A 72,089-nucleotide genomic window follows, 5' to 3' on the forward strand; every position below is an offset into this window, starting at 1 on the left:
GTGGGTACGTTTTGCACTTTTCTCCCCTTTATCTTACGCTAGGAGTGATAAACACAATGGAAAATATACTCTGAGGAAAAGGGATAACTCAAGACAAAATTTTCAAAACGACTTATCTGCTTTTGTAAACAAAGATTCAAACGACGATTTGACGAATCTGATAGCTCTCCCACGCAAACCAACACCACCAATAGGTAGGTGAAGGTTTCCGCTACCTTAACTGCTCAAAGCAGTTACGCTCCTACAATCCTCAGGCGCAGGATTTCTATTATTTCCTTCGTTACTTACTATTTACTATTACTTAACTCAAGCATCATAACATCAGAAGAACTATTGAGCTGGTTTTATTTACAATTCATTCTAATGTATAATTATTTGCATGTACATAATGAATATTTTCAAACAGCCCTTTCTAAAGCTATAAATCAAATTTTCATTATCACCCTTACTATAAGTATACATTTAAATCAACAGTTGACGTCATTGTCCCGGGCAAACGAACAGGTCCAAAATATTCCACCGACAAGATAAACAAGTGCGTTCTGGGTTTATGCTGTTGTACGATGCATGTGCCTGCTGATTCCGTTACAAGATCTCAAATTTTTATTGTGGTGCAGGTAGAAGGGCATTTGCCTTTTGCACGCAGAGAATTTTTTTTTCTTTTCATTCGATGTGGATATGCATCCAAGTGAAAAAGATATTGTACGGTGGATTGAAATAATTATTTTTATTCAAATTTTTGCCTCTCGATTAAAATCTTGTATGTATATGAGTCTTCAGTTAGCTTTGCGAGAAAAGTTCGATTTTCGTCCCGGTGTAGGGGAAAACATCCTGAGCATAGCATAGTGTGCCGATCGGACACGCATCCACTCAAGATGTAAATTCATGCAATATTGCATGCTAATAGAACACTCAGTTGAAAAGCAGGCCTAGTTCCAGGTGGAATTTGCAGCAATCGAAAAAGAAGAAGAGTATTTTATGTTTGACTTTATGTAAATTGACTTTATGTTGAATACTTTTATAATGAGTAATCCAGAGATTTCGCTTGCAAGATCTGTTCTGATAATTAAGTCAAGTATGAGCCACCGGCTAATATATGCAGAGAAGATTCAGTCTTCCTATCCTATCCAAGTAGGTACGTAAGCAGATATGTTATTCAAATCCTATTTTTTCCCAGGTGCCCCTCGTAAGTGCAATGGGCCGACTTAAAAGATCAATATCTTCAACGATTACCCATTACATTCAAACTTTCAAGAGCATTGGATTGGTTTTGTATTATAATTGGATTCGTATTGAATATAGTCTGATTTTGGATTGGATTGCATTTGAATTGGATTTATATTGAATTTTGATTGGATTTGGACTGGATTGTATTTCGATTGGATTTGGATTGGAATTTGATTGAGTTTTAATTGCTTTGGAATAGATTTGGATCGGATTTGAATAGAATTTGAATTGCATTTGAATTGGATCTGGATTGAATTTGGACTGGATTAGAATTAAATTCTGATTGGATTCTGATTTGGATTGGAGTGGTTTTTAAATGGATTTGGATTGGATTGGTTTTTAAATGGATTTGGATTGGATATGGATTGGATTGTGATTCAATTTGGATAAGATTTGAAGTCGTTTTTTATGAGCACGAATTGAAAGAATCGTTACGTGCATAGAGTTGAAATAATGGTAGATCATTATTTGCTTACTTCTGCTGAACAATCGACTTCAATTTCAGCTCTGTACGAAAATTATTAACACAGTTTGGCTGTTGGAAATGTGAGTGGGAAAATATGTGGTGGATTTGAAATTCACCACGGGTTTCATTGTAACTGTAACGTATGGGAAATCGAATCGTAATAAACATTGCGAAAGCCCTTAAAATTCGTTCAAATACGATTGGTTACCTTCCTTGTCCTTGGTGGAAGAATGTTGTAGCAAGGAGAATAACCGACAAGAAGAAAATACAAGAAGCGAAGCTACCCAAAGTTGCCCCTAATGTGAATTAGTTTGGGAACTATCTGTGTTCAACATACTAGTGTTCGGGTAACGCATTGCAGAGATAAAGGCGTAGCTACCTGCATATTCAGCTTCATATTTCACCATTCTCTTACTGTGGCCAACTTCTACTCAAGTTGGAATGTTGTGAACATAAGGAAAGAATGGCCTAAAGCGAACCCTTGAAGCAAAAACACCAAAACTCATCCACTCACAAGCGAATATTTCAATTTTGTAATTATTTGTTTGCAAAACTTTTTTTTTTCGTCAGAGAGACAAAGATTATTCCCAAATATTTTTCTGTGGTTACGTAATAGTCTAGGCTTGTACCACCTGCAATATTGTGCAAACTACTCAACGCTAATGCTAATGCTAATTTGTTTTCAGAGCTACAATCTAATTTCAATTTTCTCGGAGAAGACTATTTCAATTACAGTTATTTTCAATATATTTTATAGCAAAAGATTAATACTTTGGAAGAAGTTATTTGATAACAACAAAAATACGAATGAATTTATTCAATTCCCAAAACATAAGGTTTTTTCCCCATTCCTGGCAAAACATACGTACAACTGTATTATTCAATCAATATTTCGGCCAATACAAATTGGCCTTGAATTTTTTTGCTCAAAAATAATAATGTGAGGGATCAATTTTTTATTATCGACCCATCGGTCCCACGTTGGGCGCCATTTGTAGCTAGCAGGGCTAACCAGATATGCATCCTGAACAGAACATGAGCCAACACATTTAAATCATTTCACAGATTTCGGTGAATTTTGCTTCAATTCATCGAAATCTCAACAGCAGAATTGTTCGATAATTATTTCACCAAATTTTCGGTGATTTTTTCTTTGTTCATCTGTCAAAACCACAGAAAATCCTTAAAATTATTCACCGAACAGTTCTGCTGTTGAGATTTCGGTGAAATTTCATATATTTCTATAGAAATCTGCGATTTATTTTAAGTGTGAAGAGCGTGTGAAGTTCAGTATGCACTGGTAATGGTAACGAAGGTTCCCTAGATTTGAAACTTTGCAGAAGTATACGAGCATGCTTGACTTCTATTTGTTAGATGCCCACGTGTTCCATCACTAGCCGAAAAATGTGTAGCATGCCGTCGCTTAAATTTGTTTTCTTTCATTCATTTATTTAGTTAACATCTAAACAGATAACACTGAATCAACAATTTGACGCCACAATGCACGGTTCGAGGCCGCATCTCTCCATCCTCTGATACGCCCCACGCTCGCCAAGTCGTTCTGCACCTGGTCTGCCCATCTCGCTCGCTGCGCTCCACGCCGTCTCGTACCTGCCGGATCGGAAGCGAACACCATCTTTGCAGGGTTGCTGTCCGGCATTCTTGCAACATGTCCTGCCCATCGTACCCTTCCGGCTTTAGCTACCTTCTGGATACTAGGTTCGCCGTAGAGTTGGGCGAGCTCATGGTTCATTCTTCGCCGCCACACACCGTCTTCTTGCACACCGCCAAAGATGGTCCTAAGCACCCGTCTCTCGAATACTCCGAGTGCTTGCAAGTCCTCCTCGAGCATTGTCCATCCCGAGCAGCACACTTGTGACATATCAGTCACTGTGACTCATATGCGACCAAATCTGGTCACATTGGAGTTGCTGCAACCGAATCGATATGAACTGTGTTACTAGGGATGTTTCATGTCCGTAGAGGACAACCGGTCTTATTAACGTCTTGTACATGACACATTTGGTGCGGTGGCGAATCTTTTTCGACCGCAGTTTCTTCTGGAGCCCGTAGTAGGCCCGACTTTCACAGATGATGCGCCTTCGTATTTCACGACTAACGTTGTTGTCAGCCGTTAGCAAGGATCCGAGGTAGACGAATTCCTCGACCACCTCGAAGGTATCCCCGTCTATCGTAACACTGCTTCCCAGGCGCGCCCTGTCGCACTCGGTTCCGCCCACAAGCATGTACTTTGTCTTTGACGCATTCACCACCAGTCCAACTTTTGTTGCTTCACGTTTCAGGCGGGTGTACAGTTCTGCCACCTTTGCAAATGTTCGGCCGACAATGTCCATGTCATCCGCGAAGCAAATAAATTGACTGGATCTGTTGAAAATCGTACCCCGGCTGTTACACCCGGCTCTCCGCATGACACCTTCTAGCGCAATGTTGAACAACAGGCACGAAAGTCCATCACCTTGTCTTAGTCCCCGGCGCGATTCGAACGAACTGGAGTGTTCGCCCGAAATCTTCACACAGTTTTGCACACCATCCACCGTTGCTTTGATCAGTCTGGTAAGCTTCCCAGGGAAGCTGTTCTCGTCCATAATTTTCCATAGCTCTACGTGGTCTATACTGTCGTATGCCGCCTTGAAATCAACGAACAGATGGTGCGTTGGGACCTGGTATTCACGGCATTTTGAAGGATTTGCCGTACAGTAAAGATCTGGTCCGTTGTCGAGCGGCCGTCAACGAAGCCGGCTTGATAACTTCCCACGAACTCGTTCACTAATGGTGACAGACGACGGAAGATGATCTGGGATATAACTTTGTAGGCGGCATTAAGGATGGTGATCGCTCGTAAGTTTTTACACCTCGACCTCGAATGTTACTTATGTTGTCCCTTAACTAATAAAACTAATCTATTTCTTGATTTGAGGGCAGGTGCCCTTGAGTGATTTTATGAGTTGGGCCATTGAGCCCCGTGGGTACGTTTTGCACTGTTCTCCCCTCTATCTTACGCTAGGAATAATAAACACAATGGAAATTATATTTTTGGCCAAACTCAGAGGAAAAGGGATAACTGATTAACTGCCCAAAGCAGTTACGCTCCTATAATCCTCAGGTGCAGGATTTCTATTATTTCCTTTTTCACTTCTTTTTCTTCTTCTTATTGGCATTACGTCCCCACACTACTGGGACAGAGCCGCCTCGCAGCTTAGTGTTCATTAAACACTTCCACAGTTATTAACTGCGAGGTTTCTAAGCAAGGTTACTATTTTTGCATTCGTATATCATGAGGCTAACACGATGATACTTTTATGCCCAGGGAAGTCGAGACAATTTCCAATCCGAAAATTGCCTAGACCGGCACTGGGAATCGAACCCAGCCACCCTCAGCATGGTCTTGCTTTGTAGCCGCGCGTCTTACCACACGGCTAAGGAAGGCCCCCGGGTGCCATTTTCACTTACTATTTACTTTTACTTAACTCAAGCATCATAACATCATAAGAACTATTGAGCTGGTTTTTTTTAAGAATTCATTATAATGTAGAATTATTTGCATGCACATAATAGATACTTTCAAACGGCCCTTTCTAAAGCCATTAAATAAAATTTTCATTATCACCCTTACTATAAGTATACATTCAATTCAACAGTTGACGTCATTGTCCCGGGCAAACGAACAGGTCCAAAATATTCCACCGACAAGATAAACAAGTGCGTTCTGGGTTTATGCTGTTGTACGATGCATCTGCCTGCTGATTCCGTTACAAGATCTCAAATTTTTATTGTGGTGCAGGTAGAAGGGCATTTGCCTTTTGCACGCAGAGAATTTTTTTTCTTTTCATTCGATGTGGATATGCAATGCATCCAAGTGAAAAAGATATTGTACGGTGGATTGAAATAATTATTTTTATTCAAATTTTTGCCTCTTGATTAAAATCTTATATGTATATGAATCTTCAGTTAGCTTTGCGAGAAAAGTTCGATTTTCGTCAATATCTTCAACGATTACCCATTACATTCAAACTTTCAAGAGCATTGGATTGGTTTTGTATTATAATTGGATTAGATTCGAATTGGATTTTTATTGGATTCGTATTGAATATGGTTTGATTTTGGATTGGATTGCATTCGAATTGGATTTATATTGGATTTTGATTGGATTTGGACTGGATTGTATTTCGATTGGAATTTGATTGAGTTTTAATTGCTTTGGAATGGATTTGGATCGGATTTGAATAGAATTTGAATTGCATTTGAATTGGATCTGGATTGAATTTGGACTGGATTAGAATTAAATTCTGATTGGATTCTGATTTGGATTGGAGTGGTTTTTAAACGGATTTGGATTGGATTGGTTTTTAAATGGATTTGGATTGGCTATGGATTGTGATTCAATTTGGATAAGATTTGAAGTTTTTTATGAGCACGAATTGAAAGAATCGTTACGTGCATAGAGTTGAAATAATGGTAGATCATTATTTGCTTACTTCTGCCGAACAATCGACTTCAATTTCAGCTCTGTATATGTTCCTATAGGAAAATTATTATGTTTGGCTGTTGGAAATGTGAGTAGGAAAATATGTGGTGGATTTGAAATTCACCACGGGTTTCATTGTGACTGTAACGTATTGGAAATCGAATCGTAATAAACATTGCGAAAGCCCTTAAAATTCGTCCAAATACGATTGGTTACCTTCCTTGTCCTTTACATGTGGAAGAATGTTGTAGCAAGGAGAATATCCGACAAGAAGAAAATACAAGAAGCAAATGTGAATTAGTTTGGGAACTACCTGTGTTCTGCATACTAGTGTTCGGGTAACGCATTGCAGAGATAAAGGCGTAGCTACCTGCACATGCAGCTTCGTATTTCACCATTCTCTTACTGTGGCCAACTTCTACTCAAGTTGGAATGTTGTGAACATTAGGGAAGAATGGCCTAAAGCGAACCCTTGAAGCAAAAACACCAAAACTCATTTCGCTTACAAGCGAATTTTTCAATTTTGTAATTATTTGTTTTCAAAACTTATATTCTTTTCGCCAGAGAGACAAAGATTAATCCCAAATATTTTTCTATTGTTACGTACAATAGTATAGGCTTTTACCAACTGCGATATTGTGCGAACCACTCAACGCTGATGCTAAATGCTAATTTGTTTTCAGAGCTACAATCTAAACTTTCTCAGAGAAGAATATTTCAAATGAAAGACTAATACTTTGGATAAACTTATTCGATATTAACAAAAATACGAATGAATTTATTCAATTCCAAAATCATAGAGGTTTTTACCCCATCCCTGGCAATACACACGTACAACTGTATTATTCAATTAATATTTAGGCTAAGGGTATGCGATAACACACTTTTTTCTAACGAAACGAAACGAAACGAAATTTAAAATGTCTATGTTGATTCGAAACGAAACGGAACGAAATATAGATTTACTTTCGAGTCTTCGAAACGATACGAAATTAGGGTCCATTTAATTCGAAATTTTTCGAAACGAAACGAAATTTAATTTTTTTCCGCGGAATTTTTATTAAATTAGTTTTATATTATGTACGGAATTTCGTTAAAAACATAATTTCACCTGAATTTTCTTTAATTGTTTGTGATTTTTTTCATAGGGTTAACTCATAGTTTCATTTACGCTAAAGGTCGTAATCGAGTAAAAACCAACAGTGTAAAAAAAGAACTGGGTGTAATCTACTCTCTTATCGCTTCTCGGCCTAAAGGCTAAGATCAAAGTAATCTACTCTGGATAAAAAAAAGTTATTCACTTGCTTCGGAGTTTCCAATTCATGACCAATAATGATGTGTTTACAGTCAATTCATCCCTTAGAGTCTTCTCAACTCTAAAGCGGTGCTTACCCATGTTCTTAAACCTGGTTTGAGGCAGAGCGTTAATGAATAAAGCTTCCAATGAATGATTAAATTGGTAATGATTAAATCATTTAACTCTATGATTAACGATTATGATTGATGATTTATTCATTTTTGACAATGATTAAAGATTATGATTAAAGAATATATATATTTTTTTACGATGATTAACGATTATGATTAATGAATAAAACTTTGAAGTATGATTAACGATTACCGATCGTGATTAAATGTTGACAGAATATGTGTATGATTAATGATTAACGATCGATATGATTAATGGATAGTGATAATGAATAATCAAATTGAATGATTTGCATAGTGATCAATAGTCAAGAAACCTTTCTTTCAAATTGGGTTATTGAAAGGTATAACATTATATGATTATGATTAAAGATTAATGAATAAAAGCAATGTATGCAATGATTAAAATTGATGATTAATGAATGAACTCAAAACAATTTTGAATATGATTAGTGATTAATGATTGAATGTAAAATTATATGATTGACGATTAGTGACTAATGATTAAATCATATTTTTGGATGATTATGATTAATGAATAATGATTAAATAACCCATTATTCATTAATCATGATTAAATCTATGATTAATCATTAATGCTCTGGTTTGAGGCCGAAGTGAAGGTGAATAAATCGGTTATTAATAAGAGGCGCTGAAAAATGACTTCAAAAGGGCCCTTGGAATCCACGACACGACTTTGCATATTTGACAAAGTTATACTGATTCATAGCTGGTTACGTTAAAACAAATAGGATAGAATAGTTAAAGATACTTTTTTTCTGTTAGATATTTCTACAAAGCACTGAAGACGTTTTATAGAAGAAAACTAAATACGTATTTGTCGACTCAGAACGGGGTTATGTAGTAAGCATCTCAAATAGCTATGCGAGCAAAAGCGTAGGATTGCCAATCCAGAGATGGCGAGCTCGATTCTCGGTCTGGTCAAAGATGTTTTCGGGTTGGAAACTTTTTCGACACCCTGGACATGGTATATCCATTGTCTTGCCACACAAGATACATACTAATGACTGATGAAGGACTAATAGAATACTAAGTTGAAAAGCAGATCAAGTTCCAGTTGGAATGTAGAGCCATTAAAGAAGAAGAAGTAAGCGTTAATAATAAAAAAAAAAAAAAGTTTAGACTTAATCATTTATTTGTTTATTTGTTTATATGATACTTCAACAGGCTGTATTGGCCCCAATGATGCTTACTTATAATTAATTACAAAATGCGAAATTACTTTCTATGGTCAAGTATAATTATCAACTATTCCTAAAAAAGAACTGAACCTTTCGCGAATTAGTTGACGGGACAAGTTAAAATCAAAACGAGATGCAACTCTGTTGAATAGTCTTTGAAGACCGCCGATAGCACCGAACATACCGTAGTTCGTTCGATGCATAGGAGCCCTGAACATCGAACTATTCCTAAGGGATCGGGGTTGCACGTGGTAGTTAATTTGTTCCAGAAGAGAAGGGCAGTCGGAAAGGGGTTCCAGATCAATCAAACGGCAACGGCTTTCATAGCTTGGAAGACGGAAGGGGGAAGATCCTTAACTTGATTGACTCGTTCAAGTTCTGTGTCATACAAGATATACTTCACTTGTCATAAGACGAGTTAATACCATCCCATTGAATTCCACCACTTAATTGTATCTTGACAGATACGTATTTCGACCTCAAAGGTAAGGCCGTCTTCAGTGTCTCGGCTCGACTTTGAGGTCGAAATACGTATCTGTCAAGATACAATTAAGTGGTGGAATTCAATGGGATGGTATTAACTCGTCTTATGACAAGTGAAGACATTCCACTAAAAAGCTCAAAATAATTTTCTTATCAAGATATACTTGTGAATTATTGTTTCCCTTTTCCGCGAGAAAGAGATTACCGAACATTTAGATGGGTTAACATCCATTCGGTTAAGCACGCACCAACTTGCAAAGGCATCCAGTTGGCGTTGGAGAGAGTGACAGTCTTCAATGGAACAAATTCGGAGATACCGTTTGAGGTCGTCTGCATAGCAGAGCCGTGGTCCTTTCATTGTTAGAATGCCGTCGTTGAAATAGATCAGAAATATCAGTGGTCCCAGGTGACTACCCTGAGGAATGCCTGAGGTAGCGGCAAAATGGTTCGACTGATGATCTCCGATAACCACGGTAAGGCTGCGACCGGTTAAATACGACTGGAACCATCGCAAGAGAGAACCATTGATTCCGATCCAGTCCAGCGATCCAGTTTAGCAATAGCTATGCGGTGATTCAATTTGTCAAAGGCTGCTGTTAGGTCGGTATAGATAACGTCCGTTTGACTGCGATCCACCATGCTGCTATTGATGTAGGAGGTAAGGCACAAAAGATTTGTAGCCGTGGAACGTCCGCGCTTAAATCCATGTTGGTTGTCACTAATGTATGATTTACAATGGGCGAGTAGAGGTTCCATGATGACTAGCTCGAACAACTTGGCAACAGCAGGTGATACCACGGTAATTTGCAACGTCCCGTCTGTTACCTTTCTTATGAGCAGGGAACATGTGCGCTATCTTCCAACAAGACGGAAAAATTCCAATTCCTGACGTAATCGAAAGTTGGAAAACATGGACTAACGGAGTAATAATGCCATCGATGTGCGTTTTCAGAAATACGGAAGGAATTCCATCTGGTCCGGGGTTGTAGGATGCTTTCAGTTTCAATGCAGCTTCGCGAACTATTTCAACATTGATATCAACCATGCTCATAGCTTGGCCGGAGATAGGAACGGAGCTCATAGCATTTCGTATTTGGTTTTCTTATAATCTTTCATTGCTGAAAACACTGGCGAATTTTTCTGCAAACAGTCTACTGATGTCCTGAGAAATAGACGCCAAAATTCCGTTAGGCGTCATTCGCGAAGGAAGGCCAGATTCATTACGTTGCTCTTTTACGTACTTCCAGAACTTTTTAGGATGTGTTTTCAGCTTCCTCTGCAGTCTACGCTGATAATGCGAGAAGCAACTTTTGGCAGTCCGTTTGAATTCGTGATTGATTTGTGCATAGTGCCGTTTCAGTGACAATGTACGGTACTTTGAGAACTTCCTTAACGCTGCTCTTTTATACGACTTCAGTCGTCGCAGACCATTTGTTTGCCATGGTGCGTGGGGAGGGTTATGCTTCCCTATTTTGGGAATATGTCTGTCAACGATATATGACAGTACATGAGATAATATTTCAGCTGCTCGGTCGTCGTCGTTATTGTCCAGACTATTACCCCAGTCTAAACTAGATATGAGATTTGAAATACTGCGATGATCAGCTTTTCTGAAGTCATAGAAGAATACAGCGGAGGAGGTATCGACATAGTTTTCTAACTTTCGGTGTAGAGGAACCAGCAGAAGAGGATGGTGGTTACTTAGTTTTACCAGTGGTGATGGAGCCTCGCATATGAACGGCGCGACATCTTGAACGCTTACAAAACATAGGTCTAAGCTACGTTCATTCCGGTTAGTTACGTGATTTATTTGCGAGAGCGTGGCAGAGCTGTAATTGTCTAGAAGGTACGAGGTGTTCTGATGAATGGCAGAGTGGCGCACATCCGGAAAGAGAAAGCCATTGGAAGAATTCACCCAAGAAATTCCTGGGAGGTTGAAATCGCCGATCACAATAATTTCATCGGAGGCTTCCGCTTTTTCCAGAATAGTGGAAACAGATTGACAATGAGTTTCAATAATCCTACGTTCGCGAATTTTGTCGGGTGGAATATACAGCGCGCAGAGGAACAATGTATGATCTCCGAATTCGATTGAAGCCCACAACTGTTCCAAGCAGTTCCATTCCTGATTCTCGATTGAGTTGGAGTGAAGGTTTTTATTAACAGCAACTAATACGCCGCCGCCTGTAGCTTTTTGTATATTATCCGCAAACCGGTCACATCGCAAAACCTCATAATCGTTGCCAAATATCTGGCTGAAGAACGTGCGTGAGTCAAACCATGTTTCAGTGAGAATGACGATATCGTTAGAAAGGTCAGAAATTGCTAACATAAAGTTTTATGATTTAGTTCAGCGGCGCAGCCAACATTTTTGATAATATAAAGTATGGTTTAAGTTTAAATTTGTTTCGAAATTTCGCGGAATTCCGTTAAATTTCGTGAGAAGCTGGTTTTTTGTAGCGAAATTTTTGTAATTTTACGAAACGAAACGGAATGAATAAATCAGATTTCGCCATGCTCAAATTCCGCGAAATTCCGCGGAATTTCGTTTCGAACCATCTGAAACGAAATTTTTCGAAATACCGCATATGCTTAAGGCTAATACAAATTGCCCTTGTTTTTTTGCTCAAAAATAACTATCGACCCATCGGCCTCATATTGGGCGCCATTTTTAGCTAGCAGGGCTAGCCAGAGATGCATCCTGAACAGAACATGGGCCAAAAGCGTGCCTTGATGTTCTTAGTTTTGAACACTGAACAGCTCAGTGTACACTGGGTTGGTACGCAAGCAAAAACGATCATGGTAACGAAGGTTCCCTAGATTTTAAACTTAGCAGAAACATACGAGCATGCTTGACTTCTAGCAGTTAGATGCCCACGTGTTCCATCACTAGCTGAAAAATGTGTAGCATACCGTCGCATGAATTTGTTTTCTTATGACACAAGTTGCTATGTTAAGTCATTGCTCTTAAATAGTGAGCTGTGTTCAAATCGTTTTGAACACGAACACGCGTTCTCGTGTTCAGAATGCATCTCTGCCTTAAACACGTAGCTTAAGCGCCTCTTCACTGGGGAGACCACGTGTACTGATTTATTGCCCGGACGAGACTCTCCTTAGAACGAGTCCATTTATTCTCCTCGAAAAGAATTTTACAGATCGTTTCAGCTTGCTAGCGAACGAACGACCGAACGGGATTTCCCGAAATATCGCAACGTCCTCATACAGTCAGAAGGCACTCAGAGAATTCGGTAAGGGATTCACTCATACTCAAGAGCGATGCAACAGGTCTCATCATCGCAGATCCACCGATCGTCGCAAAACAAACAACAGATAGGAGGTGGACTTACTACCCCAGCGTCAACTCCCACATGGCGGAGGACGGGACTCGAAAAAACAAACGCGATGTGACGTACAATACATGAAATCAACTTAACCGCAGGGGTTGGGACAGAACTACATTTATTACAAGAGAGTCATATTCAATTTTCGTTTTACATGCATTTTGTTTAATTCTTACAGTTTAGATGAATGAGAAAATTCATGTTTAGTATTATGTTCGTCCTCTCTACTCTGTCCCTACTATGTGTGCGTTTGCTCTCACAGTCTAGTTCTCATGCGCTCATGTGCTATTTGTGTTCTTGGTTTGACGTCACTTTCTAGTAGCGCATCGGTGAGCTAGTCTGCGAGTTTAGCGGCGGCAATTCATCACGCACACTTTCACGGTCACCAAATTTCTTGAATGGCTTTTAAAAGCACATTCCTTAAGTCTTTGGACTGGACAAAAAACATCTCCAAAGCGACAATCCGGTCATTCGTCATTTCCCAAAATTTCTTCGTGCACATTCGTGACTGCACAATTCCGAAAGTTAACTCGAAACGCTGGACCTGCTGCCATCCCTTCCGAGGCGACAAATAAACCCGCTCAAGGAAAGATTGGGCAGAAAATTATGGCTTTGTGGCCTATGCTAAGGAACAATTCCACATTAAAACATTTTGAATGGCATTTTCGCTCATTTACATATACAGCGATTCCATAAAATACTGATATAGTGGGTCACAGAATATCATGAAAATTGGTAATTTTGTTCCTTATCACATCATATTAGACACGTATTTTATATAGAAATGCATTGGGGTGACCATTTCCTTGCTAGGGCGGTTCCAAAAATCGATTATTTTTCGATGGTTTTTTGCCTTTCTCGTACAACTAAGTTGTACCGAAAGGCTATCATTTCACTCCAAATTCGAACTTTTGATAGAAGTCCCGGAGACCCATAGTGTTATATACCATTCGACTCAGCTCGATGAGCTGAACAAATGTCTGTCTGTCCGTGTGTGCGTGTGTGTGTGTGTATGTGTGTGCGTGTGTGTGTGCACAAAATGCCATAAAAAACATTAGCCAAATTTTCACATAGAAACTCTTAACCGATTTTCTTGCAACAAGTTGCATCCGACAGATACTAAAACGCTGTTGATCACTATTGAATTTCATAGTAATTGCAAATTGCAAAAAATAGATAATATTAAAATAGTGATGATACATAGTCACATAGAACAATAATGTGTTATGAAAAATGCCTTGCATCTATGAATATTTTATCCGTGGCTTCCCATTAAGAGTTTCATCGCACTATAAAGATGCTCGTGTTGCACGCATTTAGGCGTAAGTATGCTCTTCGTTCAGTTTCATAGTGCTATGAAATTGTCCGAAAGTCAAAATTCGAACATAGGAAATTCGAGAAACTTTTGGCAGCGCCATCTGTCGTCTAGTAGTGTAAATTTTCTACCATAACATTAGACGGTGTAACTGTTTTGCCTTTCTTGTACATCATCGAGGTGTAAGCGTAAAGGCTACATTTATTACCTTTTTGCGCGAGAAAGGCGCCATCACCGTTAGGTGGATTAATCTGGGTTTTTTTTTTCAAAAATGACTTTTTTCATAAAATCATAATTTTTGAGCCACTGAACCGATTTCAAATGTTAAGATATGGAATAAAAGATAATTAAACATACCTTAGACGAAAAATATGATGGCATTGAAAAATTGAATTTTGTGTTAGAAAATATGGATTGTACTTGTATTTTGCAATTTTCATGATGTCAGACTAGGAGCGCTATATGATTTTCTATTTTTTCTTGAAAACTAAGACGGTTTTACATAACATATAAAAAAATAGAATGGAATGTTTTTTAGTTTTTGAGATAATGTTTTTTGAAGTTATCAGGTTTTGGGTTTTTGGACCATAACCATGGGACTAAACTACCATGTGTCTCCATTGATTTATGGTGACTAACATAGTCATATTATCTACACTTATTTCAAATTTTAGACTAACATGATTTCTCAAAGACTTTAATCAAACTTATAGTGTTGTTGGGTAGCATAAATTGTCAAAGGGACTTGTAGAATTGTAAATAAAGATGAATAGGCTACCAAATCAAGACAAAATTTACAAAACGACTTTTGTGAACAAAAGTTCAAACGTCGATTAGACGAATCTGATAGCCCTCCCACGCAAACCAACACCATCAATAGGCAGTTGAAGGTTTCAGCTACCTGTTGATGGCATTGGTTTGCGTGGGTATCTCATAGCACTTAGTCAAATTCGTCAAATAGAATTCTTTCGTCGTCTTTGCTTAGAGAAGCAGACAAGTCGTTTTGAAAATTTTGTCTCGAAATAGAGTACATATTGAGAAGTTAACTTTATAGAAGATGCATCTTTCACGGACAATATGACACCTCAAGTGTAAAAATGATGCAGGATCCCCAAAAAACGAAAACGACATTCGGGGAAGGAGGGCTTTGGCAGGTTTTGTTTTATTATTGTCAAGGGAATGAAATTTGGGTCTCCATTGCCAATCCGGAGTCTAGCATGTTTTCGGGTGTAGTGTATAGTGTATCCATTGTACTTGCCACACAAGATTCATACTCATGCAATGGCGGGCATAGAAAAGCTTTCAATTAATAACTGAGGAAATGCTAATAGAATAGTTGAAAAGCGGGCCAAGTTCCAGTTGGAATGTAGAGCCATTGAAGAAGAAGAAGATTCTTTGATATGCAAAGAATGTTCATATGTATGTTTAATGTATATTGACTGTTCCAGAAACTATAAGCACATTTGGTTTTTTTTTTAATATTTCGAACTTTTTTCATTTTTAACAACTTTTTGGCTACGTATAGTTTATTATCTTGTCTACTTTTTTCTAGTGCCGAGTTTTGCCGATTTCATGGAATATAAGTCATGTTTTTGAATTTTTTTTTCCTCCACACAGTTTTGAGGTGTTTGCACGACACGGTTTCAAGTAGTTTCTTCCAAATTTCTCATCAATAGCCTAGCCATACTGAATCCATTGCATGTGGTCATTATACTTATTTATCAAGCATTAAATATGTTAACGTTAGCTCAGCAAAGTAAGCTGACACAACTCGCTAGCGAGTCACGTCGCATAAAGCTCGGAAGCCTGGAACTAAGTGAATTCCGTTGGCCAAACTTCGGAGAAAAAAAAATAACGGTGGGACAAGTAGTGTTATACTCCGGTATTCGAGGGAACAACACTCCCCGGCAGAGATGCATCCTGAACAGAACATGAGCCCAGAGCGTGCCTTAGTGTTCTTAGTTTTGGTACTTTGTTTTGTTCGTAGTGGGTTGGTACGCGAGCAAAAACAACCATAATAACTAATGTTCCTTAGATTTTGAACTATGCAAAAACATATTACGGAGAAAAAGAAAAATTTGGATAGCTCCGCGGAAATAACGCGCAATGTGCAATCCCCGCAAGGAGGAAGTTTAACAAAGAATGCGTTGATTTCAATTCTTGTTTTGAAAGTACATGATTGACAAGTTTGGTTTGATTTTTCTGCAGTTAAGCAGATTGTTGTTCCTAGGAGGTTTGGCGTGAAGTTCGAAAAGCCTTGCGTTTGCCCAATCTAACTAAACGAACAATGGAAAAAATGGAGCTTGTAATCCAGCATGAGGGTTGCCGATGTATTGAAAATACATCGTTGGAACTGGCTGCATTGAAATAAGTCTAACCCGTATGCATTTTTACAACATAATTATTCTGAGATTATTCTACCCAATAACCTTTTTAACCTCCAAAGTTAAAACAAAGCCCCAAAAACACATTTAAGAGACAGTGTCACTAGTTCATCTTTCTTCCCCTCCTATCGATCCACATAGCTCGTAATTCTTATTCCCTCCTATGGCGATAGGACTTGCTTACCGAACTGACGTAAAATATTGGGCTATTATATGAGCGAAAACTATATTTAAAAGTAGAGGGAATTGAATTAATGTAACGTTCGTTAGCATTTTTTAAATTATTCGCATAACGACTTCCAAAGTGGGTCAACTCCGTGTAGTTATTTCACGGAATGACATATTAAAAGTAAACATTGCTACGATAGTTGGGCAAAGCTGTCTTTGATCATTTACCAGGAAAATATCCGCTCAATGCGGCTTGGATTTTCCACTAATCCAAATTTTTCTTGCAATGCGTAATACAAGCATGCTTGATTTATATTCATTAGATTAGTGCCCACGTGTTCCATTACTATCCGAAAAATGTTCAGAATACCGTCTCATGAATTTGTTTTCCTAGGATACAAGTTGCTATGTTATGTCAGTGCTCTTGAACAGTGTGCTGTGTTCAAAACGTTTTGAACACGAACACGCGTTCTCGTGTTCAGAATGCATCTCTGCTCTCCGGCTTCGAGGAGTTGGTCTCCTGCCAATGGGCCCATGCACAGGCGGCGCGCATCAAGTGGAAACTATAATTAATGAGAGAATAATCATTGCCAGATACAGAGCACAGGTAAGGAAGCTCACGATAATCCATTGCTATGCGCCGATGTTGCTGAGTTACAGGACAAGGAGAATTATCAGAGTGAACTAAATGCCATCGTGGATAAAGTTTTTAAAGGTGACATCGAGATTTTACATGAGAAACTTTAATGTGAAGATCTGCTTCGCGGACTATGCGCGTGTCATGAGACGTTATGGTTTTGAATGAAATAGTTAAAATGCTGAGCTGTTTGCAGGATTCTGTGGCAATAAATACATCGTGATTGAAGGATCGCTCTTTCTCCATTGACCAGTGCACGAAGTCATGGACAAACTAGAAACAGGGCTGACAATAGTCATCGTCATAGCACGAAATGCCACAGTAGCGACGAGTTGCAGTGTCTTCATTGCTACTCTAAACATCGTCAATGACGCGCACGGCGTTAGATTTCGTCATGTAACCAAATTAGAGATGGCCGTTAAGATCCGGAACCGTGAAATGATTCGGATTTCTGAAGTGAGTGAATGATTCGTGGATCATTTTTTAAAAGATCCGGTTCATCAGATCAGCAAATTATTTGACCATTTGTAAGTAAATGACAAAATGAAAAGTTCTTTGTTCGTACTCCATACGCTTGTAAACAAGAAAGGGTGAAGTCATTGTCAATACGGTTTAAAAGTGAGAGCCTGAATGACTAACGCTTCATTATTTTGCATTGTCCTTGCATTTTGTTTTAAGGATCCGATCCGGTTGAAGTTGAAAGATCCGGATCACTAGAATGAATGACCCAGATCTGATCCGTTCATCAAAGTGATCCGTTTTGCCCATCTCTAAACCAAATCGTCAAGACGACATCGAAGAACGAAGACTTCATACCGTCATTGTTCAAGCGTCAGCTGCCATGCGAAGATTTTTACTAATCCTTTGTAATAATAAATTTGAAGCAACGTATGAAAGCGTTATGAATGTTATCGATACATTTATGTTACCAAAGTTCCTACTATTTGTTTATTTGAGTCGCTATTATGTTTCAACCAGTCCGTCTATAATGACGTGCAATCAATTGTGTGAGGAAGTGACGACGAAAATCGTCATAACTCTTGGCTCTTGCGGCGCGAAGAAGGCGAATAGGTGTTGCGTCGTGCAATGTTATGACGAAAACTTTTTTTTTTTCGCTTTCTTCATACGACGAGAATGACTATTGTCAACCCTGTCTGAAAATCAAATCGACCACATCTGCATTAGCCGAGGATGGAGACGGGGCCAACTGTCCGGAATAAACGCAGCGCTGCCTTTATCTAAACAAGAACCAAAGCAGCTAAGTTCGGATTATGAAGCTAAATGCTACTACAGACGGGACAAACGAGCGTGGATGGACTCCCAGGCCGAAGAAAGGGACGCCCGACCAACCATCAAGATCTTGGCTTGAGTCGTCAAGTGTGCGACGTTTTTCACGCGTCAACTACGAAGTTCCATCAGTACAGGATATTATAACAGCCATCCGAAGAATATCCGCAGCATGAAATCCACAAAGGTTCCCGGGGTCGATCGCATTCCAGCAGAAATGTTCAACGCTAACCCCATGCTATTTATACAAATGATGCATCAACTATTCTGCAAAATATGGAACCTCGCGACTTTTCCGGCCGATTGGATGCAGGGCACCTTAGTGTAGGTCCCGAAAGATGGGAGTCTAACTATGTGCGACAACCGAAGTTCTATGCAATTTTAGCCTAAATCGGATATAGGAGAAAGTCCTTTCAACTTTCATTCATTCTTTTTTTGTTTGACTATTATCGGCTTTTTCAGTCTTATAAAGCAGCTAAAACGCAATAACGTTTAGCTGCTTTATAAGACTGAAAGAGCCGATAATAATCAAACAAAATTGAGCAGAACAGTCTACTCAACCATAACACGACTCGCCGATGGCAACAGCCAGGATTTCGTCCCGGAAGATAATGTGTGGATCATATTATCATCCTGGAGCAGGTCAACGAATTCTTCTATTTGGTATTTATTGACTACGAAAAAGTTTTCGATCTTGTTAACTACGACATTTTCCGTTGCCTCCTTGTAGACGCAAGGGATTTCCGGACAAAATCGTTGGCTTCATCGAAGGGCAATGCGAAGCTTTAAGGACACTCCTGACGGAATCCAATTTTCAAAGTACTCGCGTTTTCAAGGGCACACCATTCGATACGGAGCAACGCACAACTTTCATTTTTATTGTTTCAGCTTTGCTGCGTCGCAGCATGCGTGAAAAAATAAGAATGACAGTTGTACGTTACTTCCGTGTCGAATGGTGTGCCCCTGAAAACGCGAGTTCTTTGAAACTTGAATTCCGTCAGGAGTGCCCTTAACATGTAGGTAGAGTCCTGTATAATGTAGCTTTGTCGGAACCCATCTGAGTAGTCGCTAGAGTTAGGCAAGGATAATATTTTATTTCCGCTATTCCTCGTCGTAATCGACGAGATTATGGTAGGTGCGATTGACTGTGTATCAAACTGTGCGCTGCTCTGGCAGCCTATTACTATGGAGCATTTAAACGACTTCGATTTGGCGGATGATATTGCTCTACTAGCACAACGGCGATCTAATATGCAAAGTAAGATGAACGCAGGCCAAACGCTCTTCGGTAGCTGGTCTCACCATTAACGTCAGCAAGACCAAATTGTTGCGTCTCAACCCTTCCAACTTTACGGTAGCTGGGAAGGCAGTCGAGAAGGTCACAAATTTTGGATTTCTTGGCAGTCAGTTAGCGTTGGTTGGCTGAACCAATATTGACATAGGAACATATAGCAAATAGGCTGGGATTTTTTTTTACGATTTTACAAAAGATATGGAATACCAATCAGATTAGGCAACGCACAAAGTTTTGTACATATATTCAGCTCAAACGTTAAATCTGTGTTGTTATACGCCAGTAAGACTTGGTATGTATCAGAAGAGTTCACGCAGAAACTGCTAGTATTCATCAACCGATGTCTACACCCGCATAATGAAAAACAGTATGTTATATGGTCAGAATCATTATTGCGATGTAGGATATTGAATCACATTTTGCTTTACGGTTATCAAATAATGTTCAGTCTACTTAACCATAACTACTCGACATTATCACAAAATGTCAATATATATAATGCTGTCCTAGAAATGTACTTAATCTCCGGCATTATATGTCTACCTTTCAACATAACGACTAGCAAAAATTTGCACTTGAAAAAGGCCGACATAACTTAACAACCCATTCAACATATTGTTATTTGTCTAATAAACATAAGCTGTTGAAACTGTATATGAGATTGTTCGTTTACAGTTGTCAACTTTAATGATAAGCGGAGCAACAGTTAAGGATATTGTCGCAATTATCGCAATAATCGCAATTATGCGGGAGTTTTATAATACGGGCATGGTGGCCTCTCAGTTGGATCTCAAATGCTGAGTTCTTCCCAATATCAACAGATATTCAAGAGCGTAAATGGAGGTGAGTAAACCACACATTACTGCCGTTATACGCATAACTGCCCCATGTACAAAGGAAATCCAAGCAAACATGCCGTATGACGGCAGTAGAGAGCGGAGACGAAACCTGCAAGTAAGCGATGGACTGGGATCAAGCAGGACATCGCAGCAGAGGCCGACTCTGGGGTTCGTGGCGACATAGCCTCAATACAGAATAAAAGAATTGAGGGGATGCTTTCGACTGTTCTGCTCAATTTTGTTTGACTATTATCGGCTCTTTCAGTCTTATAAAGCAGCTAAACGTTATTGCTTTTTAGCTGCTTTATAAGACTGAAAGAGCCGATAATAGTCAAACAAAAAAAGAATGAAAGAAAGTTGAAAGGAATTTGACCCTGGCTTAGGTCAAGGATAAAGCGAGCAGGCGTTCAGGATGGAGATCCTTCACGTTAGCCCTATGAACCCCTAGGAGTGCTATAAGGACGTCTGACATAACTAAAGGGTAGGGTGGCTCAAATTAGTATGGGAAAAAACTTTGTTCAATTTTTTTGATGGGCCGCCCTCTTATTCGGTTCTATTTGATGCCCTGTTGCTCTGGACAAAATTTCAGCCAAATCGGTCAACGTTTGAGCGGTGCTAAACTTGTTGGAAGTTTATATGGAAAAATGTATGCAGAAACATCCAAAAACAGTAAATTGCAGCTAGACTACACAACTTTCGGTGAAGAACTATGATACTCATTCAGATCTTGGAGAATTTAATACAGAATGTTATGCAGAAAACCGCGAGAAAATTCGAGTTTGCCCGGCTAAGTTATAAGCATTTCTCTGCAGTGGTGTTTGAGCAAATTTCGTTTCTTTTACCTTTGAAAAGAAATAAATTCACCCCTACAACACTCCAGTAAAATGCTCATATCTTTGCGTAATTAACTCTAATCTTCTCGTGGTTTTCAGCATAACATTATGTATTTTATTTTACAAGAACTGAATGAGTATCATGGTTCTTGATCGTAAATTGTGCCCTCCAACAGCAAATCACTGTTTTTGGATGTTTCTGCATACATTTTCCCATATAAACTTCCAACGAGTTTAGCACTGCCCAAACGTTGACCGATATGGCTGAAATTTTGTCCAGAGCATCAGGGCATCAAATAGAACCGAATAAGAGGGCGGCCCATCAAAAAAATTTGAAAAAGTGTGTTTTGAGCCACTCTACTAAAGGGTGTCCACGATGAAATTGCCAAACACAAAATTGATTCGCAAAATTCGAGTTTTCATCCGATTGCCATCAAATTTTCAGGGATTGAAAAATAACTATTAAACTTCATTTTACTATTTTACTCGTATTTTATTTACAGTCCATACGCAAATGCCCGTACCTTGGCACGTTTTTTGCATGTAAACCCATACTTTCTTCAGTTCCTCGACTGTCTTCACTACCTTAGGTCGTTTAAGAAGATGCTGCTTTATAATCGCCCAGTACTTCTCGATGGGGCGGAGCTCCGGAGTGTTGGGAGGGTTGAACATTTTCGGCACGAAATTGACCTTATTGTCCGCATACCACTTCAGCACGTCCTTGGAGTAGTGGCATGAGGCCAAATCCGGCCAGAACATTGTTGGGACGTTGTGGGCCTTCAGGAGAGGAAGCAGCCGCTTCTGGAGGCACTCTTTCATGTACACTTGTCCGTTCATTGTGTCCTGGATCACGAAAGGTGCACTCCGCTTCCCGCACGTGCAGATGGCTTGCCAAACCAGGAATTTCTTCGCAAATTTGGACATCTTCTGAGTGTTCTGAGTTCGTTCCTCGAACCGCTTAATCACTCGCGACACCGTGGAACTCGCGATTCCCAACGTTTTAGCGATGGAACGATGCGAGAGATCCTTGTTCTCGTGATGAATGCGCAAGATTTTATCAGGCACGAGCTGTTCTTTCGACTCCATTTCCGCGAGTTTTGATCACAGGACTTTAAAACTCACCCAAATTTTCATTAAATTCTACCCAACGGTTAAAAAGTTAGAGCAATTTCATAGTGTGGCAATTTCATCGTGGACACCCTTTATTAATTCGAATTAGGTTTAAATTGCTATAAGCTCACGCTAGTGTCTAAATCACGCGGGAAATCATTACGTAGTATGAGAATGACCCCACCCTTGTGTTATTCTTAAAATATCTTTAAATATTTAACTAAATTCATTCTTTATTTTGTGCGTACTGTCTAAGTAAAGTTTAAGTACAATTATTGGGAATACACACTATCGAGAGTACGCCTGTGATGATTTTCTAATATAGTTTTTTTTCGCATCATATTTTACATAACATGTCGAAGTATTAAAAAAAATCATAGCAAATATTTAGTATTACAGCGATATTATGAATATATAGGGGCAATGTGTTTTTCTTGAACTCATATTTGTTTAGCTTTGCGGTTAGGCGTAAGCTTTTGCAATATTTTCAAAGCTTTGTGCCATAATATATACCAATGTCATCGACGAAGCCAAGAAGCTGGGAGGACCTTGTGAAAACTATACTATCCGTTTCAATCTCTGCTGTTCATTTTACTACCTACAATTCGAATTCGGATGGCAGGCACATAAGATCATCACTTTGCCGTAACCCTCTGCGCATTTCAATAGGATTCGTGGGTGATCCATTGTCGCCTTAAATGACCACGTGAATTTTTCCAGAAATCCGTATTCTTGCATTATCTCTCATAGCTATTTACGATCAATCGTATCGTAGGTATTTGGTTTTGATGTCGATAAAGAAAAAATGAGTGGGCATATTGCTTTTGTGGAATTCTTAAGAACCTATGCTGCCCATTATCCCATAGTTCTTACTTACTTACTTACGGATCCTGTACACCTCCGGTGGTGCAAAGGGCCGACTTGAAAGATCTCCATCCTGAGCGTTGCCCGGCTATCGCTTTAACGTGTTGCCTGGTTAGATTTCGGTCGACTTTTATTTCTTTTTTGAGGCTTCGCCGCCATGAGCCTCTGGGTCTGCCTCTGCTGCACTGTCCCGCTGGGTTCCACTCTAATGCTTGTTTACAGATTTCGTTTCCGCCCCGTAGAGTGTGGGCGATCTAGCCCCACTTCCGATCCCGAATTTCTGTTGCTATCGGCCTCTGGTGACAACGACGATGGAGCTCATTGTTTGAGATCCAGTTGTGAGGCCACCAGGCCAGAATTATATACCGCAGGCATCTGTTAATGAACACCTGCAGCCGTTGAGTGTTCTCCACTGATACACACCATGTTTCGCTAGCGTATAAAAGCACAGATTTCACGTTAGAGTTGAAAATTCGTATTTTGGTGCGTTCACTTATCTGCCTGTTTTTCCAGATATTTCTTAAACTCGCAAAGGCAGCCCTTGCTTTCTTGATCCGTGCGCCTATGTCGATCTTGGTACCGCCGTCCGACGCCATTTGGCTACCAAGATATTGGAAGCTTTCAACATTCTCCACTGGTTGCCCGGCTACTGTGAAACTGGAAGGAGTCGCCGTGTTTACATCCAACGATTTGGTTTTGTTGACGTTGATGACTAAACCTGCCGAAGAGGAGCGCTCGGCAAGGTCGTTGAGCTTACTCTGCATATCAGAGCGCCGTTGCGCGAGGAGTGCAACGTCATCAGCCAATTCGAAGTCGTTTAGATGCTCCATGGTTATATGCTGCCATAACAGCCCGCGGTTTGGTTCACGGTCAATCGCACCTACCAGAATCTCATCGATTACGATGAGGAACAGTAACGGTGATAGGATACATCCTTGCCTCACACCAGCTACGACCCGGATAGGGTCGGACAGGACCCCATTGTGCAGCACTCTACACGAAAAGGCTTCGTACTGTGCTTCGATGAGGCCGATGATTTTCTCAGGAACTCCCTTGCGTCTCAGGGCGCCCCACATATTCTCGTGATTGAGACGGTCGAAAGCTTTTTCGTAGTCAATGAATACCAAGTAAAGGGACTCTTGGAATTCGTTGACCTGCTCCAGAATGATGCGGAGCGTGACAATATGGTCCACACAGGATCTTCCGGCACGGAATCCGGCTTGCTGCCGCCGGAGAGTCGCATCGATCTTCTCCTGAATCCGGGCTAGGATAATTTTGCACAGAACTTTGAGAACGGTACACAGCAACATAATGCCTCGCCAGTTATCGCATACAGTCAGGTCACCCTTTTTGGGCACCTTTACTAAGATACCTTGCATCCAGTCGATCGGGAAAGTTGCGGTGTCCCAGATATTATGAAATAAACGATGCAGTAGTTGAGCGGATGTCATGGGGTCAGCTTTGAGCATCTCGGCTGATATGCGGTCGACCCCTGGGGCTTTATTCGATTTCATGCTTTGGATGGCTGTTTGAATCTCTAGCAGTGATGGAGCTTCGGTATTGACGCGTGTTATACGTCGGATCCTAGGCAGATCATGCCGAGGTGGTGATGGCCTGGCTGGCACTTGAAAAAGTTGTTCGAAGTGCTCAAACCAGCGTTTCAGCTGGTCAGTTGGGTCGGTCAATAACTGATCATTCGCGTCTTTCACAGGCATCGTTGCATTCATCTTCGCCCCGCTTAAGCGTCGTGAGATATCGTAGAGGAGGCGAATGTCCCCGGTTGCGGCGGCTCTCTCTGCTTCGTCGGCCAGAGAGTCTGCCCACGACATGAGCGTTTTACTTCCTTCTCAAGAGCCGCGTATCGTTGGCGGGCTAGAACTTTGGCTCCTCTGGTTTTTGATCGCTCTATCGCGGCTTTGGCTTCTCTTCGCTCCTCTATCTTCCTCCAGGTCTCCTCGGTGATCCATTGTTTTCTCTGGGTGCGTAGTTCGCCCAGATTGTTCTCGCTGGTGGCGATGAAGGCATTCTTGATGGCGGTCCATTGGTCTTCCACGCTGCCACCTTCCGGAATATCTGCAGCACGCGTCTCCAGTTCTTCAACGAAGGACCGTTTTACCGTGGCATCTTCCAGTCGGCGTGTGTTGAATCGTCGTCCAACTCTTTCCTCCTGCCGACGAATCCGCGCAATGCGCAGGCGTATTTCGCCGATGAGGAGGTGATGATCAGATGCGATATCGGCACTACGTTTATTCCGTACATCAAGAAGGCTCCGTTTCCATTTTCGGCTGATGCAGATGTGGTCGATTTGATTTTCTGTAAAGCCGTTACGGGAGACCCACGTGACCTTGTGAACCGGTCGATGAGGGAAGAGCGATCCCCCGATCACCATGTCATTATAACCACAAAATTCTGCGAACAGCTCTCCGTTTTCGCTCATTTCTCCGAGACCATGGCGTCCCATAATGCGCTCATGGTTCGAGTTGTCGGATCCGATCTTCGCATTGAAGTCGCCCAAACAGATCTTGATATCACCCTTCGGAATTCTATCTACGACGGCATTGAGTTGACTGTAAAAGTTCTCTTTGTCTTGCAGATCGGCAGCATCGGTTGGCGCATAACATTGGATTATAGTAAGGTTTCGGACCCGTGTTCTAAATCTGGCAACGATTATCCTTTCACTTATAGGTTCCCACTTCATAAGCGCAGAGTGTGCCTGAGCGCTTAGTAGGAAGCCAACTCCGCGTTGCCGGGGAGCGTGTTCACCTCGTAAACCAGAGTATAGCAGAACTTGTCCCGACGGCGTTCTGTGTTCTCCAAAGTTTGGCCAACGGATTCCACTCAGTCCCAGGATCTCAAGCTTCATGCGGCGTGCCTCATTGACAAGTTGTGCCAATTTACCCTGCTGGGCTAGGGTTAAAACGTTCCATGTTCCTATTCGTGTCCGTTGTTTCGCGCTAAGAGTCGTCGCCGTAAAATCAGTCCGTATTCTTTCATTATCGGATTCTCGAACAAATTGATGTTTCGGGAACAGTAGGTTGTTGGCCCAAGGTTCCCTATCCACCGGGATGGGGCTGCCATCTTAGGTATAGCTTCCGGGAAATAGCATTTCATACTCAGCCGCTGGATGCCAGAACAGACGCTGTTGGAGCCGCACCTCCTTGGTGGACAGACGCTCGATCAGTCGGGTCAAATTTGTTTAAAGTCCTACCCAACACCAGGACTAGGCTAGTGCGCTTTGAGCGGCACACGGTCGCTTTGGTAGGGCCTGCTTGGGGACACATGCAGCTTTTTATAGAAGTTCAACAGAGCCCACTGTCGAACCCCACCACATCCTAGGCAGACCCCACAGGACGCACCCTCTTACTCTAGCTGATGTCAGAAGGACAACAGTGCCCAGGCTGCACTACCAGCTAAGTACGCAACCCTTAGCTGGTGGTCAATTGTCATCGGAAGACCCGTGGAAGCGTGAGTATTGGAACTTGTGAGGACCAGAGCTATGTTAGGCGCCCCTTCCCGGATGTCAACTCACCATTTCGCAGCCCATAGTTCAGTGATCCCCAAAGTGCGGCCCCGGGCCGCATGCGGCCCTCGAACACTTTTCCTGCGGCCCGCGAAGGATGTCAGAATTTGCACTACAGGTGGCCCATTGATAAGCATTAGATGACACAAAACGCTTTTTATCATGCGCAGTTTTATGTTAAACTCAGGGAATCTGTCTAGTTCACATCATTACGTTGATTAACCTCCACCATGATTAATTAAAATCATCACTTCATAGATGTTACGTTAGTCAACAGCAAACAACTTCGATGGTATTACCCCGGGCTATGAAAACAGAGATTTCGTCCTTTTTTTTCAGATACAAACGAACTAAGTGTTGTCATTACTACTCTGAAATGAGGAAACTTTTTTTTAACTCCGGGAGCTGCTTTGAATTTTTGATTTTCTAAAAAAACTAAACGAAAAAACAAAACAAATTTAAAACATAAAGTTGCCATATAACTACCAACACGACAGCCGAATGGTGATAATGGCAATTTGAGAGTAATTTACGTTATAATTCAAGACCAAATTTTCAAAACGACTTATCTACTTTTGTAAACAACGATTCAAACGTCAATTTGTCGAATCTGAGAGCACTCCGACTAGTCGAGTCAAGTACGAGACACTGGAGACGACCTTACAGTTGAGGTCGAAATACGTATTTGTAAAGAAATACGAAGTGGCGGAATTAAATGGAATTGTGCTAAACTCCACTGAAAACACATTCCACTAAAAAAAGATTGAATGAATTCTTGTCTCAAAATGTCCAAAGTAGCCCCCAATTTGTCAGAAGAACTTTCAAACGATGGTATCTAAACTATTTAACAAGAATTTCCCATGCTCGGATTAGTTAAAGAATAAAAGGTTTCTGTAAAATTCAATTGATCGGAAATCTGGAAACATGAATGCGGAATTCAGATTTATTCGATTTCTATTCAAAACTACTGGCAAGTTCACCTGTTTTAAAATATATTTGCCGTTATTTGACATGAAAAGTTATGATCAATGGTGTTTCAAAATCTGTTCAATGACACAGAAAAGAGATATTTCAATATTTTGACTGCCCAAATAGAAAATAAAATTATCAGTTTTTTCATTCCATGCATTCCACGAGTATAAATTTTGCATATTTAAAGTCCTTGAACCGATAGAATGAGGTTAAGGAATCGTTACTTTTGTGTATAGTGAAAATTCCGAATCTTAGAATCGGACGATATAAGATCATTTGGGAAAAGAGATTAATATATGTTCTGCAGAGCATGCTAAAACATGTTGTTGCGAAAAGATTTTTCTCGAGTCAAGTCCGCTACCACAGAAGAATCTGTTAGTATCAACAAAATTTCAGCTACGGTGATAAAACCCGTAGAAAAAAATGTTTTACAAGTATGTCATTTGAAGAAGATTCATCGCAATAAATTTTATTGAAATGTGAAATAGATATGAAAAATCATTTAGAATAAGCTGTAAAATTTTAAATGAAATGAAAAACAAATCATGCAAATGTACTGCGGCCCGCCTCAACAGTTCAAAATTGCTATGCGGCCCTATATAGTAAGCATGCTGGGGACCACTGCCATAGTTGATTCAAAATTTCAGCGAATTTGACTTACTAACACTTAACTTATTAACAACGGTAATTCAACCGCTGTGATACCAATGAGTGGCATGTTTCAAGTCTTTACGGGTTGGAATGTTACAGATTCGCGATGTTCGTCCCTAAATCATCCTAAATACATGGCGAAAGTGTAATGGTTGTTACGTCAACTATGAGATCATGGGCAGTATGGTGTAAGGCGAAAGCCTGTGCGTGGTAGAGCGTTATTCCATGGATTTCATCTGATACTGATTCACAAACTATTTTGACTTAAGGTCCGTTCTAATAAATATTATTTTGCTTTTATTCAATATGCAATAAGAATCATTTCATTATTAATGAAGAAATTTAGAATCCGTCATTTTCCATTATGCTTTCCAGAGTTGGCTGCGCGAGTATGACATTAGATTAGATATGCAATGAAAACGTGTAATGGATACTTGGACGGATAACAATCTTCTAATCGACTTTTCCGGTACTAATTCACTGTCCTCAGATGCTTGCTACTACTACTAAAGGCGTTGTGAGAAATATAGAAAATAAAAATCATTTAAATAGTGCACATGCTCACCAATTTGACAGAAGTCATATCTTATCCTAGTAAAGCTCACGATTTTTTTTATTTACCACTGGATATTTCTTTCTTTTTGTTGAAATAGACAAAAATAAAAAAATAGGGCTGAATAGGTTTATTATGACATTAGGTTCAAATTTTCTATAGCCTTTCTATAGCCAATAAACTTCATGTGTTTTTCTTTTCTTTTTTAATAATATCAGTTTTGAGAAATCATGCCATTACCACAGATTACGGATTTATTTTTACCATTGACATATGTGGTTCATGAATTCTGAGAAAAACAGAACCAGTAGCGACAGTTCCTATTAATATTCACTCCATTTTTCACTCATGTATTGTTCAATACTAAAGCATATCATACATAACACGGAATTCCTTACATTCTAATAGACAGTATGAAAAACTGGTTTCATTTGTGAGTGGCTGAACAACTCTCTAATTGCACGGTGTAACTTCGATTGGTGACCTATTCTACATTCTTGTCCCCAACTGCAATGCAATAGTTTCGAATTCAAGACAACCTGTTCTTCTGCATAATCACAAAAGTTTGCGAAATGTGATTCACACCATTATGGTTCCAGTCAGCGATTGCCAAAACAAGAGTTGCAAAAATTTTGGTGGAAATGTAAATTTGTTGAAAGAAAACAAGTTTTGGCTAAAACTATGCAAACGATCCAACCGTGTATTCTTCACCTTTTGCCTTTCTTGCATCTTCGTAATTCACCGATTACCGAGAGATTCAACATTCAAACTAGATTTCGCACATCCATTCTTACATAACTATCACTTTTACGCAGAGGCCTGGATTATACAAAAGCATTCCCTTCCAAGCCTGTAACCAAGTACTCAAATCCTAATAACGACTAACTTGGCGCCGTCTAATCAATGTTCAGCTTACGGAAGCTGCCCACCATGCCGCTTTCGATTTCGGTCTCTTTGCCGCAGCCCCCGGCTGCCGGATGGTTCTGGTTCCACAGGGCTGTGTACTTGGTGACGTCGATCTCCATCTGATCGAGCAACGCGAGCTCCTCTTCCGACTCGCGAACCAGTTTGTGGAAGCCATTCGACATCTCCATGGAGTCGTTGGTGCCATTGAGGTCCGACGGAAGCAGCGACTTGTCCAGGTGCTTTTTGGCGTCGATCAAGGTTTTGTGGAACTGCAGGGGAAAAGGTAGCGAAATTAATTAATTAATTACATTTGTGTGACGTTTTATTGTGGTTTAATTAGTTAAGTAAGCATTATTAGCGTGTGCGACTGTCTGGTCGCAGATATCGCTGATTGACAACAATGTGAGAAATCTGTTGCAAGGTGATGGTCAAATGTCGTTGATTGTCATGTTATGCTTAATTGGTTGTTAGTCGCATGATCAAACATGAGACGGCTGGATTCAGATAAACCCATTGATCTAAATATAGGTACCGATGTGATTTTAAATCTATTTTCATGCACATATTTGAAGCATTCAAATAAATGCAACATTTAATCAATGTTACTGTTTCTTAAATCGAAATAAATTTAAACTGTGCGATTTGCGGGATTTGCGTTGTGTAGTTAGCATTGCTTGTGAAGTTTTTATGCAGATATTGTATAAAATAGAATATTGTAGTTCGTTCAAGTATTTTTAGGCTTAGCTGTAACCAGGGTTTAAATCCAAAGTTGAATGAAAAAATCTCTCACTTATCATGTCTATATACACTCTTGATATGTAGCACACCGTGAGAGACGGTTTTTGGAGGCTGTTACGATCATGGACTGATTCGGGGGGCTATAACCCATGATAAATTTCTTTAAATAATGCACCGTTTCTGATGATGCATTTCAACTTGATTTACACAGCATTGCGGAAAAAATATGGTCCCCAACATAAAATAAGCGAGAACAAAGCCAAACCCTGGGTGTAACTAATTGTTGGAACGATGGCGAATCAATATGCGATCACATGAATTCTCCTCTCGCCCAATGAGGAAGCGCCAAAATCAGTAGGCAATGAAAAACTTAACCTCCCCATCCAAATATACAAGCCTGAAACGGCCAAAACAGTCCCAATCCAAATCAATCAGTCGAAACTTCTTGTAGATACCCAGAATATGAAACAGAATCGACTGATCGTGGCGGAGCGAAATCTATTTTTTGAACCACCCTAATCATTAGTTTGCTGCTACCGGTGCCGATGTTTACATTCGCTCTGCAAATTATTTTTGGATATTTTATCCGGGTAAAAATCACGATGAGTGTTAAGTTTTGACTAATTAAGTGACGAATTAAAAAAAAGTGAAGTTTGATAAGCATCAACATGTTGGGATGCTCCTGTGTACAGAAATGTGAGACACACTTTTTGGAACTAAGCATTATCCGATTTGCTCGCCACACGTTGCAATCGACGCGGATTGCGGTATAGTTGGCTCGATCGATCATTGCGTTCCAGAGTTAGAGTAGAGTGGGGCAAGAGTGCGCGTGGGGTAAGAGTACGCTTTCGATTTTTTTAAGTAATAAAAAAAGATAAACTAGCAGCACTGCATCAGTTTGACAGGTATTCTGGCCAACTATTATCATGTGTAATTGTAAACGATTTGAGTAAACAACAAGGGAGATATGGAGTTAGATAACTTTTTGGTCATTTTGCTAAAAATAATTGGATTTCCGCAACTAGTATTTCATTACCATATATACGTTCAATCAGGTGAACATTATACCATTCCGATAACCTATTGTATAGAGTACTTTATGGTACAGAACACCAATCCGGTTGGGGTTTCAAGAAGTCAAAACCATTACTTGAATAATTTTTGGGACTGTGGGGTAAAAGTATGCAGGAACCGGTGGGGCAAGAGTACGCATATGAATCTTCAAGTTATGATGTTAAACCCGTATCTCCGGCCGAAATAATACTTCTTCCAAAGCGTAAAGATCCACAACTAAGAAAAAAGGGACAGAATTTGAAATTATCGCAAGTTTTTAGGATAAGTTGAAGTAATTCGGTGATAGAAAGGACTTAGCGAACAAAGCACTGAAGCGAAATAATGAAATTGTATTAGGACTTATTGTACACCTAAACATAGTACGAAAACACAATTTCATCTAAATGATAATTTCATTTAATCAAAAGAAACATTCACAAATTACGCAACGTTTAGCTGGGAGGGGTTGCGAGATGTGTGACGATCCATATAATTTTTAGAGGATTCATACAAATAGTGTAAGATAGGGGGAGGGGTGATGAAATAGTCAAATTTTACGTTACGTGATTGGTGGACTTTCTTTAAGGAAAATGCCTTTGTATACGCCACGCGAAACCTTATATATATTTTCACCTCTGTAGTTTTTTGTATATATAAAAAACAATGGTTTTTCGTATGAAAGTGCACATTTTTAGGACCCCCTCCCCCTTCAAGAGTTACGTAATCTTTAAACATTCCCTAATATATGCTCATTAAACATCAATCAAATGTTATTAACTCTTATTTGTGTTAATATATACTTAAAGCACATGATTGGATAAATGCGTACTCTTACCCCACCCGATGCGCACTTTTACCCCACCGGTGGGGTAAGAGTGCGTTTTTCACTTGTCTTGCAATAAGGGTTCTACTGAAACGAATCTCAATCATTTCAATATTTTTTCCACTGGGTAACATAAAGGAAGAGTATATGAATCATCGACACTGATTTGATATGAAGAAGCTTGCGTCATAAGGGCCACATGATCGATTGAAAACTAAGTGCGTACTCTTGCCCCACTCTACTCTATTGAAAAAACATTGTTTCTTGCCAGGGCCCCCCCCTTGGACATTTTTTTCCCCAAAATTGAAAGTGAAGTGAAAAGTGTGACTTTAGTAGTGAGAAGTGAGAAATGAGAAATAAGAAATGAGAAATGAGAAATGAGAAGTGAGAAATGAGAAGTGTGAAATAAGATGAGAGAAATGAGAAATGATAAGAGAGAAATGAGAAGTGAGAAATGAGAAGTGAGAAATGAGAAGTATGAAGTGAAAGTGAGAAGTGAGAAGTGAGAAATGGAAAGTGAGAAGTGAGTAGTGAGAAATGAGAAGAGTGAAATGTGATTAGGAAAAAAGACGAAGAACGAAAGAAGAAAGAAAAACAAATAAGGAAGAAGGAAAAATGAAAGAATCAAAGGAGAAGGAGAAAGAAGAAAGAAAGAAGGAAGGAGAAATAAAGAAGAATGTAGAAAAAAGAAGGAAGGAGAAAGAAAGAAGAAGGGAAAAGAAAGAAAGAAGAAAGAAAAAAAGAAGAAAGAAGGAATAATAAAGGAGGAAGAAAGTAGAAGGAAGAAAGCGGGAGGAAAGAAGTAGAAGGTATGATACCGTTATACACAAGCAATACGGCACCTTGTATGCGTTTCTCATTATAACGATAAGAACGACTATTCTGAATATCTGAATATCCGTACACATTTGAAAGGAAAATTCTCAGTAATACTTTTAATAAATATCGAATAAAATTTAACAATTCCGAAAATTCGCAAAGCTTATATCTGAAAATCGATCGTTTGGCCGAATGAGTCATTTGGCCGAAAGGGTCGTTTGGCCGAAAAAGTCGTTTGGCAGAATGGGTCATTTGGCCGAATGGGTCATTTGGCCGAAAGGGTAATTAGGCCGAAACGGTTAATTTGGCCGAAAGGGTCGTTTGGCCGAAAAAGTTGTTTGGCCGAATGAGTCATTTGGCCGAATGGGTCATTTGGCCGAAAGGGTCATTAGGCCGAAAGGGTCATTTGGCCGGAAGGGTTATTTGACCGAAAGGGTCGTTTGGCCTAAAGAGTCATTTGGCCGAAAGGGGCGTTTGGCCGAATGGGTCATTTGGCCAAAAGGGTCATCAAGCCGAAAGGCTAATTTGGCCGAGAGGGTCATTTGGCCGAGAGGGTCGTTTGGCCGAAAGGGTTGTTTGAAAGAATGGGTCATTTAGCCGAATACTTTATTGAAAAGTGAGAAATTAGAAATGAAAAGAGAGACGTCTCACTACTCACTTTACGGTCCTCTTTTTTGAAAGTAAGAAGTGAGAAATAAGCAGTGAGAAGTGAGACGTCCAAATGACCCTTCTGGCCAAACGACCCATTCGGCCAAACGACCCTTTCGGCCAAATGACCCATTCGGCCAAATGACCCTTTCGGTCAAATGACCCTTTCGGCCAAACGACCCTTTTGGCCAAACAACCCTTTTGGCCAAACAACCCATTCGGCCAAATGACTTTCGGTCTAATGGTCTGTTCGGCCAAACAACTTTCGGCCTAGTGGCATTCGGCCAAATGGGTTTCGGCCAAATGACCCTTCCCCGAGAAACTTATTTTTTGTTTCATACATGAATCAAAATCAGCAATGAATAATTGCGCCACCAGCGCTAAATGGGATCGAATCATCGCTCAGTTATAACAAAACTACGAGTGCCGTCGACTATATTCCTTTTTAAAATACCGTCGTTGATTATATTGGGCCTACAGGGTGTCTGCAAATTATTCCTACAGATTTTGACAGCTTGCTTCTACAGCGCAAAAAAAAAACAACAATGAGCTGAATCAGTAGCTCTATGAGCATAACAACTCAGCAGGCTGTAACAGATGTATATTCTGAGAATACTCAGTATTCTCATGTTAAAATATGAGTTAATGTTAAAATACATATCTCAGTATTCTCATGTTAAAAAAAATCTTTTATTCTTTGTGAATGCTTTTTTCTGTTTTTTTTTTCGAACAAAAAGGAATTGTCTTCTAACTCACCGGTTTTAAATTGAATTTATCATTTGGTATGGTCCATCTTGAAAACAACAGCCAGAAAAAACACCGAAAATATTACCGAGACATTTGAAATCATGTCACAATCGTCGACAATATCTGAAAAGCATGTATATAAAAATGGTCGGCCATTGTGATTTTTTTTTCTACACTATTGAAGGCATATATCTCAGAATACTGGGGTCTTTTTTAAGCGAACAAAGTCAGTTTGGTTCATGTACAATAACATGCCATGGATGCTGATTTTTTTAATTTGTTACAAAAAATAAATATAAATCTGTCTTGTTGTACGGATAATTTACAGTAGGTGATAATATTGGGGCAGAAACGGAAAAAATGTTCACTCTTAATATCTCATAAACTGTTATGAATCTTCATGAAAACTTTAAACCGTTAGGAAGAATATTAAAATTGAGAATGGGCCAATTTTGACCTATGTATATTTTTGAAGAATTTGCCTAATTCTATATTTTTTCTTTACACAATGGTAAATTTAATATTCAAGATCGTACCAAACTAATAAAAACTTGATTCCCAGGTTAACTACCAGAACTTTTCAACTTTTTCTTGGAACATATCACATTTTGGCCCACTGCCATCCTCACTGACGGTATATTAAATCTTAAATGCCACGAATTGTTCCTAAATCATAAACACAATAATTATAAATAGTGTCCTTTCGAATCTTTTTTGTCTTTATCGTACTCTCGGCCGACTATCGAAGATAAAAAACGCCCCTGCGGGGAAATCCTTTCTGATTGCCTAACTTGGGTGTTTTTATGGTCCCCCATGTTCTTCAAGAAAAAAAATTAATAAAATTTCAATTACTACTTTTACTAATAATCATTCAAATTACTACCAAAAAAAACACGCAATGTGTAACCCCTTAAATGTGTAACCCCTTAAATCTGAAATCTGCTACGGAAGTGTTAAAAATCATGTGAAATAACTTTAGAGAAATCTTGTAAAGTATTGACAATCTCGCTCTCATGTCTCACATTCAATATACAGAATCATTTAAGTGTTATATGTTCAAGAACACCAATCAAAAATTACTTCTTTAAAAATTCTCAGCAGATTAGTCAAATGATACGAACTAACATTTTCCGTCCCTAATGGCTGCAAAATGGTAGGTTGACATCAAAGAAGGAGCGCCCAACAGAGCTCTGGTCCCCACAAGTTCCTTTCTCACGTTTCCACGGGTCGATGACAAAAGACCGCCAGCTAAGGGTTGTGTACTTAGCTGGAAGGGCAGCCTGGGCACTGTTGTCCTTCTGACATCAGCTAGAGTGAGAAGGTACGCCTCGAGCGTCTGTTCACCAGGAGATGCGGCTCAAACAGCGTCTGCCAGGTACCCAGCAGCTGAGCAACGAAATGCTGTATCGCGTCAGCTATACCTAAGGTGGGTGCCCCACCAGCGCGATGTAGGTAACGCGACCCCGGTAAGGTAGCTTACTGAAGCCCCTCAAATACCACGAAAAATTGAGATAGAAGAAAAAGAGAACGTTATTTTTGGCAACCGACCCGGCAACGAAATAAGGACTATGATTGGAAAGTCGGTACCTGGAATGTCAGGACCCTAAATGAACCTGGACGAGTGAGCCTTCTGGCTCGTGAACTGCAGAAGGTTGGAGTGAACGTGGCGATAATGATGTTACCCGCGATGTGAAAAAGCATATTGCAGCTGCAAATAGGGTTTATTACGGACTCCGTAACTAGCTTAAGTCCCGTAGGCTGCAAACGGAAACAAAACTCGCGCTGTATACTACTCTGATTCTTCCGGTGGCTTTATACGGCAATGAAACATGGATGTTAAAAGAGGCTGATCGGAGAGCTATCGGAGTGTTTGAGCGTAAGGTGCTTCGGACAATACTCGGCGGTAAACAGGAAAACGGTATCTGGCGGCGTCGCGTGAATCACGAGTTGTTCCAGGTGTATAAAGGGCTGGATATTATTAAGCTTATTCAACACGGCAGACTACGGTGGGCTGGTCACGTTGTTCGTATGCCGGAAGAACGTCAAACGAAGATAATATTTAGTAGAGAACCCGGAAGAGGCCGCAGGCTTCGTGGAAGGCCGCTACACGATGGCTTTTTGCAGTTGAAGAGGACCTGAGGGCGCTCAATGTTCAGGGCGACTGGAAGCGATTGGCCCAGGATCGAGTCCAGTGGAGAATGATACTCCATTCGGCGTAGGTTCATCGAAGAGCTGTAGCCCATCAAGTATCTAGTACATGGTTTCCCAAACTGTGGGTCCCGACCCCCAGGGGGGTCGCGAGCTGATTGTTGGTGGGTCGCGTAGAACAAATATTAATTGTAGCTCGAATGCCGAACCTTTTGATAATTTTTTCATGAACATAATTTCAAGTTCAAACCGCATTTTATTTTAAATATTCATAACCACCCTATTTTAGAAAGCATTCATGCCTCAATGCTGTCCCCTTAATGAAGTAAAATAAAAACATTTTGACAAACAATATAATGTTTGTTATTTTATGCATTTGTACATGAAGGTAACGTGTATATTTTTTGTAAAACTTGCCGAAACAGTTGACATTCTGATTCAAATAATTTTTAATACTACTTGGCAAAATGCATTTTTTCATAGGTGGGTCGCGAGACATATAGAATTTTGCTAGGTGGGTCACATACCCAAAAGTTTGGGAAGCTCTGATCTAGTAAGTAATGTTCGTAGGGTGGTCGTTTTTGGACATTTTTGACAAATACCATACTGAGTGATTTAGTTCTCAATCTAAATTCAGAGCGTTGAAAATCTGAGTCAAGTACTTGCCCTTAAACCCTTCATATTTATAGTAGGAGAATTCTCTACGGATTGATTGCAAGGATCCTGGTATCAATGTAGCTCCCACCGGCAAGACATGTTTTGCTCTGCTACAGCTCATTACGAGTTGTTCTTTAATTGATGTACCAGAAAAAATATCCATAGAGGCATCTTCTTCGTACGATACATCATGTGTTATCGTTGTCTCAGCTTCGACGATCACATCAGGAATAATTAGACGCTTCAAGATCTCATCCGCTTGCTTAATCAAAGGGGCTGTAAATGTCTTGAAGAAAATGCCAAAATCGTTTCTGTTTTCTTGCAATATTATTTAAATAAGCATAATAATAAACGTGTTCTGATCGTCGAGAGCATCGAATAAGTTGGGGGCATTTTCTATGGCTTGATATAATAATTACTCAAACATAAATTGGAATGTCACGTCGGCTGCAAATAGAATGCAGAACTCACGGGATAGTAATTCCAGAGCATATTGAACAGGTTCGAAGGCTTAAATTATTTCACCTACCGCCAAAAAATCATCACTGAAGTTGAATTTGGATTGAAGCTTCAAAACGATCCGTTTTTTAACAGGCCCCTTCACTGCCCATGATCGCATATTTGTAACATTTGCATTTTGGTTGATTTTGTAAATCGTTTGTCCAATCTCCCCACAAACTCAGTCAATTCCAGCTTACCACAGGAAAGCAAGATAGTAAAGCCTCTTTTACTGTTGTAGGATTAGATACAGTAAATTGACCTTTCTGAACAAAATGGACAAAAATGCGAGTGTTACAAATATGCGATCATGGGCAGTTCAGCTCATGGAACCGTTCGAGCACGGATAACATGCTATTCCAGCATGTCTTAGTATCAGTCATCAGTACGAGTTCTTTTCCAAATCCAGAACGGACATATTTTTTGCAGACATATTTTTTCACAGATGATCTTCGGAAGAGAACTATTACGGCACGTTCTTCTTTCGCAATTTCATATATTGCGGTTTCGAAAGTTTCGACGCTATAAACAATGTTCATTGAAGAAAAAAGTCATTGGCAATTTGACGGATGGCTAAGAAAATGAAGCAACACGTATGATTAATGACAATGATGATCAATTTTTGCTGTAGCGTGAACGTTGTCAATTATACTCACATGTGCAAAGGTTCATTCATGCGCGCATTCAATTGTTGTAAGTGTTTCTTGTACGGTGATTCTTAAGCTGATATATATATATATATATAGGTGAAAACCAAGCCGTTCCTGGGTGGACGTTAGGCAGAATAACAGCGATTTCAACAATGCTGTTCTCACAACTGGCCCTCTACTAAAATTTCAATTTCTGTTCGCTTCATACTCGTCGCTCGCTTGTGACACCTATCCATACTGTTCTTCATTGTTGCGCTCCCTCTTACTTTGAGCTTTAGATGTTGTACTCACCGATAAATGCCAATAAATCAATAATGATTGAGTCATGTACGGTGATCAAAAAACTTTCCCAATTAGAAAACTATTCGAGATGTTTTATACTGACAGCAAAATTTGTAATACCAAAAATACCGGTATTTTCCGTCTCTACCGGTATTTTCGGTACTCAAAATTGACCGGTAATACCGGTTTCGGTACTACCGGTAAGACCACCCTATGTTCGACTAACTCATTGCTATAAATCAAGCTGCTCTCGCCACCACCAGCCTAACCAGCCAAACAAACACACTTCTATCCTTACTCGCTCATATTTTTTTAGCATTTTTTTTGCACGAAAAAAGAGCCAACACCGCTAGGTGGATTAATCATGGTTTTTATTGGAAGAATAGCTCCCAAAAATCTTTTACCATTCAACTTAGTTGCAATGAGTTACAATAAGCAAAGAATGTAATATGTTTGAAATTTTATTAGGGTCAGTTCCTCCATTTAGAAGTTATGATGACAACAACAACCTTGTCGATATATTATTTTCTTCATAGCGTCCAAATGCAACTAACCATTAAACTAAAATTAAGATTATTAAAATCTGAAATATCTAAATACTAATAAGTATTACATATCACTATAGGAGAATCTATCTGCATGCAGTTTTTATTTTCAATCAGCTGTTCTGAAGGACTAAGTATTTTAATAGCTTGAGAATGGATGTCATGACAACAATAACTCATTCAATTGAATTTCACGACCTTTGACTTGCCATGCGTCGTGCCATAACTATTCGTAACCGTGGCTAAGGTCAAGCTGCTCTCACCACCGCCACCAAAATCGTCACCCATGTCAAAGCCCTTCATCCGCCGAACAAACACACTTCTAACCTTCATCTGGAGTGTGCGGTTTGTCGCGCTTCGGTGGCCAAATAATGAAACAACTTCAAAGTATGTGGGCTTACGTGTGCCATAGCTCTCCACTTCCAGTGCACATTGTCTCAACAAATGGGGTGGCTGAGGCGCGACAATGGCCCAATAGCGACACTTTTAGGAAAATCTCACCTAACAAACAGCATTGCATTGGTCAAGGATCTTGCAGTAATGAGCGTCTGTGGTTCTTAATATGTTTTGAATGAGTCGGACGCACAAAGCAGTGACTTGAAAGCGGTTTTTTTTATTACACCAGTTTGCGCGGGTAATTCCTCACATGGATGATAAATGGACCAATAGAGGACTTACAATAATGAAGGGTGATTTCGCATTTGAATGCAACGAAATTTTATGTTTTGTGGCGAGTAGAGTGATAAACTTGGTCCAGAAAGTCGAGTGCCTGCATAGTCGGATAAATTTTGCTCATCTGTGATTCCTACCCTTGAAAAATAATAACAGAAGCTGTCATTTCATTGAATGGTGCACAATATCATCCTGAACATTATTAGATACAATCGCGATGATTTATAGACCTCTACCGCTGTAGAGCAGGCCATAAAAACAAAAATCGAAAACAATCTCAACTCAACAAAAACCGCACCATTGAATGGCGGCTCCACCATCGACATATCTTTACTATCTGCAATTAATTTCATTAATTATGATTAAATATTTATTACCCGGAAATAAATTAAACTGATTGCTTATAAAAGTGTGATTTGATCTATTTACAGCGTTATTTAATCTACAAATAGGATTATTCCTGCATGAATCCATAACATGTACATATAAAACCATTGATTGAAATTGAATTGAGATTTTTACGATTTAATTACGTTAATAAACGTACCAAACATATTTATTATTTTTCCCAAAATTAAACATGTCTAAATGATCTTTTTTGTATGTACGACACCCTTTGGTAATTGCGTCAATGCCAACACCTTGTCACACATCGCAATGTGGTTCTAAGATGTATGTCTTTAAATGACGATTGGAAAGCTTATTACAAAAGGTCATGTTTGTTCAATGCTACTCGTTCATTTTTTTTCTTCTAAATGTCGGGCGTGGATGTGGATTCGCAGTTGCAATAAGCCAATCGACGTACGGTTCTTTGGCAATTGTGTCGTAATCGTCCTCATCATCGATACAGTGCCAGCGGTACAAAAAGCTTGCGGCAATGTTCGAACTCCGTCTGGGCTCAAAGCTCTTGGATAAAAAAGAAACCATCTCTGGTTGGGTCTTACAAAATCCTAAGATTGCGTTAGTTTCGGTAACATGTACGTACCGTACACATTAACTCCATGCCGGGTGCCGTTAGCGTCGGGTGATGTCGAGCTTGGCAGTAGGTCGAAGGTGTTTTGCATTGCGGTGAAAAGTGCGTTCAAATGAAGGTCGTAACCAGCCACAGCGAGGCGAGCGATAATTTACCAAATGACCCACAGCAATTGGGGATGCTTGTGGGTTGATTCTCTCATGCAACGAATGAAGTGGTTTTTCGATTTTTTTTGGATTGCTTTTGACGGAGCAGTGCCACAGAGAGTTTATGCGCAATTATTCCGTTGTTTATATGCATAGTGAAACACGACAGGTACTTAACTAGGCACTTGATGTTGGAGTACAGTAGATGGAGCGTGAAATGTGAGAATATGGTTCGACCAAGGACAGAAGATCAAGGTTGATGTGTGACGCAAATGCCAAGGCGCAAACTAAGTATGATTGTTTTGTTCGCTTATGGATGGCCAAAAGATTTCTGTTCGTTTTAATTCATTTTATGAATAGCATGAATGGCAAACAAACATCTAACAGTACACTGTTTTAGATTGGATCCTATCCTTAAAAAGATTTTCATCATATATTAACATTCATTCCTAGAATTTGCATTTCCATAATGAAATCTAGATATATTTCCACATCTTGCCTTGTCATTTTTGCAAGCTAGTAGTTCTTGTTGGCGTGGCCTTCAAATGCAATGTCAGTCTTGATTCTTTGTCATCAAAACGAGAACCGCACCGGGATGCAAATTATAGTATAAGAAGGGGATGTAGCTAACCTTGAGCGAGTGATGCGGATATAGTCTTTTATGGCAGTCGAAGAGCGTAAATTTTAGCATACCGACTGGAAAATCTGAGATAGTATTGCAAGCTGTTCTGCAAGCCATCAGTTCTGCAAATAAAACCAGTTTCTGTTCAATATTGACTAATGCAATCTGGATAACGATAATTACTTTCTAGAAAAAACCGAGGAACCAGAAACATATTTTTTTATATGTGTTTGTATCGACCTCCAAGTTATTAAACCGTCTCGAGTCAAGTACAAGACACTGAAGACGACCTCACAGTTGAGGTCGAAATACGTATCTGCAAAGATAACAAAACGTAGTGGAATAGAATGGAGAGTACTAAACTCGTCTTAGGCGGTAGAATGCATTCCACTAAAAAGAGCTTTAAATATTTTTTCTCCAAGTTATTAGTTATTCCTGACCACTTTTTCAATACTATTCAAAATGGAACGTTTGCTCTACAAAATGGTGGTCAAATTATCCCATAAAGCGAGCTCGTCGTCAACTTGGGTTTGTGTCTAAAATCAGTAAAGAATTTCGTGACCCATATACAATACATTATACGTTGCGTTGGTACGTCCAATCCTGGAAACAGCTTCGTTGGTATGGGATCCGTATCGAGTAACAAAGATCGGAAGATTTGAATCGGTGTAACGAAAATTCATAAGATTCACCCTACGTTTTCTGCCCTGGAATGACCCATCGCACCTTTTACCGTATGCAGCCAGATGTCAACTAATGAATTATTGGCAGTGGCTGATTTGCTACTCGCCGCTTCCACTTCCAGGCGCTATCGTATATGCGCAAATAGCCAGCGTAAGTTAACCGCAAGAAATTTGTATGGCGAAAGACATCTAAAGCGGGTTTTCTCAAAATTAGGAACTTTTCATGAAAAACTATTTGGTACCGGTTATGTAGGAAGGTGTCCGCTACTACGCCTACCAAATATTTTTTCGATGAAGGTGCTTAATTTTGAGAAATCGAACCTTAGATGCCTTTCGCCATACTGATTTCAGAAAGTTAACTCCTAGTGTGCCGCTGTAATTACGCTCAAAGCAGGCGATTCATTGGCATCGAAACTAGATTTTTCACGCATCTGTAATGCGCGTTTGAACCGAAAGAAATTGTTGTGTTCAATCGCTTTGATATTTGATTTTACACTGGAGTCGGTTTTTACGCGGGAGATACGTACCGTGTATCTTGAAAAGCCCGTTAAATTGCGTAAATCTAGATAACCGCAGAAAAAACAACTTCAACGAAAATCGGGTTTGCGCAATTTTTGCTTATGTCCGCATATTAAAACTTCGGGAACAATCCGATAGATAAGGAAATTGTTGGCCCAATGTTTTGCCGGCCATTGGTGGGAAATGGTTTCCCTTTTTTCTGCGGATTTTTGGGATTTGCGTTTGTTTACGCCGTCTTTCAAAAAGGTTGCCGAGACAAAACGATTTTTGTGGAAGTTGTTTTCATGATGTACGTATCTCTCAACTTCAGTGTATAGAAATGTTGTGAGAGGAACATCCATAAATTACGTAAAGCTTGAAGGGGGAGGGGTATTGCCGGCGAAGTGTGACGATCCATACAAAATTTTCAGATATTTCATAAAAAAAGGTGTGACGTAGGGGGGGGGGGGAGGTTGAAAATTTCCCGTTACGTAATTAATGGATCTTCCATAGGAGCAAACGTAAAATAGGAATAAAACATGGCCCAAAAAGTTTTACCATAGCTGAAATCCATGTTTTTACACTTGTATTTGTTGCGAGATCAACACTCTGAAAAACGCTTTCAGTATGTCATGGCTCGCTTTGATCGCCGCTTCACTTCGCTTTGCTTATCTCCAACCTCTTCGCTTCGCTTCTCTTCGCTCCCAGTATGTCATCAGCCTAAGACAGCGTAGGAGAAAACCCGAAAGCGATTTTTGTTGCCAAAGCTCTGGTTGTCCTTCTGACATCAGCTAGAGTGAGAGGGTGCGTCCTGTTGGGTCTGCCTAGGATGTGGTGGGGTTCGACAGTGGGCTCTGTTGAACTTCTGCTGCATGTGTCCTCAAGCAGGCCCTATCAAAGCGACCGTGTGCCGCTCAAAGCGCACTAGCCTAGTCCTGGTGTTGGGTGGGACTTTAAACAAATTTGACCCGACTGATCGAGCGTCTGTTCACCAAGGAGGTGTGGCTCCAACATCGTCTGTTCTGGCATCCAGCGGCTGAGTATGAAATGCTATTCCCCGGAAGCTATACCTAAGATGGCAGCCCCATCCCGGTGGATAGGGAACCTTGGGCCAACAACCTACTGTTCCCGAAACATCAATTTGTTCGAGAATCCGATAATGAAAGAATACGGACTGATTTTACGGCGACGAATCTTAGCGCGAAACAACGGACACGAATAGGAACATGGAACGTTTTAACCCTAGCCCAGCAGGGAAAATTGGCACAACTTGCCAATGAGGCACGCTGCATGAAGCTTGAGATCCTGGGACTGAGTGAAGTCCGTTGACCAAACTTTGGAGAACCACGCTCCCGGGCATCGCGGAGTTGGCTTCCTACTAAGCGCTCAGGCACACTCTGCGCTTATGAAGTGGGAACCTATAAGTGAAAGGATAATCGTTGTCAGATTTAGAATACGGGTCCGAAACCTTACTATAATTCAATGTTATGCGCCAACCGATGCTGCCGATTTGCAAGACAAAGAGAACTTCTACAGTCAACTCAATGCCGTCGTAGATAGAATTCCGAAGGGTCTGTTTGGGCGACTTCAATGCGAAGACCGGATCCGACAACTCGAACCATGAGCGCATTATGGGACGCCATGGTCTCGGAGAAATTAGCGAAAACGGAGAGCTGTTCGCAGAATTTTGTGGTAATAATGACATGGTGATCGGGGGATCGCTCTTCCCTCATCAACCGGTTCACTAGGTCACGTGGGTCTCTCGTGACGGCTTTACAGAAAATCAAATCGACCACATCTGCATCAGCCAAAAATGGAAACGGAGCCTTCTTGATGTACGGAATAAACGTAGTGCCGATATCGCATCTGATCATCACCTCCTCATCGGCGAAATACGCCTGCGCTGATTCGTCGGCAGGAGGAAAGAGTTGGACGACGATTCAACACACGCCGACTGGAAGATGCCACGGTGAAACGGTCCTTCGTTGAAGAACTGGAGACGCGTGCTACATATATTCCGGAAGGTGGCAGCGTGGAAGACCAATGGAACGCCATCAAGAATGCCTTCATCGCCACCAGCGAGAACAATCTGGGCGAACTACGCACCCAGAGAAAACAATGGATCACCGATGAGACCTGGAGAAAGATAGAGGAGCGAAGAGAAGCCAAAGCCGCGATAGAGCGATCGAAAACCAAAGGAGCCAAAGTCTTAGCCCGTCAACGATACGCGACTCTTGAGAAGGAAGTAAAACGCTCATGTCGACGGGACAAGCGAGCGTGGGCAGACTCTCTGGCCGACGAAGGAGAGAGAGCCGCCGCAACCAGGGACATTCGCCTCCTCTACGATACCTCACGACGCTTAAGCGGGGCGAAGATGAATGCAACGATGCCTGTGAAGGACGCGAATGATCAGTTATTGACCGACCCAACTGACCAGCTGAAACGCTGGTTCGAGCACTTCGAACAGCTTTTTCAAGTGCCAGCCAGGTCATCACCACCTCGGCATGATCTGCCAAGGATCCGACGTATAACACGCGTCAATACCGAAGCTCCATCACTGCTAGAGATTCAAACAGCCATCCAAAGCATGAAATCGAATAAAGCCCCAGGGGTCGACCGCATATCAGCCGAGATGCTCAAAGCTGACCCCATGACATCCGCTCAACTACTGCATCGTTTATTTCGTAATATCTGGGACACCGCAACTTTCCCGGTCGACTGGATGCAAGGTATCTTAGTGAAGGTGCCCAAAAAGGGTGACCTGACTGTATGCGATACATGGCGAGGCATTATGTTGCTGTGTACCGTTCTCAAAGTTCTATGCAAAATTATCCTTGCCCGGATTCAGGAGAAGATCGATGCGACTCTCCGGCGGCAGCAAACCGGATTCCGTGCCGGAAGATCCTGTGTGGACCATATTGTCACGCTCCGCATCATTCTGGAGCAGGTCAACGAATTCCAAGAGTCCCTTTACTTGGTATTCATTGACTACGAAAAAGCTTTCGACCGCCTCAATCACGAGAATATGTGGGGCACCCTGAGACGCAAGGGGTTCCTGAGAAAATTATCGGCCTCATCAAGGCACAGTACGAGGCCTTCTCGTGTAGAGTGCTGCACAATGGGGTCTTGTCCGACCCTATCCGGGTCGTAGCTGGTGTGAGGCAAGGATGTATTCTATCACCGTTACTGTTCCTCATCGTAATCGACGAGATTCTGGTAGATGCGATTGACCGTGAACCAAACCGCGGGCTGTTATGGCAGCCTATAACCATGAAGCACCTAAATTACTTCGAATTGGCGGATGATGTTGCACTCCTCGCGCAACGGCGCTCTGATATGCAGAGTAAGCTCAACGACCTTGCCGAGCGCTCCTCTTCGGCAGGTTTAGTCATCAACGTCAACAAAACCAAATCGTTGGACGTAAACACGGTGACTCCTTCCAGTTTCACAGTAGCCGGGCAACCAGTGAAGAATGTTGAGAGCTTCCAATATCTTGGTAGCCAAATGGCGTCAGACGGCGGTACCAAGATCGTCATAGGCGCAAGGATCAAGAAAGCAAGGGCTGCCTTTGCGAGTTTAAGAAATATCTGGAAAAACAGGCAGATAAGTGAACGCACCAAAATACGAATTTTCAACTCTAACGTGAAATCTGTGTTGTTATATGCTAGCGAAACATGGTGTGTATCAGTGGAGAACACTCAACGGCTGCAGGTGTTCATTAACAGATGCCTGCGGTATATAATTCGGGCCTGGTGGCCTCACAACTGGATCTCAAACAACGAGCTCCATCGTCGTTGTCACCAGAGGCCGATAGCAACAGAAATTCGGGATCGGAAGTGGGGCTGGGTCGGCCACACTCTACGTAGGGGCGAAAACGAAATCTTTAAACAAGCATTAGACTGGAACCCAGCGGGACATCGCAGCAGAGGCAGACCCAGAGGCTCATGGCGGCGAAGCCTCAATAAAGAAATAAAAGAAGTCGACCGTAATCTAACCTGGCAACAGGTTAAAGCGATAGCCGGGCAACGCTCAGGATGGAGATCTTTCAAGTCGGCCTTTTGCAAAACCGGAGATGTACAGGATCCATAAGTAAGTAAGTAAGTGGTCTTGACAAGTAGAAGCATAAGTACTAGAATGCTAGTGGCGCTGTAGTCATTTAAATTATTTTGCCAAATTATGCTTCAACAAGCTTCAAATGGCCATAATTTATGCATCATGTTGTAGTGCATGTTTGGATTTATCACCAACATCGGTTTGACACTTGTAGAACCGGTACTTTGTCTGCCAGTTTATTGGATTCGGCAGATGTGATGATGATTTAGCTTTCTAGGAAAAAAAGTGTCAGTGATCTAAAGTTTTTTTTCTACACGTTTATTAATTTTACCACTTTGTGGAGTGCTCTTATAGCACCGTCCCTAATGCGTTCTTTTAGTGGCTCGAGTCTCGAGTATGATCATACTGCGCAAAACCGTGACGAAATTCTAGGACTTTGATAGAGAAAACGCGATGAGAAGTCACCATGTGTAAACAATGGTACGCAGTCAACCTTAAAATAAAAATCAAATCCAAATTGGTTCAGATTTAGATTTTTTTCTCTTGACTTCTCTGTTTTCAATGGCAATTCCGACCATTGTTCCAACACTGTCCAGAAGTGCATTCTAACCACCGACTGACTTCAGAGTTCATGTTTCTAACTTTCTCATACAGTAAGTGTAAGTAAAGGCTATAGCATCACTACAAAAAAAAACGATTCATAGTGTTATATACCAATCAAGTTAATGCGACGGACTGCGGTGATGTCTGTATGTGTGTGTACAACATTTTATAGACATACAGACATACAGACATGGGAAATACTGTCCCAATATTTGCTATTGAAAATTGGATAGATCGAGATCGTGGGCTCAGAAGTTTTGGACAAAATACTGTTTCTTATACGCAAAACACGAAATTTTCATTTGCATATCTAATACAGTAGAAAGGCATCAACACCGCCAGGTGGATTGATCAGATTATACGAAAAGTTCCGGCAGCATATCCTATCATCAGTTGAACCACTCCAGAGTTGGGTTTTATTTTTACTTCTTTCCAAACACTAAGCTTTTTATAGGTTTGGAGAACCATAGTGCTATATCCAATCGAGTCAGCTCGACTAGCTGAGCAAGTGTCTTCATGTCCGTGTGTATGTGTGAGCAAAAGCCAAGAAACATATTGACCAACTCTTCATATAAAAATCCCCAACAGATTTTCTCCCGACAAATTTCATTAGATGCGGGATGCAGCCTATTGGATCACTATTGAATTTGATGATAATCGACCATTGCGCTCAGTAGTTACAAAGAAAATGGTGGTGTATTGGCTAAATGCTAGAAAGGCAGTAAAACTAGTAAGTGAATAAAATTTCGTAAATTTATAGAATCTTCCAGAAATTTGTAAAAATTTCAAGATTTGTCTGGATTTTTTTTTTTGGGAAATTTAGCAATCCTTACTGGTTTATTCATATTTGAACAGCGGTTACAGAAGCTTACATAAATCACAGAGCAAACATGTATTCAAACAAATATTGATTTTGAACCCACTACCCTTGCCTTTGTCATACCTCTTCTCCGTGATGTACTTTATGTATGGCTAAAGAACTTCCAGCAGTTTTTATGAACTTCCAACCTGGGCCTGCAACTAACTTTGAAAACAGGCAAAACATATTACAAAATTTAAAAAAAAATCTAAAGGAAGATTATTAGAAACTTTCAGGTACCAGGTTTCTTATTCAATTTGTTCTCTAAATATAAAATATTGCATATCTTATTTTCTTGAGTAAAAAAAGGTTGCCAGGGCGTTAGGAGTCCATACTGAGGCTCTGCATATAACTGATTCCTTCTCCCAGACCGCTTTCAAATGCCCCTCATTGCAATTATATAACATTCTATAGAAATTTTCACTACGGGTAAAACAGCACATTAATTTGAAAAGTTACACTACAGAGGCGAATTCTAATGAATAAAAACAATGGCTTTATCATTATTTATTTTTCTTTCGCACATACGATAAGTTCAATATAATTAACCCTAAGGTATTTCGCACTCGAGATAAATTTCACAGATTAATGGGAAATCTCCAGTTCCCTGTACACAAGACTTCGTCCATACTTGAACCATATGACATAAAATCATTCATTATTTAATTAACAGTCTTGACCATACTTATTCACAGCCTCGAACAAAGTTTTTATACAAGGCCCGGAGCCCCATAGTGTTATATACCAATCGAATCAGTTCGACGAATTGAGGTGATGTCTGTGTGTATGTATGTGATTTAATAAATACTTCAAAAACTTATACCGTAACAAACTATGCAGCTAAGAATATGTCCTAATTTGACTTTTTTTTTAATGGTAGGTTGCTACATTCGACAATTTCGTCCCAAAGATATGTAATTCCTCAGATGTATGTGTCTTGTCAAATTATGAAGCTATATTAGCACTGAATTATGGAGCTCTACAATATGCCTGGCATAGGTGCATTAATTGACGCTGTAGTCAACCATGTATCCAGGTAGGTATTAGTACTAGATAGAACTATCCCTTTTTTATCACTTATTTTTGCAGAAGACTTTCGTTCACAACTTGTGACACTTTTATGTATACAAATTCGCACCGAATATAGAAACAAAAAGAGTTACTCACGAAAAATCGATGCTTGATCTTGGTGCTGACGAATGTGAACAAAATATCCACCAGCGTGACGCTCATCTTGGGCAGCCGCAACACGTGGACTTCCTTGCAACGGACCGGCACCAGGTGGTTGATGTACGGCATCATGTTCTTCATGTCACTTAAATTGAACAGCGTAAAGTGCATCATCGTCGTTTCGAAACAGTCGATAATCAGTACAATCCCGGTCACCTGAATCCGTTCGTCGCAGGATAACACTTCCATGTACATGTGCAGGTAGCGAATCAGATGCATCAGATTATATTTCTCCACGTTGAAGTAGCGCGCTTTGATAATAATCACGATGCGTCCTTTAGCGTCGAAGCCCAGAGCCTGGAAGACTCCTTCCGCTGAAATATCCCGCATATCCGGTTGCTCGGGACTCAAGTTCTGGAACCACTGAGGAAACGTTTGTCGCATCGCCAGGTATCGCTCCAGCGTTTCACATGCCAGTGGGATGGAGAACTTCCGCTGGCGCAAGAATCGCAACAAAAACAGCGCATCGGTACGACATTTCTTGATGTAGGGATGTTTCGCAATCCAATTACGCATGGCTTCCAGAGCCTGTTCCCGCAAAGTGTCATCTTCCCGGAGTTGCTCCTTCGCCATCTGCAGATACTCTTCAGACAGAGAACAACGGTACTCGCCGAATGTTTTGGGACATTTTTCCACGCCGTAGGACACTGTCATCTTGACGCGGTGACGATCGAAACTCAACTACCGCTTTGTGGTTAACGTGTTCCGCCACCAAGTAACTGAAAATACATCACTGCAACGCAAGGTCTATTGGCGCGCTTTGGCTTGCAAAGGCGAATGTCTCAGCCGGCCCACCTCTATGTGCGACGAAACCGAAACCAACCAGACGACAACAGCAGCCGGTAGAGAGCGAAGCGAAAACAGGCAGGAAAATTGCAATAGGCTTAAGCTCTGGTCCTCTTCTCTAACGCATCATCGTTTCGCTTGCCAAATGTGAGGCGTTTTTGGGTTGACTATTGAGTCGTGAAGTGGTTTTCCCCACTACACTATGCGATCGAGTTTTAGCAAGAACAAGATGCGATCGCTCTTTTGCACAGCTCATCGGGAGTTAAGCAATAAGTTTTGCTCGATCATGTTATTAAAATCGAAATTTCGAATAGGGGTTTCATGGGATGCAAACCTCTATTTGAAATCTGATGGATTTAGATGACTCCTCCTTCAAAAGCGAAAGTTCATGAAAATCAATTATATAGCTTTTTTATATTTTCCCAAAGAAATTTTTTATTTTTTTAAACTCTTTATTGATCAATTTCGATTTTTTTTATCTCTTGTGGATTTTTTTAAAATTACATATCTGCAAAATTTTGTAATTGTGAAAACTTCGCATTTTTTTCAATTAAATTTTTTGACTTGACTCTACTTGAGAAGTCCAGTCAAGTACGAGACATTGAAGACAACCTCACAGTTGAGGTCGAAATAAGTATCTGTGAAGATTACAGTGTGATGGAATTAATTGGACTAGTGCTAAACTCGTCTTATGACAGCTGAAGATATAAGTACCGAAAAGATATATGATCACTCCAAAAACGAATTTTTGATAGGAGGCCCGGAGATCCATAGTGTTATATACCAATCGACTCAAGCGAAAGTTAGATTTGATAGTTCCGTTAGGATACGGCAGCATGAAGAATGTTTTAAAGAAGTCGATTTGAGAACGAGCGGAGGGCAATGTTTATGAGATTTTTCGCGCTTCTAAACGGCGTAGAAGGTTTTGATTTTACTGTGAGTAGAGTTTCTATTAAATGATATTATGACAATTATATATAAACTTGACTCGACTGAAGAGGCCTTACTGTTAAGGTTAGCATTACTGGCAGTTTCTTTCTTCTAGGACGAAGATTGCGACATTCCACTGTTGCAAGGAATTACAACGACAAAGAAACGACTTTGTTTATTCCAAGTATGATTATTATAGGTGCATAAACGTAACGTTAGGAGCGTCTCTTTGTTGAAATAGTGGCCCTGACTTCAATTTTCTTTCCCGACAATGAATATTCCATCGCTCAGCACAAGTTCAAAGCTCCAGAACATTTTTAAACAAAAACCAGAACCAGACAAAACCTGATCTGGCGAACGATATGCGAACGTGGTGGGGAGTTTCTTCTTACTTTATTACTCCTGAAAATAAATATTGCGATACCGACAGTAAAGACAACTTTGGGCCAAATATTAAAACATTCGTACATTTCGATACTTTTCATTGGGTAACTAGCCCCGATGCCAGGAGGGGGGGGGGTGACTCTAGCTCCTATATCTATTTTCTCTATTTCGAGCTTCTTTTCAAAAATCCTCGAACATTTTACCACTTCATTAAGTTATCTTACTGGTAATGTGATAAATCCGGTCCAACCACCTAAGTGTCAATCATACTCATCCATATTCTCTCAAGCACGTGCTTACCGTTGTAGCTCACAGTATCGAAGTGGGAGTGTTTACCTGCCGATGATAGCTAAATACAACGACCTAAATTGATAGCGTATGACTATTGCGTCTAAGTGTAGTAGCACTCGGCTTTGTCCCGCACACCCAAAGGACAATATGTGATGAATCGCCGTAAGGTTCTAACCGTTTTTTCATATTTCATAAATATTCTATCTATCTAAAATGAAAAAAATGCAATATACCTCCAGGGATTTCGACGGGAATTCTCCAAGGATTCCGATGAGAATCCTTTAGAGATTCCGACGTGTTCCAGGGATTCCGAAGGCAACATCCAGGAATTCCTCATGCAATTCACCAGGGATTCCAACAGAAATTTTCAAGGAGTCCAGCGAGAATGTTCCAGGGATTCCCAATCCTCCCGAGATGTCGACGAGAATCCTGCAGGGATTCCAACGGGAATGTCTCGGAAAATTCAATGAGAATATTCCATCAATTCCGACGGGAACGTTCCAGGGATTCGGACGGGATTGTGCCAGAGAATCCGAAGGAAATATTTCAGGAATTAAAATGCGAATCTTCTAGATATTCCTTCTAGAGATTCTGAATGGAATCCTTAACAATTTCGACGGGAATATTCCAGGAATACTGACGGAAATGTTCCAGGAGTTCCAACGGGAATGTTCCAGAGACTGACATCCTTCAGGAATTTCAACGAAAATGTTACAGGCATTTCGTAAGCAATGTTCCAGGAATGTAGAAGCCAATCGTCGAAGGATTACGAAGCAAGCTTTCGAGTGATCCCGAAGCAAATCGTCGAGGGACTCCGAATCAATCCTCCAGGGATTCCGTAAATAATCTTCCAGTGATTCCGAAGGGCATCCATCTGGGATGTTGAAGCAAATCGTTGAGGGATTCCGAAGCAAATCATCGACGGGTTTCGAAGCGAATCATCGAATGATTCCGAAGCAATTCGTCGAGGGATTTCGAAGCAGATCTCCAGACGGTTTCCAAGGCAAAACGCTGAGAAACTCCGAATTAAATAATGAAGGGATTCCGAAGCAAATCGTTGAAGTATTCTGAAGCTAATCGTCAGGGAATTCCGAAGCAAATCTCCGAAACAAATGTTCGAACGACTCCGGAGGAACTAAGTGACGTCATTCTCATTTTTGTTAGCAAATTTATTAGTATATGATATTAATGCTGTAATTTTTTATAATTATCCATTTTTAAAAAAATATTTTCTTTTGTGGATATACTAATACCTCCACTATTGGTACCCTTACCCTAATCGATTGATGCCATCTTTGGCGATTTTGACAACTGATAGATATGATCAGGATGCACTTATTGATTTATTCATACGATTTAAACAAAAATCAATATCTAACTATATAAGTAAAATTGGTTAATGTTTGTGCATGTAGAGATGTCGTAAAATCCCGATTAATCGATTAGTTACTAATCGATTACTCTTGATTCTTGTCGATTATTGAATCGATTAATCATTGTATAGTAATCGATTCAAAATTAATCGATTATCACAACGATGAATCGATTAATCGAAGTAATCAATTAATTTTCGACATCCTTATGATGTCGTAAAATTCTGATTAATCGATTAGTAACTAATCGATTACTCACGATTCATCTCGATTATTGAATCGATTAATCGTTGGGTGATAATCGATTCAAAATTAATCGATTATCACAACGATGAATCGATTAATCGAAGTAATCGATTAATTTGCGACATCTCTATGTGCATGTCTCGTGTGCACCACACACATACATATATAAATACACACACACGGACTGACAGGAGAGGATCATCGCCGGGCTCTTCCCACGTCATGACCTAAGTCCCTGGCCTCACTTTGCCCGAGTAGCACACTTGTCACATATCAGTCACTGTGACTGATATGCGACCAAATCCAGTCACATCGGAGTTGCTGCAACGAAATCGATCTGAACTGTGCTACTAGGGTGTGGAGCTGCCAACGGCCAGGGTGGCCGACGAGGGAAGAGTACTGTGGCGGAACTTGCGGGGATTGCACAGTCCCTTATTGTAGGTAAGGCGCCAGGACCGGATGGTATTCCGAACCTGGCCATCAAAGCGGCCACTGCTGAGGCTCCCGAGATGTTCAGATCTGTCATGCAGAGATGCCAGGACGAGGGAGTTTTCCCTGAAGCATGGAAAAGGCAGAGCTTGGTCCTATTTCCAAAGGCGGGAAAACCACCAGGGGATCCATCGGCATATAGACCAATATGCTTGCTTGATACGGCGGGGAAGGTGTTCGAGAAGATCATCTTCAACAGGTTGTTGATACGCACGGAGGGTGCGGATGGTCTATCGAGTAACCAGTTTGGCTTCCGAAAGGGTAAGTCGACCGTAGACGCTCTCTTGTCGGTTACCAAATCCGCGGAGATAGCTATCCAGCGTAGGAGGAGGGGAGTTCGCCATTGTGCAGTAGTGACTCTCGACGTGAGGAATGCATTCAATAGTGCCAGTTAAGCAGCTATTGCAGATGCGCTCCTGCGTCTTGGAATTCCCGAGTACCTGTACAAGATGCTCGGAAGTTACTTCCAGAATCGAGTACTGGTATACGACACGGAGGCGGAGCGGAAGTTGGCTAGAACGCCATTTTATCGGCTATCGTCCAAATCGTCTCGGAGCTACACAGAAGGACTCAAGGAATGGCTAGTTCAGGCGCAAATAAGAGGTGGTCCAAGGGTTCGGAGTCGGCTTCATTGGTCATATCGGTGCCCTGTGGTCGAACTCGATCCTTTTATCGAACATATGGCCGCGCGAAGAACAACATGGTATCGTCGCTTTCGCGGCGTCGGTCAACCGGCTAATCGGCCCGAGGACGGAAAGGGGTCCTCGCCAATGCTAGGGCAGGCGTAGACACCACGTCGGCAAGTCCCGGCAAGGCCCTATCGCAGAGAAGTCAATTTGGGGTGCACGCAGCATCATCATTCTTGATACCAGCCGTGCAGAGGAAAGCAGGCGCGAAGTTGACCCTTCCCACCTTCTGAGGACATAGGGCGTGATAAGGCCACCTGGAAAGCCGGCAATGCGCTGGTACGATACCATGGTGTTCTTCTAAAAAAGCGAATCACGATGTTCAATGCTGCAAGGACACGCAGCTAACCTCGAGGGTGCGTTGTGCACCGGCCTCCCTTTGAAGCATTACTTTCTGGTTGTATCGAAGGGACGACGGGCTTGGTGGCAATGGAAACGGTTTAGCGTGTTGGGGGTGTAGTCCAGCCTCCCTCGTTTGCTGATGGAGGTGGTCCCCAACCCCGCACTTCCTGGAGTCCAACCCAGGATGTCTGTTGAGCAGATTCCCTCTCCATTGTTTTATTAAGAAAAAAAAAACACACGGACTGACAGACATTTGCTCAGCTCGTCGAGCTGAAACGATTGGTAGGGTAAGACGGTATAATGCGCCCTACCTGGCCAAAACGCCCCCCTTTGATTTCTAGAAAATTATAACTAACTAAGGGTAAAAATCAGTTGGTACCTTTAAATATTTGTAAAACCATCATACTATGTGAATGTGGAAGTATTTTTGTATTACATTATGAAAATAAAAGCAAAATACAAAAAGATACAATTTTGATGTAACTTTTCATGTTTGTTTGCTCAACATTCTGAAGCTACGCCTGCATACTGTCCGCAAAACTTGCACCGGAGCACTCAGTTTGGCAACCAAATTATTTTTTCAGTGGTTAATATGATATAAAATTGCCACCATCTTCAAAAATGACACGTTTTTCGAAATATGTTCCAGTGGCCAAAACGCCCCAGTGTAGGCAGGATGATATGCCGTTACCAACTGGACACAAGTGCGGCGAGCTTGCAGCAGTTGGCTTCCAAATTAGGGGAACGGTTCGCCACTTCATCTCATAGCTCCTATTTCCATCCCATCAAAAACAAAGCAATGGAAAGGAATTGGGTTTGTTTATTATTTTTGTGACTTTTTTCAGCAGCGAGCATGTATGTTGACAAAAATAAGCGACGAATTTGGTACCGTATTTCTTTGTCTAGCGATGAGATGGATATATGTACAGTGATATTGAGATCGGAACAGTTCCCCTATATGGAAACTATTGAAATGTAAGTCAAACCTGCTTAAATGGACTTATGTTGTTTTGTTTATGTCAAGCACATAAGGATTTATTTTTATTATGGGATTGATAAAATACTAAAGAAGGGCTACGAAATGTCTTTGGTTAAGGTTGGGCGTATTGCCCTGGCCCTTTTTTTAAGTCCACTTTTTCACGACTTTTCGAAAAAACTTTATTACTTGTTTTCTGTAATATTTTCATATGACTACTAACTGGCAATGCATTTACGACTTTTTGGACTACCAAATAACACAAAGTTTGCATAAATTTGGTTGAAAAGTAAAAAGTTATCAAGGTATTGCCTTTTCCCGTAACACGGTAGATCACTTTGACGTAGTGTGTTGCGGTGTAAGATCTACCAAACAGAGCCCTAGCCTAATCTATTTTTCTAGCTAGGGCAATAAGTTGTGGTAATTAAGGATTCATCGTATTTAGTCCTCGCTACCAACAGCAGTCTCAGAAATAAAACATAATTAATGTTACCTTGCAGACAGTTGAAAGACTCGAATTCCTCTTGTTTGAGGCTAAACTGTATGCAGCGGAAACAACTTTTCAAGCAATTAGTTAAAAAACCTCGGTACCCGGTCCTAGGCTGAACTGACTGCTGGAAAATCGAGATAGGGGTTTAAATACGTACTAACTCTTCTTGAACTGGTGAACAATGGTAGTGAGAGGAACACACGGAAGTTCTTATTACTGAACAAATTCTCTTGCTTGAAATGGTCTTGTAGACAGAGCTTAATCCCGGGTTTTCATTGTTTTACTGGTGATATTCTAGAAGTAAGACAAGGATGTGGCTAGGGCTCCGATGCATGGCCAAAAACAGTATTACTGTTCTGTTTTCTCAAGAAAAGAATTGATTTCTTATTGATAAGGGGCGCGCCTTCAATGGGATTGCTCTCTATGAAGGGTCTAAATAGCGGGACCTTGTCATGGTGGTCTTGAAAAAACAAATCAACAAATGTATCGAAACCGATACTGCATTGCTTCTGAATAGCACTGGAGTGGAGTAATTCGACATGCACTTAAACACTAAGGATACGGGTAACGCTACAATAGATCTAATGATTGGTCGCAGTGGCACACCCGAACAGGAAAAAAAAAAAGGTATTGCCTTAGGGGGGCATATTATACCGTCTTACCCTATATAACACTATGGGACTATGGGCCTTCTATAATAAGTTCGCTTCTATAAGAAGTTCGTTCTTGGAGTGAAATGACAGCCTTTCGGTACAATCACAGATAAACAACTTTGTTGTACGAGAAAGGCAAAAACGACCAAAGACGAGTGTTGAACCTGGACCCACCACACTTAGCGCATATCGACTGACGCGCCAACCATCTGGACTAAATACCAGATGAGGAAAGATGCAACCAAAGGCTATCATAATCCACGTTTCATGCTATGTGAATGTGAGAATCATCAAATAATCTCAAATGGAAGGGTAACAAGGTAGCAATGGGTGATACAGGTGGGAATGCAAACTTGTGTCCTTTTCCGTCGTCAAGCTAAATGGAATCGGGAAGATTGTATGGGTCAAAGGAGGAGGAGGCAATGAGTGTTGTTTAGATGTATTGATCCAAAACAAATAAACCGACTTCATGCAATGAGCTGGATTCACAAGTATGACAATGCTACAAAGAATTGTTTTGGGTGTGCTAATTAACTTTTCAAATCCTAGGGGGAGTGGGGGATATTTTTTTCTAAGGAGGGATAAACCCCCCCTAGTCTCCCCTTATTTGCCTCAATGATACTTTTCAATACTGACTGTACATGCACTATGCACTAAGAAAAGACAAGACAATAGAATAATTTCCTGATATTGCACGGGATATCAATAACGTAATGTTTACACGTTATGTAATTATTTGAAGAATTATTCTGAAAGATCGTGCTCATTTAGCAGGAGTGTCTTCAATCGAAAGAAGTCTTATCTTCCTCGTTATAGGCAGTCTATCAGGCGTACGCACTTGGTGGAGTAGCCATTGGATCATGTTATCGTTTAACAGTCGAAACAGTAGAAGCATAAAGTAATAGAATCCTAATGGCACTGTTAGCATTAAACATGTTTTCCCGATGTAGGCTACAATATACTAAATATGATCTCTACTAATTGTGCACATCAAATTGTTTTCGCCGAAATTCAGCATAATTTTGTTGAATTTTGCCGAACTGAATGATCAGCAATCATTTCAGCAAAAAAAAGTTACTGAAAATTTCAGCGAAGTGAAAGTCATTCCATTTGACAGCTATTTGCTGAATCATTGGCAAATCCAAATAGTTCGCTGAAATTTCAGTAGATTGGGCCATTATGGAATTTGACAGCAGCTTGATGAAATAATTCAGCAAAATATACCCAACTGCTGATATAATCAGCTTTAAACTACCAATCAATTAATGAAGAAATAATAATATGTTTTAAGGTTATTTTTTTTATTTATTCACCTGATTTACCTAAATATATTGAACATTATCCATAATTTAAAATTAATGCAGTGAACATTCATGTTGTGGATAGGAATGACCAGGATTGCCCCAACGATTTCCCAGATTGTTTGCGCTGACTCGCCGACTGAAAAATATTAATAAATAATAAATATATATATATATATATATATATATATATATATATATATATATATATATATATAATATAATATAAAGTCACGTGATAGACTTTTCTCCTCTTGGTTTTTCATCAATATGAAGTACACCTTACAGATAATTAGTTATGTAATACTTACAGGAATGAGGGTTCGTGTTGGATTGAAAATGAATTTCCCACATCACACAACATGATAGAAGTCATAATTAAAAATGGTTACTTTTTTCTGAAGTTTGACAGTAAATGAATCGACTGCTTTGAGCGTGCTTACAGCGGCACACTAGGAGTTAACTTTCTGAAATCAGTATGGCGAAAGGCATCTAAGGTTCGATTTCTCGAAATTAAGCACTTTAATCGAAAAAATATTTGGTAGGCGTAGTAGCGGACACCATCCCTCATAACCGGTACCAAATAGTTTTTCATGAAAAGTTCCTAATTTTAAGAAAACCAGCGTTAGATGTATTTCGCCATACAAATTTCTGGCGGTTAACTCTTGCTGGCTATTTCGTGCATATAGGGTAGAATACGGCATTGGCAGGGTGCGACAGTTGTTGGCACCCTCAACAATATTTGCGTTTTCTAGCAAAAATACACTATTTATGAACATAATTTTGATTCAATCACACAATTTGAAGTCTAAGCTTTCATTTGAATAAGTTGTTTGTGTAAAAGTAGCAAGATTTGATGTGTTCATCACCGAAACAAATTTGCACCTACGAAATCCTTGCCATTATTGCATTGCCAAAGAAAGCAGCGCACGAAAAGCAAACTGTTACTTACTTTTTTGGATCGCCTGTTTCTCCTCTTAATTGCGTATGACACGACAAATTAAGTACGTAAACTACTTTTTACACTTTATCACCACTTGATTATCACCACAAAGAGCAAATTTAAGCAATATTTGCTCTATGTTTCACTAAATAAAATCGGGACTGTTCGTTTTCTTTGACAGCAGCACACTTCGGAATAGAGCGAGAGAATGTGTTTGTGAGCATATCAAACACACGCTAAGCAGATACCACGCACAATTCTATGTGAGTTGATTTTAGCAAAAATACGAACAAAATATCCGGCGATGGCATTCATTTAAAAAAAAGTGTTAAAATACAAATGCTTCATATTTTTTACGCAGACCATGCATTAGGGTTTCTTACCCCATTCCCGGCCTAACATGCGTACGACTGCATTATTTAATTGATATTTATGACAGGAAGCAACTTTTTCTGAAATTTGTAGGCTGTATAATACTGCATTGGGTTACACTTCTGCTTAAAAAATAGCTATTCGTGCTAAATATCGTTCAAAGAAGCTTTTATTTGATTTAAATTAACGAGGTGCAGCACTCATTTCAGTCATAGCGATTCCCAATCCGGCATACAAAAAACCAGTTCCCGGCCTAAGCAAAATTTCACTCAATCTCTCAACATTTTACTCTCATTCTCTCTCGGGACGGTAGAAAATGCGATGTAAACAAAAATATGCGCGTTCCACGACAACAAGATGCCAGATGGTATTATTCATAATCATTTTTATTTGGTTGAGAAGATATATTAACTAGGGCAGTTCAAATTTCAAAAATCTTCGAAAATTCCAACTCCCATATGTCTATTAGCATCATTTTGATAATATAGGAGTCCTGGCAAAATTTCAGGCAATTCGGTGGCCATTTAGGGGTGGCGCGAAGTCAATTTATGTTTATATGGAAATTTGTATGGGAAAAACTTAAAATTTATTCAAGTCTCCCTACAATTGTCAAATTGTAATGAATTCAAATAAACATCCCCAACCTCTCTTTTTGGAATCTATATAAAAGGGACCTCCGGATAACACATTAGTTATGAGTGGAATGAACGGTTCTATTAACAGTGTGAATTTGAGATAAAAGGCTAAAATGGTGTAATTAGCCTCAACGTAGCAGTGGAAATATAAATCAAAATTAATGAGTTATTCACTGGTTGAGCTCAAATAAACTCCAAAAATGGAGGTTGGGGATATTTATATGAATTCATAACGATTTAAGAGTTGTAGGAGGATTTGAATAAATTTTAAGTTTTTACCATACAAATTTCCATATAAACATAAATTGACTTCGCGCCACCCCTAAATGGCCACCGAATTGGCTGAAATTTTGCCAGGTCTCCTATATTATCAAAATGATGCTAATAGACATATGGGAGTTGGAATTTTCGAACATTTTTGAAATTTGAACTGCCCTAATATTAACTCATCCAAATTTCTTCCAAATACTTAAAAACAATATTTATTTCACCTTTTAAAATCGAGAGAACTATAAATAACATGATAACGTCAACGTATTAGACAATTTTCCTATTAACGATAAAGGATCATTTTTATAATTCTGGCCTTTTGGCAGCACGGTGCGACTAGAAGTTCTTGGGCCGAGGTGAATTTTTGTTCGGTTTGTGAATACATTTTAAAATGTATTCTAGTATGTTTAAATAAGTTCTAGTGAAACGAACAATTAAGAATAATTGAAGTGCGGGTGTTTAGAATTGTGGTGTGGTGATTAACAGCTTCATGCAATGGTTGTATCGAGCACTGTGACGATTTTCAGGTAGGTGTTTATTCGATAATACCGTTTTGTAAAAGTGGAAAGAATCACTCCGGCTCAGTGGTGTGGCATCGGAGAGTGAAATTTTGAATTCTACATTTTTATTTTCTGCAATTGAATCAATTAGGAGTAAAACAAGTGATATTGAGAATTGTGAGTATTGTGAAAAATAAATGGGAGACTTTTTAAAAATTATCAACCATAAACCTACGACTTCCAAACAGTTTAAATCATTAGTTTTCTGTGCAGTGAGCCGGGAACCGGGTCCATAGGCCCAAGTAGTGATTTACCCTATATCAAAAGTGATGGTAACACCGTAGTATTTTAACCCTTAGGGGCAAGCCAGAGTAAACGCGACGAGCGATGCGACGCGACGGGACTCACGTAAAAGAATAACAATCATTATCAACAGGCTGTCAAATTGCACTGTCGCGTCGCGTCGCATCGCACGTCGCGTTTACTCTGGCTTGCCCCTTATGTGGCTGACAGGACCGTTTTCCTTTTGCAACATCAATACTTTGAAAGCTCAACAAAAAAATCATAACCATTCCCGTTCCAACATAGCGCATTTCAACCATAAATAATTGCCTACTTTTAGGGTATTATCTATTATTCAACTGTGAAACGTAGTGTGAGAATGGGGTGGCTCCAGTGGCTGGATAGGACAGTGCTGCCCATTATTCAACATATGAAGACTTACGAGGTGGAATATATTGTTAATATACTATACTACCAGAACCGACGAGCTTCGTTTCACCTAAAATTGATTAATTATATATTTTGTACATTATTTAAAAGAAGTATTCGAAATTTGTAAGTTTAGATTCAATTTTTTAGATTAATTTTCGATTAAAGCAGAAATTTGTACTTTATTTGTATGGGAGCCCCCCCCCCCTCAGAAGAGGAGGGATCTAATACCATCATAAGAATCTTTATCGTTCCCAAAAACCTCTACATACAAATGTTCATGCCGTTTCCTAATCTATAAGGGCAGACAGACAAAAATTAATTCTTATGTGTATAGATTTGGTTTTACGTAGTTTACGTCGAGCGGTCGTGTCTTGTACACAACCACCATGATTTTTTTTTTTTTTTTGATGAAACAAACATATCACGTAAGGACCGCAAAGAGCAAGTTGTATATTTGAAACTGGTTGATAGACTTTTGCTTACGACTCTAAGGCATTACAAAAGATAAAAGATGTAAATCTTGGCAGCGGACAAAAATCATATAAGTTCCCTTCTCCAAAATGGCCAACATTATTCAAATAGGTTGAAAATGGTAAAAGTTATGAAAATGTCAATATCTGAATACACTAGTACCCTATCTGCCATTCACGTCTGTTTTTTGTTGGCCGCATAAGGGTTAAATTTGTTTTACAATATGTTTAAATGTTTTTGCCTATCTGTCTACATGACATAAAATTGATGCCAAGGCTAAAAATTCATGTTTTGTTTTAAGCCAGTTTTGATAAATAATAAAGTTTGTTCCAAAATTGAGTGAAGCGAGATGAGCGTGCGGCCGATTAATATGAATGTATTTTACTACTGGAGGATATAAACAACCAGCATTTGGCACCAATACATTACCAGTTTTCTACTTCCATGTCTAATTGCTAAAGGGAGCAAACTCATTGCTGATAATAGAAATTGGTATGCCAATAGAAGAAACGTTGACCTGTTACTTTATATTGAATTTACTGAGTTTGTGGTAAAAGCTGCTATATTTAGTGAATACCAATCATAAAAGAAAGAGCATACAAATGTCTACCAGTTAAACTGTACCTGTGTTTTAGTGTAATTATTCATTATTTTTATCATTCAATTTGGCGAATGTCTTAGACTGCCAAGAATAGGTATTTTCCCCTACTATAGCGCCTGGATGTGGCTGCGGCGGGTAGAAAATCAGCCACTGCCAATAATTCATTGTCAGTCGATAGAAAAAACTGATCGTTCAGTAAAGTATGCTGATTTTCAGTAAACTTCATAATTGCTGATTTTCTACAGTAAAGTAGTTTGCTGAAAAACTTTTTAAGAATTTGGTGTGACACATATGACATATGACACATATGTGTCATTTTGTAGATAATGTTTTGTTTTGTTAACTACATTAGTTGGTCACTGAAATAACAAAAATGACAGTTGTGCGTTGCTTCCATCCTGAGTGGTGTGCCCTTGAAAACGCGAGTACCTACTTTTGAATTTTGATTCCATGAGGAGAGTAGAAGCATAAGTACTAGAATGCTAGTGGAGATGTAGTCATTTAAATTATGTTGCCAATTTATGCTTCAACAAGCTTCAATTGGCCATAACTTATGCATCATGTTGTAGTACATGTTTGGTTTCACCATCAACATCGATTTGACACTTGTAGTACCGGTACTTGGGCTGCCAGGTCGAAGTAAGCTAGATGTTAGTCACGCAAATAGGAACGCCATTAGCAATCTTATACTTTTGAATGAACTGAGAGGAGTGTCCTAAAGTACTGGTACTTTGGTCGCCAGGCCGCGGCAAACTAGATGTTGGTCACGAGATTAGAAGCGACATTAGCAATCTTCAGCTTTTGAATTAATTGTCGAAACACACTACATTGATTTGAAATACGGTTTCTGTCTCCAAATACAATACGTACAATTGAAATACTTATTTGCTTACCAGCATTCGTCCCTAAAGCAGAAGAGGAGCTTTTCCCTAGACTCGATGTTACCCCGAATGACGGTATACAAGAAAGAACGTCATGAGAAGCGACTTTTGCCATTTAAAAGAAAAGCAAAACTGTTTAGCTTCACTCTGATGTTAAGATGGTAACAAGGATAATATCATTCTGAAGTTGTTTTTTCATTTATGTTTTGATAAATTAACTAAATCGGCCAATGCTCTTCATTTTAAAATTATTGGTCCTTTTATAGAAAAAAAAACCCAAGCAGTAAAGAATGTCTAATTTATATCATGTTGTGTAACAAAGTTTTTTTTATGTAAGCAGCTATAAACATGGTTAAGTTGTTAACACATTATTAAAATAACTGAATTTTCTATCAAAGCTTGAAACATAACTGATAATGTTATAATTGCGTAAGGAATAAATGTAAAAACAATTTATGCTAACTCATTGTTATCAATAACTGAAGCTGAAGCAATTTTGTTATAATCTTGTTTGTCTTCCTTCTCGAGATGTACACTAAAGTTTCTTATTTATTTTTTCTAAGCTCAAGAAAAAAGACTGATACTCTTTATGTCACTTGAAGAAAATATAGAAGAACAAGAAACAGACATGAATACATGGATTGAAATTAAATATTGCATCATACCAAGGATATTTAGGATAAGAAAAGAAATAGGTTCGAAAACAAATATGTCCTACAGTACATATCTAGGGGGATCAGGCTATATTTATCATAGTTGTATATATGTTTTATTTTATTATATAACAGAAATAGTGTACGAGAAAGGCGAAAAAGATGGCTAAACAAGTTCCTGTTCGATTGACGTAAACTTGCTTCATTTTGACCCTCTTTTTCGTATGCCACACAAGAGCTTTCCTGTTCTGTTGTTTCGGAAATCAAGTTATTATATGCATCTTCAGCACACCTTCCGCCATTGATGTCTATTTTTGGGGTCATTCTAAAGTTGAAAACACATTTCATAGCTCATCACGTAGCCGAAGCATCCAATCGCATTTATCTTGCACTGCTTTTCAAAATGGTCAGAAAATTTATATACATAAAAATTAATTTCTGTATGTCTGACCCTTATAGACTCGGAAACTAGTGAGCCGATCGCTGTGAAAATTTGTATGCAGAGATTTTTGGGGCCGAAGAAGGTTAAGATGGTTCGAGACCCATCCCCCCTTTGAAAAGGGGGGGGCCCATACAAATGGAACGCCAATTTCTTCATAACTCGAGAATTAATCAAACAATTGGAACCAAATCTGGCATGTGGAGTATTTGGAAGAGAAGATATGTTTCTGTGATGGTTCAAAACCCCCCTCCGTCTGGAAAGGATCACCATACAAAAGAAAACAGAAATTTCTGCATAAGTCGAGAACTAATCAGAGAATAAATCAATTTTAGGCGAGGCGAAGTTCGTCGGGTGTGCTTGTAATATAATATAATTGATTTTTAGTGTCCGCAGCAGATGTTCGAAGGCCAGTAAATCGACCGGAACGTCCGTACAGTCTGGCAATTTTATTGTTTTGCATTTTCTCGCCGAAAAATGATCGAAAAACCCAAAACATCAACTCGCAGCGATCAATCCAATGTGAGCATATTATCTTCGCATAAATCAGACACCAAATAACATACACCAGTAGAAGCGTTACATCATCCAATAACTGTATTGATCAGTCGGAAAAAGGTTGCAGAAAAAGGTTTCTGCATCTGTTTCGGCGTTTGCCATCGATTTTTGCAAAAATGTCACAACTCATCCGGCAACTAACCGGGGCCGTTTATGGCGACGATTCTGGATCACCTTGAACTGATTAAGTTGACGAACAAAACCAGCCGAGATCTGCTTTAAGAGGATGGCATAAATAATAATTTTTTTTCGCTCGTTCGCCAAAATCATTCTTTCGGTGCGACTTTTGAACTTTAAACAGGTAGCTTATGGTCAGCAGCAATCTGCTTAGTGAACACGAATCCGTTACAACAGTGGTTACAGCTTCGGCTGCGAAACCAGTTCTCTTCGGAAAGTACTCATGCAGTTGTGGTATGTGGGGATGGGTGTAGAGTGTAGTGTGACTAGTATTTACGATTTCTTGTGGGATAGATCATGAACGAGAATGCAAATGGTATACACCATTCTATGGTCGACTCACAGACAAGTCTTCGCTGAAAATATTTGGATAAAAATTTGAAATATCTTGCTTACCTGTATATAAGTAAAATCGTACGGTAATTTGTTGCCTAACTTGGCCAACTCTGAAAAATAATTAGCCAGTTTCAACAGCGCAGAAACCTAAGGGATATAGTGGCTGCCATCTTCAGGCGCCATATGTGATAATAGCCAGCATGAGTTAACCACCTGAAGTTTGTATGGCAAAAGACATCTAACGCGGGTTTTCTCAACAGCAGGAACTTTTCATGAATAACTATTTGGTACCAGTTATGTAGGAAGGTGTCCGCTACTACGCCTACCAAATATTTTTAAAATTATCAATTAAAGTGCTTATTTTCGAGATATTAAACATTAGATCAATTAATGATTTGAGTGTATTACTTCTACGTGAAGTTAAACGATTTACAATTATATGGAAATGCTAATATCATCTTCCAAACTTAGACGTACATGTTCATGATAGAATTAGAGGCGAAAGTATAGAATTGATAGTTCTGTTAGGATACGGCAGGCATGAAGAATGTTTTTTTTATAGAAGTCAATTTGAAAGCGAGCGGAGGGCAATATTTGTGACGGTATATAACGCACGACCTTCCTTCTGCCAAACTCCCGTATGAATAATATCAGTGTGGAAGCTGATATATCTCCACTGGCTAGCAAGTACGACGAACATGTACAAGTTTGGAATAGCATTTCCATATCATTGATTGATCTGTTAGATAACTTGGGTTGAACTTAAGAACGTTTTGGAGTACCTTGAACAACTCGTTTTCAAGAAAACTTTGTTTGCACGATGCGCATATGTTTATGGAATCGGGTTGTGTACATATCGATGATGACGACATTGAAAAGCGTATTCAGAAAAAATGGGTTTACATGATGAACATATGCCTATTGGACCGGATTGGGTATATTCCGATGGTGAGAACGTTGCAAAAGCCTTGGTTGTTCTGGTAGAAAAATGGGTTGAACTTGAGAATGTTTTGGAGTTCCATGAACATCTCGTATTCATGAAAATTTTGTTTGCATGATGCGTAATGCTTGTGGAATCAGTTTGGATTCATATCGATGTTGAGGACATTGCAAAAGCCTTCTTTGATCCGGTAGATACTTTCCGTTAAACTTGAGAATGTTTTGGAGTACTTTGATAATCTAGTATGAAAGAAAATATGATTTAAATTATGCGCATGTGGACCAGATTGGGTGTATGGCGAAGATGAGAACATCTCATAACAGTTCGTTAATTTTCGGAAAGCCATCGGATGGCATCAATTAACCATATTTACAAACAACAGATATATACAGAAGTAATTTCCATTGTGACTATAGTCTACTATTAGTGTAGGGGAAGGTGGGGAGACTTGATCCCCGGGGACACTTGATCACCTCCTGTTCTATCGAGAACTAAAGTAATTTTGTTCTAACGTATTTTTAGTATAGATCCTCTAGACAAATGACCTTTATGTGGTGAGTTATTTTTTGGATTGACAACCTTATTTATTCTGCAGGGCGGTTTGTATGTTTTGACCTTCCCATAGATTTTTTTATTGGCCACGCAAAATTTGAACAGCTTGTCATAACAATGATCAAATGCTTTTGTTTTTTCACAGCATAAAGCCATAAATATGCTTAATGATCTGTTCCGATGAAAACGCAACACTCCATCAAAGTTTTAGGATATTTGGATTTGAAGTTATTGCCTCAATATGGGGACACTTGATCCCTTATTAGTCATCCATACAAAAATTTGGCGAAAAAATTAAAAAAAATATAAATCTGTTCTCAGGTTTCAATTTTTTTTAGATTTGACAGATTTGATGAAGGGTTGGCAGGAAAAATATTTATTGCGTAGATATCATAGAAAGAGGATCGAGTCTCCCCAAATTTTAAAACTGCATGTGCTGTCGAATTCAATAACAAAAATCATTCATGTATGTTGGAATTATTTTGGAGCAGCTCTAGTTTTATGAATCTGTATTGAACTGTATGAAATAAAAGCTAATAAAACAGTATCTGTCAGCATGTGGTTGAAGATAGCCGCTCATGCAAACTATAAGTTAAAGTTGTTTCTCTTTACCTTTCTAGTCTAGAAGTTTTGGTAGTTCAAGTCCGCGTGCCAGTGCCACTGGTCACTCAAACCTACAAATTTGGGGGCTTGTTCGGGAACCACGGTGAAGAAGATAGTTTGTGTAAATGAGATGATTCTCGAGCGATAATCGAGTATACTTTTGCGGGAATGTGGTAAAAACCCGACTTAATCCACCTACAGTGAACGCAACCCTTCTTACACTTTTGAATGGTTGTGTGTGCCAAGTGCATATTACAATTTCTATGCATATGACCTTCAATTGAATGAAAAATAACTGATATTATCATGCTTTTAACGATTTCAAAATAAAAAAAAGGTATATTTCTGGAAATTTAACAATTTTAAAAAAATACAAAAAGACTGCAGATTTGATTTGCCGCCTTAAATGGCAATATAACAGCTTCTATTTAAGCCCAAAAGAGTTCAAATCGGGTCATAGACGGCTGAGATATTGGTGTGACAATTCTTCATAGTAGTCTGAAAATATGTCTCATATTCGTATTTCACAGATATCTCTGAAACCGAATTTCCGATTGCAGAAAAAAAATTAATGGGTCCAATGCCAAAAACATAGCTTTCGTTTAAAGATAAAATCGCACAAATCGGTCCAAGGACGACTGAGATCTTGATGGGACATATTTTACCAATGTGTGAAGTTGATACGTCTAATGCTTTGTGTTCGTATTTCAGAGATATCTCCGGAACCCAATGTCTAATTGCAAAAACAAAATACAATGGGTTCAATGGCAAAGTCATAGCTTTCGTTTAAAGATAAAATCATGCAAATTGGTTTACAGACGGCTGAGATATTCATGTGACATTATTTTGTTAGTTTTCTGAAAATGCACTTCATGTTCGTATTTCTCACATATCTCTGGAACCAAATATCCGATTGCAAAAAAAAATGAACTCGTACAATGACAAAGTCATAGCTTTCGTTTAGTGTTAAAATCGTGCAAATCGGTCCACGGACGGCTGAGATCTTGATGTGAGATTTTTGTAACGCACACACATACGCACACACGCACACACATACATACATACATGTGCTCAGTTCGTCGAGCTGAGTTGATTGGTATATACGACTTGGGTCTCCGAGCCTCAGATAAAAAGTCGATTTTTCAAGCGATCTTTATACCCTTCTTAGGATGTAAGAAGGGTAAAAAGGGATATTTCTGAAAATTTAACAATTTTTAAAAAATACAAAAATATGTCTCATATTCGTATTTCACAGATATCTCTGAAACCGAATTTCCGATTGCAGAAAAAAATTAATGAGTCCAATGACAAAAACATAGCTTTCGTTTAAAGATAAAATCACACAAATCGGTCCAAGGACGATTGAGATCTTGTTGGGACATATTTTACCAATGTGTGAAGTTGATACGTCTAATGCTTTATGTTCGTATTTCAGAGATATCTCCGGAACCCAATGTCTAATTGCAAAAACAAAATACAATGGGTTCAATGGCAAAGTCATAGCTTTCGTTTAAAGATAAAATCATGCAAATTGGTTTACAGACGGCTGAGATATTCATGTGACATTATTTTGTTAGTTTTCTGAAAATGCACTTCATGTTCGTATTTCTCACATATCTCTGGAACCAAATGTCCGATTGCAAAAAATTGAACTCGTACAATGACAAAGTCATAGCTTTCGTTTAGTGTTAAAATCGTGCAAATCGGTCCACGGACGGCTGAGATCTTGATGTGAGATTTTTGTAACGCACACACATACGCACACACGCACACACGCACACACACACACACACATACATACATGTGCTCAGTTCGTCGAGCTGAGTTGATTGGTATATACGACTTGGGTCTCCGAGCCTCGGATAAAAGTCGGTTTTTCAAGCGATCTTTATACCCTTCTTAGGGTGTAAGAAGGGTAAAAGGATATTTCTGAAAATTTAACAATTTTAAAAAATACAAAAAGGCAGCAGATTTGATTTGCCGCCTTAAATGGCAATATTACAGCTTCTGTTTAAGCCCGAAAGAGTTCAAATCGGGTCATAGACGGCTGAGATATTGGTGTGACAATTTTTCATTAGTAGTCTGAAAATATGTCTCATATTCGTATTTCACAGATATCTCTGAAACCGAATTTCCGATTGCAGAAAAAATTAATGAGTCCAATGACAAAACATAGCTTTCGTTTAAAGATAAAATCGCACAAATCGGTCCAAGGACGATTGAGATCTTGTTGGGACATATTTTACCAATGTGTGAAGTTGATACGTCTAATGCTTTATGTTCGTATTTCAGAGATATCTCCGGAACCCAATGTCTAATTGCAAAAACAAAATACAATGGGTTCAATGGCGAAGTCATAGCTTTCGTTTAAAGATAAAATCATGCAAATTGGTTTACAGACGGCTGAGATATTCATGTGACATTATTATGTTAGTTTTCTGAAAATGCACTTCATGTTCGTATTTCTCACATATCTCTGGAACCAAATGTCCGATTGCAAAAAAAAATTGAACTCGTACAATGACAAAGTCATAACTTTCGTTTAGTGTTAAAATCGTGCAAATCGGTCCACGGACGGCTGAGATCTTGATGTGAGATTTTTGTAACGCACACACATACGCACACACGCACACACACACACACACATACATACATGTGCTCAGTTCGTCGAGCTGAGTTGATTGGTATATACGACTTGGGTCTCCGAGCCTCGGATAAAAAGTCGGTTTTTCAAGCGATCTTTATACCCTTCTTAGGGTGTAAGAAGGGTAAAAAGAACTATAGTTTGTATCGAGTACTGAGCAATAAGTAAATCCAAGAATGTTATCGATCATTTAGTAATCTGCCTTCGATCATTTAGTAGTTTGTCAATAACTCATTGCAGTCAACACACTCATTTCAAAATGTGTTGTATGGTGGACTTTTAGTGCAAAGGTTTATCTACAACTCTGCCTAACAGTTCGCTGTTTGAATTTTACTAATAACGGAGCTATAGCTCTAGTAGCAGTAACTTAGACTAAATGATTGCATATTTTGTTATCATTTAGTATAAGTATAGCAACTAGCACCGTAACTCCTTTAATAGTGGAAACCTTCACACAAAAAGTCCACCATATAGTATATTTTGAATTTAGGCCTCTGGAATGAGCTATTGACAAACTACTAAATGATCGAACGCAGATTACTAAATTATTGATAACATCCTTGAGTAAATCTCGACGATAGCACAATGGATTTGTATGGTTATCACTACTCTGTGAATCAATTAACGTACGATGAAGAACAGAAATTATGCTCCGTTATATCGGATTATTTGTCGAATCTGGACCGTGCATTAAATTCAACTACACAACATGTAGCAGAAATGAGAAGTGATATGTACGAGATGGCTTCTTATAATAAGAATATTGTGCTAAACCTGGAGTGGTGTCACGAAACAAAGGCCGCTCCGAACCAACTAGCGACACATGCCTCTTGTGAAGTTGAACCGATTTTTTGGTGCCAATCGCACAGGATTTTTATTTTTGTCTGTTGGCCGTGAAGCCAGAATTGGGTTGTTTAGGGGTCACGGTGTGTTTGTGCGA

The 72,089-nt window shown here is 39.8% G+C and overlaps 1 protein-coding gene across 1 annotated transcript; it reads right to left on the reverse strand.

Moving 5' to 3' along the window:
* Positions 1–29,175: 29,175 nt before the first annotated feature.
* Positions 29,176–50,701, reverse strand: LOC134218470 (alpha-tocopherol transfer protein-like). Its single transcript, XM_062697484.1, has 2 exons — positions 49,851–50,701; positions 29,176–30,235 (listed from the first exon to the last, which is right to left on the reverse strand). Exons 1-2 carry the CDS (start codon positions 50,565–50,567, stop codon positions 29,957–29,959), a joined length of 996 nt encoding a protein of 331 aa, XP_062553468.1. The 5' UTR covers positions 50,568–50,701; the 3' UTR covers positions 29,176–29,956.
* Positions 50,702–72,089: the final 21,388 nt, after the last annotated feature.

The sequence above is a fragment of the Armigeres subalbatus genome, chromosome 2 (genome assembly GCF_024139115.2).
Source record: "Armigeres subalbatus isolate Guangzhou_Male chromosome 2, GZ_Asu_2, whole genome shotgun sequence".
NCBI classification, from domain to species: domain Eukaryota; kingdom Metazoa; phylum Arthropoda; class Insecta; order Diptera; family Culicidae; genus Armigeres; species Armigeres subalbatus.

What these genes read in the sequence shown, in the direction of transcription:
- LOC134218470 (XM_062697484.1), bottom strand. Translation starts at nt 50,567, where the DNA reads ATGACAGTGTCCTACGGCGTGGAAAAATGTCCCAAAACATTCGGCGAG. An exon ending in AGATCAAGCATCGATTTTTC is followed by an intron (nt 30,236 to 49,850) that starts GTGAGTAACTCT and finishes TTTCCCCTGCAG; the next exon opens with TTCCACAAAACCTTGATCGA.